The sequence below is a fragment of the Rutidosis leptorrhynchoides genome, chromosome 3, assembly GCF_046630445.1.
Source record: "Rutidosis leptorrhynchoides isolate AG116_Rl617_1_P2 chromosome 3, CSIRO_AGI_Rlap_v1, whole genome shotgun sequence".
NCBI lineage: Eukaryota > Viridiplantae > Streptophyta > Magnoliopsida > Asterales > Asteraceae > Rutidosis > Rutidosis leptorrhynchoides.
This window is the reverse complement of record NC_092335.1, coordinates 326,035,837-326,107,925: the sequence shown is the minus strand read 5'-3', so window position 1 is coordinate 326,107,925 and position 72,089 is coordinate 326,035,837. Positions and strand designations below refer to the sequence as shown.

The 72,089-nt window shown below is 35.5% G+C and overlaps 1 protein-coding gene and 1 long non-coding RNA gene across 4 annotated transcripts in view; one reads left to right on the top strand and one right to left on the bottom strand.

The window, feature by feature from the left end:
* Nucleotides 1-14,601: 14,601 nt before the first annotated feature.
* On the bottom strand, nucleotides 14,602-22,747 carry LOC139897494 (uncharacterized). Of its 3 annotated transcripts, none has more exons than XM_071880198.1 (12): nucleotides 22,405-22,747; nucleotides 20,123-20,269; nucleotides 19,929-20,043; nucleotides 19,712-19,806; nucleotides 17,602-17,705; nucleotides 17,447-17,484; nucleotides 16,815-17,056; nucleotides 16,219-16,312; nucleotides 15,922-16,112; nucleotides 15,615-15,834; nucleotides 15,345-15,512; nucleotides 14,602-14,985 (listed from the first exon to the last, which is right to left on the bottom strand). In XM_071880198.1, the coding sequence occupies exons 1-12, from the start codon at nucleotides 22,621-22,623 to the stop codon at nucleotides 14,828-14,830; spliced, it is 1,791 nt and encodes a 596-aa protein (XP_071736299.1). In that variant the 5' UTR covers nucleotides 22,624-22,747; the 3' UTR covers nucleotides 14,602-14,827. The 3 variants fall into 3 exon arrangements, with proteins under 3 accessions (XP_071736299.1, XP_071736300.1, XP_071736301.1); XM_071880199.1 differs by having other exon boundaries at nucleotides 16,815-17,050; XM_071880200.1 differs by lacking the exons at nucleotides 19,712-19,806; nucleotides 19,929-20,043; nucleotides 20,123-20,269.
* A 49,136-nt stretch (nucleotides 22,748-71,883) lies between these two features.
* Nucleotides 71,884-72,089, top strand: part of LOC139897493 (uncharacterized) — a 1,986-nt gene continuing 1,780 nt past the window's right edge. The window contains exon 1 of the long non-coding RNA XR_011776593.1: nucleotides 71,884-72,018. This is a non-coding gene — a long non-coding RNA (uncharacterized lncRNA). The remainder of the gene's footprint in view (nucleotides 72,019-72,089) is intronic.

The window sequence follows — 72,089 nt, the reverse complement described above, 5'->3', positions numbered from 1 at the left end:
AAAAAGTCAACACGTTCGGGTTGGGTCCCGAACTATTTTTCTGTGCTAGTTATTCATATATAAGCATGTTAGAACAAGTTTCATGTGAATCGGAGGTCCGTAGCATGGCAAACATTATTTAAAAATTGACAAAATTGGACAGCCCACTTTGGCGCGCCGCGCGGGTATATGGCGCGCCGCGCGGGTATATGGCGCGCCGCGCCATTACCTGTGCAGAGAATTCTGGCAGTTTTTTAAGTTTTATGCACGAACCTAACTTCAAACAATCACCATTTATGACCCGCAAACAACCAAAACATGTATCTTATATCATCGGAAAGGTATTTTGACAAGGAACACAACTAACTACTTTTCATCAAGCGAAAACATCATTTACAATAACCGATTTCTCGCCAAGTGGTCATTCAAGGTCCATTTTCAAAGTTTCAAGTTCTTGAAATGCATTACATGATTCGGGAATCCAATCCACACATATGATATGCCATTTCGAAGGTAATTACTCATGCAATACAACTAAACACTTACTAACAATATTTCATGGCATCCAAAGTATCAAAAGTTCATTTCAAGTTCATCAAACCCTAATCAAAATTCACAAAAATCACAAATCATGTATTTGAAGTTTTCTTAATCAACCTACGCATCATAACGAAGCTAGTGATACTAGTAACACAATTAAAACATGAACTTTAACAATTTAACAACATTTAATCTTCCAAAATCAAAGATTAAGCAAACCCATTTTCAAGTGTTCAAACTAGTTACTCAAATCAACAAATCGAACAAACAAAACATATATTCATGTTATACACGAGCCATAGACACTAATTAACACTTTTATAATTCAAAAACATCAAGAACACAAAATTTAGTGATTTTAGAAAGTTACCCAAATGAGATGAAATTGGTATCAAGATGTAGAGGATGAAGAGAGGATTCCAAATATGTAATTTGTTTTGATGTTTGCTTCTTGATCCGGATTTAGATGATGAATTTAGGATTTGGAGAATTTAGAGAAAATGGAAGTAATAAAAATGGTGGGAGGTGAATCAAATGAATGGGTGGTGGTGGTGGTGACTAGTTAACCAAATTTGGCCAAGTGTCAAGATTAGTCCCTCAAGTTTCAAAGCGGGTGCGGGAATTAACCAAACGAATATTTTTAAATTACACGAGAGAACGAGAGATGTTATAATGCAAATGACGAAAATATTTTAAGAATGTAAGCTAATGGAGGATACGAATCGAGATACTGAGGATATTATTAAAATAAAAAGACGGGCGTTAAAATAATTTAACGGAAAAATGCGGGATGTTACATTACCCACACCTTAAAAGAAATTTCGTCCCGAAATTTAGTTGGAAGCAATAGTCGTTGTTTCTTACTCGAGACCTAGTGTTGTCAATGCTATGAATAAGTGAAGATACGTCCTTGGGTATTCCCACAAATTTTGACAGTCGAGATCTCAGTTTGTATTAAGACTTGATTTTACGATCCACAATTTCAACCAGTTTCCCATGAAGGGGAGTTTGCCATCAATAGTAAGTTTATCTAGGAGAGTAGCACGTTCCTGTTCCGTAGGACACGTCTCTAAGTTTGGTGCATGGAACATAGGGTAAACGGAAACTTAATTGAGTCAGAAGTTCTAAACGTTAGGAGCGGTTCCAATACGCCCCAAGGTTTCAAAAGGATTAATATATCGCGGTTTTAACTTTCCCTGATTCCCGAAACGGATTACACCTTCCCAAGGTGCGAGTTCTCAATATTACACGGTTACTGACTTGGGATTCGAGAGGTTTACGTCGAATATCGGTATAGCCCTTTTGGCGACTACGGGTCGTCTTGAGTCCTTCTCAGAATTGTACGATCTCAACTGTTATCTCTTGAATGAGTTCGGATCCGGTGATTTGCTTGCCACATGCTTTGGTCCAACGAATAGGGGTATGACATTTGCGGTCATATAGGGTTTCGGAAGTGCGGCGTTAATACACGAATGGTAACTACTGTGTGGGAGGAGACAACTAAAGGCAACAATACAAGTTTGTAACATGTCTTTCCAAGATGTGAAACGTACGTTTGTTTGGTCCGTTGGTTGTGGATGATACGTGGTACTCATGTTTAAACGTGTCTCTAAGGCTTCTTGTAACACTAGAAGTGAAACGAGTATTGTGATCCGAGATAATCGACAATGGTACACCGTGTTGGAATAGAATTAAGATATGTTTGAACAAGCTAGTTAGGGTTTGAAAATGTTCGTTGGAACAAGTTCCTTATCGGCTACAGAGAACGTTTTCCAGGGCTATTCACCCTCGTGGTGAATACTAGTAATACATGATGAGTCTCTCTCTTCATTGAGAAAGTATATAAAAGGTTTCCTTATACAAAAGTACAAGCGAAAGGACAGAAGTGGAATGAGAACTTAGAATAGGATGAGCTCACATCCTGAGGTAGCCATATCGCGCATCTAGTGGTCAAATGTTGAGACCTGGTGGGAAAACGAGATAGAACACGTAGTTTTATAGTTCAGGGTCGAGTAGTAGTTTTCCGTATCAGGAGCATGAGGACGATAAGTCAAAGAGAAAGGAAGTATCCTTGGATTGTGTGTTATCTTGGGTCCTAGTAATATCAGACGGTCATAGTGAAATAACAGTGTTATGTAACGTGGTACGTGGTGATGAGAAGATTGATCGGATCCATAATTAAGTATTCCAATCATTCATTCAAAATTAACAAATTTCAGTTTTCTTGATTTCGAGTCGAGAGAGTATGCCTTTCGGGCGTTCAAGTAGAAATATTTCCATATTTGAATTTCATTATGTTACATGAATTTAGCTAGTAAGGTTGGTGTGAATAATCACGTTAAAAGTTCGGACACGGAGAGGTTTAGTCCTTTCCTGGGGGAGTTAACGGGGTTAAAGGACGAGTAACACGAGAAAAAGTCGAAAATGATTCTGCGGTAATAATCGGCGAGATCTAAGATTTTACGAGTACAAGTCAGAGTCGTGAGGGTTTCCCGATTACGTGTGGTTCCAATTGCGAGATGTGTTGTAATGCCTTGACCACTAACAACATGGTCTAGAAATTTGACTTCGTTTATCCAAAATTCTCACTTGGAGAATTCGGTATAGAGTTGCTCTTTTCTCAAGAGTTTGAGCGTAAGACGGAGACGTTGTTCGTTTTCTTCTTTACTTGAATAGGTTTAGAACATCAATTATAAGTATGGTAACGATTTTTGTCTAGATAAGTTTACAAACACTGTTCAGGAGGCCTATGAATACGGGCGGATGCCTAGATAATCGAACGGTACTAAAAGAAATTTACAACTATTATAGCGAGTTTTAAAAGCGGGTTAGGAGACATCTTCTCCCTGATCCCTCAATTGATGATAATCAGAACAAAGGTTGGTTTGGAATATACGCGAGATTCATGTAAATAATCATGAGGTCATGGATACGAGGAAGAGGGTATCGATTTTCAACCGAAAGTTACTTAGTTCCAATGATCTATACATAATTGTAGGGAAACATTTCTCCTTAACGAATAGGTTTTGAGCTCCTTAGTTCTATAGGTGTCAAGTCACAATTCAAATTATCCACCCAATAAGTTTAACGTATATCCTCCGATAAAATTTATCGATACACAAAAATTTTTCGTTGGTCACTTTAAATGGCGTAAGTAGTACCTAGAGAAAATGGTGGAGTGCAAATAGTAGGCTCCAAAGCCTCGGATACAAAACATTTATCGACATCCTAATCGAATAAACATGAAACCTGAGAATTTTGAGAAGAAACGTACCCGTGACTAGTTGTCATCTCGGGCATCCTAGGTGTAAATGTTGAAGGTTCAACGGCGTGCGTTGGTTTTAGCTTTATTCTTTGGACAAGCATTTCTAAAATGACCCGGTTGGCCACACTTATAACAAACACCCGTTTTCAGTACATTGGGCTCCTTTTGAGTGACGGGGGCGGTACTTCCACAATGTTTGGCCATATGACCCCTTCCTTGGCATCGGCGGCAAATTAGCTTACCACATTCACTAACGTGATGATTGTGGCATTTGTTACAAAAAGGTAGTTTTCCGGCATACCCCTTCTTGTCACCGGGGGAAAAAGGCTCTTTAGTGAGGTTGTTATTGTTGTGGTTGCTTGATTGAGAGGCTTCCCATTTTCTTTTGTTGTTACCCGGTTGGTCCTCAGCCGTTGGTATCGGCGCTTCAATTTCATTCACCGTTTTTATAGATTGGCGGTCCATCATTAAAGCCTCTTGTAGGTTAGTGGGTTTGGATGTCATTACCCCGTGTTGAATGCTCTTAGGGAGGCCATCCATGTAAAGTTCAACTCTTAGGGACTCGGGAGTCATGAGATTCAGATAACTTAAGGCTAGTTCGGCAAACCGTTGATTATAAGCTTCGAGGTCATTCCTGACCGTTTTTAAATTTCTTAGTCCCTGTTCGAGCCTTCGAGTCTCATCGCACGGGAAATATTCGGTGATCATTCTTTCTCTTAATTCGGTCCAAGGGAGTGTGTGGGCTTCATCGATACCCACCGATCGTACATACGTGTTCCACCATGAGAGAGCAACACCGGTGAAAGTGAGGGTGGAGAATTTTACCTTATCTCGGTCTTGACAACCGCTTATGCTAAAAATGGATTCCGTTTGATCAAACCATCGGGTGATAGCAACCGGTCCCCCGGTTCCATCGAAAGTGGGAGGATTGTACTTCATGAAGTTTTTGTAGGAGCAACCTTCGTTTGAATTACCGGCCCCACGATTGTTGTTGGAAAAGTGATCGGCCATGGTCTCACCCACGGCGGTGGCTATCATTTGTTGAAGAGCTTGTTCTAGAGTTTCGGGAGGAGTATTGTGTTGACCTTGGTGAGCCATTTTTCCTTCATGACACAAGAATATCGTTGATTAGTATTTTCAACAATACTAACCGTGATACGGAAAAAGGATAGAGAGAAAATTTTTCCTTGACTCGCCTTAAATTCTTTATGTCATAATGTCGGAACGTTCATGTGAATCACCGTAATATAATCCCGGAAATTATATTACCCTGATTCACATGTGCATTTAACATTACTTCATAAAGTCAAGGTGGCGCGTCAACAAAATTTATCAACGTAAGATCAAGATCGAATACGAGTTAGATATGATAAAAGAGTTAGAGTATAATGCACAAATAATCAAGTAATTCCTACTTCAGTCTATATGCCGGTTGTAGTCTAGATTCACTAATGTACCCTATAACTCGGGGTTGACACCAATGAACTCTAAATCCCTACAACCAAAGCTCTGATACCACTTGTAGCGACCCCTACAAATCGTCATTGACGGCGTCGACTACTTAGGTCCCGTTACGTGGTCGTAGGTCTTTAAAAATAACGTTTGACCAAAAGTATGTCGCATTCATTTCAAAAGTTAAGATTTGTTTCAAAGTTTACAAGAATTGTTCATCCAAAGTTACGTTACAAAGTTATAAGTACAAGTGAATACTATGCGACACAGTTTAAAGAAAATCAAAAGACGCTCCATGTAGTGCATATATACTCGACATCCAATGCAAATATCAAATAATGAGCATAAGCATGTTTCACATATCGTTCAAAGACCTGAGAAAAACATAGAAATTTGTCAACGAAAACGTTGGTGAAATCATAGGTTTAAGTAAGTAAGTGAGTAAAAGTAAGTCGAACCACAAGATTTGCAACATTGATAAAATAGTAATACATTCTAAAAGTTAATATTCACGAGCACCCAATTATCAAGGCTTAACATTCTGTCCGTTGATACCCCGTTAATAGTGCTAGAACAACACTGTTTCCCGAAAATATATTTCATCCGTAGACGGTAGCGAACCGTCCTAAATGAGGGTTTGTCAAACCCATATGGCCATACAACATAAGTTCACGCCTACAATTACACACTGCAAGAGTAACTAATGATAATCGAATTGAGGATTTCGTTCTAAACTCGTATGTAGAATGTTTGTTTTCCTCTACTTGTGTTCACTTAGTTTAAAAGTAACGTTTATGTTTTCTCATCCCAAATATAAGTTCAAAAGAGTAAAAGTGGGACTATGATCTCACCTTGAGTGCAAGAGTAATAAAGTACTTCAACAAGTAAACGCGTGTAAAGACAAAGTTAGTCTTGACCTAAACAAATAGGGTTGTGTCAATAACGGTAAACACGATCGGTCAAAGATGTTCAATTAGTCATATGGCTCGTTACGACTCGATTATATAGCATGTGAATCAAATTGTCAAGTTTCATGCAAGATACAAGTAAAGAATCATGTTAGAAAGATTGCATAATCATTTGGTTAAGTTTGACAAAAAGTCAAACTTTGGTCGGTCAAAGTCAACGAAAAAGTCAACACGTTCGGGTCGGGTCCCGAACTATTTTTCTGTGCTAGTTATTCATATATAAGTATGTTAGAACAAGTTTCATGTGAATCGGAGGTCCGTAGCATGGCAAACATTATTCGAAAATTGACAAAATTGGACAGCCCACTTTGGCGCGCCGCGCGGGTATATGGCGCGCCGCGCCATTACCTGTGCAGAGAATTCTGGCAGTTTTTTTAAGTTTTATGCACGAACCTAACTTCAAACAATCACCATTTATGACCCGCAAACAACCAAAACATGTATCTTATATCATCGGAAAGGTATTTTGACAAGGAACACAACTAACTACTTTTCATCAAGCGAAAACATCATTTACAATAACCGATTTCTCGCCAAGTGGTCATTCAAGGTCCATTTTCAAAGTTTCAAGTTCTTGAAATGCATTACATGATTCGGGAATCCAATCCACACATATGATATGCCGTTTCGAAGGTAATTACTCATGCAATACAACTAAACACTTACTAACAACATTTCATGGCATCCAAAGTATCAAAAGTTCATTTCAAGTTCATCAAACCCTAATCAAAATTCACAAAAATCACAAATCATGTATTTGAAGTTTTCTTAATCAACCTACGCATCATAACGAAGCTAGTGATACTAGTAACACAATTAAAACATGAACTTTAACAATTTAACAACATTTAATCTTCCAAAATCAAAGATTAAGCAAACCCATTTTCAAGTGTTCAAACTAGTTACTCAAATCAACAAATCGAACAAACAAAACATATATTCATGTTATACACGAGCCATAGACACTAATTAACACTTTTATAATTCAAAAACATCAAGAACACAAAATCTAGTGATTTTAGAAAGTTACCCAAATGAGATGAAATTGGTATCAAGATGTAGATGATGAAGAGAGGATTTCAAATATGTAATTTGTTTTGATGTTTGCTTCTTGATCCGGATTTAGATGATGAATTTAGGATTTGGAGAATTTAGAGAAAATGGAAGTAATAAAAATGGTGGGAGGTGAATCAAATGAATGGGTGGTGGTGGTGGTGACTAGTTAACCAAATTTGGTCAAGTGCCAAGATTAGTCCCTCAAGTTTCAAAGCGGGTGCGGGAATTAACCAAACGAATATTTTTAAATTACACGAGAGAACGAGAGAACGAGAGATGTTATAATCCAAATGACGAAAATATTTTAAGAATGTAAGCTAATGGAGGATACGAATCGAGATACTGAGGATATTATTAAAATAAAAAGACGGGCGTTAAAATAATTTAACGGAAAAATGCGGAATGTTACACCTTGTGTCATCAACAATGTAATAATTTAACATTGGATCCCTTTATTAGCTCCATTGGTCGGCCATACACTTGCTTTTATGATTAATTCGCATGCCTTGGTTTACAGGAAGATCAATATAAATTGTCACCTTCATGAGTTTATATTAGTTGATAGAGGTTTTGGTGAGGGGTGGCGGTTTTAGAGGCTGTCACAGCAGCATTATAGCTGTGATTGCAGCTGTCTTAAGTCGACAGAAACATGGAACGTAAATGGATGTAAGTTGTAACAATAGAAGAGAGAGAGAGATATAGACAGAGAGGAGATGTTGGTGAAAGGGGGTGGTTGTTTCTTGCTCGGTGTTCATGGTGGTGTAGTACGATTTATGATTAAAACGAAAGTGTTAGTAAACGATTTGCAGTAGTATCGTGGCTCAATCCCTGTGGTGGTTTGCAACGAACAGCAAAACAAGAACAAAAGGATTTTAAGAATAGTGGTGGTTTGTTGTGTTCAAGACAAGAGAAACAGAAAAATTTAGAAGCGTAGGTGGTGGTTTCATGGTGGTGGTTTTCACAGTTGGGTCGTGGTGTTTCAAAGGAGGTGGCGGTTGATGATTGAGGTGGTGATCGGGTGGTTACGGTTTACAGTGATGATTAAAGAGATGGTGAAGGTGGCGGTGGAGACTTGTTGCAGGTGACAGTGAACCGAAATATAAATGAAACAACAAATGGTTCGAGCACTTTTGCAAAACAAGTGGTGTTTATATATGTGTAAGTAATATATGTATATGTATCTTCATATCTCTCTTTTCCATTCTCAATTGTAACATCATATATAACTATATAATATACTTTTCATAATAACTTATATTAAGTACTAAATTTTTATACACTTATCATATATTACAATATACATATAATAATTATAGAAATCATATATATATATTCATTTTAAATTACATTTAATTATTTTGTATCTTATTTTACATATTTGAATCTAATGTTTAATTTTTATATTTTATAAATTTCAAATTTTTATATATACTTATATATATATATATATATATATATATATATATATATATATATATATATATATATATATATATATATATATATATAAATATATACATGTTTATTTACAAACAATTGTTCGTGAATCGTCGGGCATAGTCAAAGGTTAACTGAATCCATGTAAACAGTTCAAAATTTTTGAGAATCGGTTTAATAGACTTTGCTTATCGTGTCGAAACCATATAAAGATTAAGTTTAAATTTTGTCGGAAATTTTCGGGTCGTCACACCTGGCTATGCCAAATTGTTCAAAAAGGGAGTGTGACTAGAGGGTGCGCATAATGCGCAATTCACCCGGTACCAGGTCTCGCGCTCGGGGGGCTTGATTACCCGAGGTTTTACCTTCTATGGGGGAGCCAATGTGCTCGTTCATAGGAGGGTTTTCTCGCTTACCCAACTTACAGTGATACATGTAAGCCAAAAAGTCAAAAGTCCCGCAAGTGGCTTAACGTAAAATTTAATCGGAACGTAAGACTGCATATGTACATTTTACTTTTCCCTTTTTCCTTTTCTGTAAGCTCTTCTAAGTACAATAATCAGTTAAATTAGTTTATAACTTGAAAAAGTTATCAAAGTTTCGATTTGAATATAATTAAAGTTTTTGATTTGAATTTGATTTTTATTTGGTTTTGGATTTAGTTTATAGGTATTTGATTTGATTTGGTTTGGTTTCTTGGAAGTTGGTAATAGGGGGAAAAAGACATGAAAAGATAAAAGACGAATTTAATTTCATGTGCATAGCATGGGATAACCTTCTGTTACAGATAGGGACTATCTCGCAATATTTGTAAATCATCAACACTATCAACGCAAAAAAAGGTTCAGGGACGAAATGTGTAATTTGGACAAACCATAGAGACTACTTGCGTAATTATGGCTTATAATTAAGACTTAATTACACATATAGTCCCTTTGATTTGTTAAATATTGCATATTTCATCCCCGAACTTTTTTTTTATGGATACTTCTCTAGTTTCCACATCTTTGATACCCGCATGTAACATACGTTAATTATTTTTCTTAAATTCTAGCTATGTGTCAAACATCTATGGGTATTTTAATTATTTCCTTCTCCTATCGTCACCTCTATTTCCATACTTTACCTTTACCACACCTTCATCTTCCTCCATTTCCGTATTCATAACTCCATTTTTGCATGTGTAAACTTCAGTCTGTCAAATATTAAAGATTCCATCACCTAAAACACATCACGGGTTTTTGTCTAATCACGTGCAAATCATTGAAGAAAAATGGAAAGAATCAGTAATTGTTGATTTACACTTTCCTTTTTTCAAAGTGCCCACCAACTGTTTGTGTTTTTGTCTCATAGACTTTGAAGAGCTTGTTGATTAATTATTTGGTCTTAAACCACAAGCAACCACTGTCATTTTTTGTAAGCATCAATAAGCATCAATCATTTTCTAATTGATAGAAATCAGTGAGTTTGCACGTGGATGCATCATTAATATATTCATTTCGGTTCCTAAAATTTGTGTCCATCTCTAAATGAGTTTTGTTCAATGATTCTTTGTCGCTAGAATTGCCTAGTACTGAGTTGTTGTACATTCTCGGCTTGTCTATCAAGTATGGGATGGCTCATCCTTTTTTGGGGTTCGATGAATTGCTCCAGTGAAATTTATTGAAAGTTGCGTGTAGCTATGTCGCATGCCGCTGTGAAGTTTCATTGTCCCTTTGTGGGTCTTAGTGGCTGTCAAAATGGGAGTGGAAATGGGCTTGTAAGAAGTTCTCTTATCAAGCATCTTCTTGATCGTCATTGTTGTATCGATGCGCGAGATATCACTCGACATTCTCTTACTTCTAATTTAGCTGTTTATACTGAGGCTGATGTTACTTTTAGACGTATGGGGATTTGGTTATGTGGTGTTTGCTACAAAACACACACGGTACGTGCTAAGTGCCGTCATGGTAGGGGCCCGGATGTGCCGCCCCCCGATGAGGGAAATGGTGTTGTTCGTTTTGTGCTTCATAATTTCACCAAGCCACAAGCTCCCTCTTCTCCTGCTCGACTTAGTCTTGTGGATGGTTCGGTGCGAGATCATAACGATGGTTTTGACGTGGCTCTCCTTGATCGTTTGTTCTCTAAGGGGTTTCGCACGGTTAAGTCTATCCCTCCCAAGTGTCGTTTGGGGTTTTCTCGGGTTTTGAAAGGTGCTCTTGATAAGGTGATCTCTAAGCCTGATGACATTTCTACTTGGGTCTCTTTGTTGGTGTTACCCCTTTGTACCCTTAAAACCTTTCGGCCACGGAGTAGTCGTGAGTCTCGGTCTTCGATAAAGCGTCGGCATCAGGAAGAGAATATTTCCAGTGCTATTCGCTCTTGGGGGACAGCGGGTGGTAGTTTACAGCTTGTGAGAGAGTCTTTGGCAGAGGATTCTCCTATTTTGTCAGTGGTTGATGATGAGGGCCTTGATTTGGAACAGCGTAATATCAAACAGTGTCGTAGGAAGATTTGTGATGGCCATTACACCGCTGCAGCTCGTGTTCTTTCTTCATCAGGCGTTGCTCCTTTTAATGATGCCACACTTGCGGATTTACAGTCTAAGCACCCTTCCTCTATAGCTCCATCATTGCCTGATATGCCGGTTGATCACATTCATCTCGTTACGACTTCTGCTGTTGTTTTGGGTCAGATTAAAAGTTTTCCTCGTGGCACATCATGTGGTAGGGATGGTTTGCGTGCTCAACACCTTATGGATTGCTTGAGTGGTGCTGCTGTGGCAGTCTCAGATGAGTTGGTTGACTCAATTACCGGGGTGGTTAATCTCTTTCTAGCTGGAAGGTGCCCTATGGAATTAGGAGAGTATATAGCTAGTGCTCCCCTCACACCACTTGTCAAGCCCGGTGGTGGTATTCGTCCTATAGCTGTGGGTACTGTTTGGCGACGTCTTGTTTCGAAGGTTGGCGCTGCTATGGTTGGCCAGTCATTGGGAAGTTACTTCGATGGTCTTCAATTTGGTGTTGGTGTTTCTTCAGGTGGTGAGGCCATTCTTCATGCTGTGAATCGGTTGATTGAGGATCGTGGTTCTGATGTTGGCCTTTCGATGTTATTAGTTGATTTTCAGAATGCATTCAATCTAGTTGATCGTACGGTCATGTTATGTGAAGTTCGTCGCCTTTGTCCGAGCATTTCTCAGTGGGTTGAATTTTGCTACTCTAATCCAGCCAGATTGTATTATGGGGACCACACCTTATGGTCTTCTCAGGGGGTGCAACAGGGTGATCCCCTTGGTCCGCTACTTTTTGCTTTGGTCTTACAACCCTTGGTTTCTAAAATCAGAGATAATTTTGAGGTATGTCTTCAGGCGTGGTATTTGGATGATGGCACTATTATTGGGGACACTTTGGTGGTGGGGAAGGTTTTGGATTTGATTATGGAGGACGGGCCTCGTTTTGGGCTACATCTCAACGTTGAAAAAACTGAAATTTTCTGGCCTACGGAGGACCCTCGCAGCAGGCTCGTAGGTGTCTTTCCTCCTAATATTGCTCGACCTTTAAATGGTGTTAAGTTGCTTGGGGCACCCGCTAGTTCCGATCCTGGGTTTATTGGTGATCTTGTGATGCAAAGGGTGACCAAGTCGATTGCGCTTATGGATAAGGTTGCTAAGCTTGATGATCCTCAGTGTGAGTTGTTGTTGCTTAGGGCATGTACTGGAGTTTCTAAACTCTACTTTTCCTTGCGTACTTGTCCTCCTAGTATATTTGAGGCGGCTCAACGCGCTTTCGATGGAGCCCTTCGATCTTCCTTGGAGCGTATTGTTACTGCTTCAGGGCCTGGGTTTGGTGATTGGCAGTGGCGGCTTGCCACCTTGCCATTTGCATTTGGAGGGCTTGGTGTTTATTCTGCGGGAGATGTTCGTCATTATGCTTTCCTTGCATCTCGATTACAGTCTGCTGGGTTGCAGACCAAGCTCCTACGTCATGCTGGTATTGTTGGTCTTGGTCGTGCTTTCGAAGATGCTTTGGGTCTGTTTAATCAAACGGTTGGGTTTGATTTTTTGGGTAATCAGAGTGAGGTCGCTGCCCCAATACTCATGAAGAAATTGGCAGATGTTTATTTCACAAAGGTTACCGCTTCTGCAGAATCCACTTTTTCCTTATCTCCACGACAATCGGCATTGTGGAAATCACAACAGGGGGATCACACCTCTGCTTGGCTAAGGGCAGTCCCTATTTTGGGGTTGGGTCAGACGATGAACGCAAAGACTTACCGATGTGTGTTGTGTTACCGGTTGGGTGTTCCTTTGTTCTCTGTCTCGACGGCATGCTCTGCCTGTTCACGGGTTTTTCATGGGGATATTTTCGGGGATCACGCGGTGTCTTGTGCTGGTATGGTGGGTATTAAGCATCGACATAATGTTGTTCGGGATTCCCTTGTTGATGTTTGTTATCGATCTGGTATTTCAGCGAGAAAGGAGGTTGACATTGGGTTGTCTGGAGGGAACGACATGGCCCTCAGACCTGCAGATGTGTTACTTTATTCCTGGGATCGTGGTCGTGATGTTTGTGTTGACCTGACAGGGTCTTCTCCTTTGACACAGTCTGGGCTTTCTAACTTCGTCCCTGGACGTGCGGTGGTTGATGCGGCTCGTCGGAAGCGGGTCAAGTACGAATCTAGCTGTCAGGCGATTGGTTATGGTTTCATTCCTTTCTCATTTTCTTCGCTTGGGGAATTAGAGAAGGAGGCTGTTTCTTTGCTAAAGCGGGTTCAGAAGATTTCGATGGCGCAAGATATTGGTGCCGGTGCTGCTGCTCATATTTTTACTAGGATAGGTTTTGCTATTGCTAGAGGTGTGGGGGCCCAGATTGTCTCTAGGCTTCCCACTAATTTTTTGTAAGTTTTAAAACTTTTAAGTTAATATAATTTCCATTTCCATAATAATAATAATAATAATAATAATAATAATAAACACATAAATATAAAAATTAGTATCATAAAAAAAAGCCGTTAAAGTTTAGAACATCTACAGATCGTATTCATCTATTTCACATCACATCAATAACCTTTCGTCCTACTCACACTATCATATTGTCTTTTTCATTTTACCCTTCTACTTTCTCTTATTTTCACCGAGATAGAAATTACATTGTACCCTTGCATCTCTATAACTAAATTAAAAAATTTGCTAATGATTTTATTAAAGCCCATATATAAGTTGTATGAATCTATGGAATTCCACCTATACATATGATCTTTGAGTTTGAAGTTTTCGTTTCATAGCTAACCATACCAATAATGAATGACGTGAAATACAGTGTGTGAACTAAACAATCTTAACCCATTCAACATGAGGTTCTTCTGGATGCATAGATATCCAAGCTTCATTAACTCCAAAGTTCGCAAGATCAGCATCTCTATTCCTCCAAAAAAAATTATCTAGTTTTCCTTGAGAAAGGGTTTGGAAACAATTACAGGATAACGCGGTTAGACCATGCACATCCCGACGGTTGTAGGCCTCCCTCAGACCGGCTTTAGTCGAGGTCCCCAACTCGATCGACGGTACAACCTCTCCAACTAATAGACTTGACACCATTCCGATCTGCTCATGCTCCTTGAAAGAAATAGCTCGACTGGAAAGAAATAGCTCGACTATTAAGGAGAAGAAGCACTCCCTCCACTATCCTGCAAGTCTAATGAGTGAAAGTACTCGTACTTGTAACCACATCCTTTTACCATCAATCAATTGATTAGCTATTTGTACAGCTACTGATATTCCAACCACATTGGAGGCCACTTCCACTGTAATAAAACTAATTTTATTTTATATGTAGAAACCACCACCTACTTCCAAGTTATAGAACAGACTAGAGCTCCAAAAAAAAAAAAAAAAAAAAAAAAAAAATTAAAAAACAAACTGGCCTCTTTTAATTATGGAAATAGATAGATGAACTATTGTCAATTACAAGTTGAAACTACAAAAGTTGCACCTACTTTTTCTACCTAATCTAAGCAAATAACTGAATACTATCCAGATCAAAAACTTTAAATTAAAAGTAAAATCACAATTAAACAAAAATGAATTGAAAACTATGAAATCTATGGTTTTTCATCTTCTCAAAACTTGGATGTTATTTTAGGTTAGCAGGTTTCAATTGGTTTTTTTCTCCTCTGCAATAGTGCCTGAGCCTGAGGCTAATGCTACAGCTGATTCATCTTCATCCTCTCCACCAAAACCAAATTCATTCACTCTCTTTTTGTCCACTGGATATGCCCATCTTTGATACAAATATATCAAAAATATGACATCTGCAATCACAAAGTTAAAAAAATTACTTTTAGTGATTTTCAACCCATTGGTACAACTCAATTAGCACATCTGAAATTTCAACCCATTCATAAACGAACAGGTCAAAACTAACGGATAAAGTTTTCCCTATTCAGACTACACAGGAAAGAGGAAAGGGCAGTATGTTTTTTAGTTAAATGTACGCGGCCTAAAAAGGTTATATCGCGACCGTTTCCGACCTTTTTCTCTGGCCACACCAAGATATGTTATTAGTGAGGTTTGAATACCACGCCCTAACCACTAAGCTATCTTTAGATGATTTAGAATGATATCAAAATGAATGTATACTATTAAGCAATAAAGTTGGATCCAAACGTACCGTCACGGAAAACAGAAAGTCGATGTAGCAATGGCATTTTGATCACAAAGGCAAAGAGATCATCAATAATCGTATTGAGAAACTTATAAGTCATCTGCCTCCATGGTAAATGAGCAACGGATTTTAACTTGTAATTGATGAACAGTTGTGGGCACATCATAATGAAACCTACAACAACATCGTTACACATCAGATTATATGTTACACGATACTGTAAAGATGCCAAATTAAAGTGTTTACAAAGAGTAATGGCAAAGTTTTAGGGCTTACCAAACATGTATACACAGCTTGTAAGCGATGATAGAATCCAGGAGTACCAGCTTTTGTGGGTTTCATACATAAGTGAATAAACAGACGAGCAGCCAACAAGTACAAAAAGTACATACGACAAATACTTCATTGCAAGATCATCGTATTCCTTTGTTTTGTTTCCAGAATACGAATCTCGATCACTAAACTTCAACTTAGGTATGCTTCCACTTCTGTCAACCTGAAGAAAAGTTAAATTATTGTACGTTTAGTTGAGTTATAACTTTTTGCTAGGGTAACATTTTATATAAAATTAATTAACTTTTACCTCGATGTGCATTGCCTTTCCGATTTTCCAGAACTCGATGCACACTCCGACCCCAGAACTTGCAAGAATCATCCATGAGGTATCGTTATCGAGCAAGTAAAGGAAAATAACGAGCTGACAAACGAAGCTCACAACAACCGATTTTGCAGAAAGGCCTTCCATAGATTTATTTTTGTTCCAGAACTGTATATCTGCATAATTGATTAATCATACAAATAGGTAACAAAAATGCATTTCTAAAAAATAATAAATAAATAAATAGATAAACAAACAATTTTTTTTTTTTTTTTAAATTACCGTTCTTGAATGCCAAAAAGTCGAATACTGAACGAAGCAGTGAAACAAACATGGTAACTCCCAATAGATAGGGATTTCCTTCCACGAACACTCTCTGTATTAACGACAATATTGTTAATTGTTATTACACAACAACAAAGGTATCTTCAGACAAAATCATCAAATATGAAGTTTTTATGTTATTCTGAACAATTGATAATCAACTTTCCAAAATAAGGGTTGTAGGAGAAATGTTGGGATTTGCTTTTGCTAATTGAAGTTTTTAATAAAATAAGATAAACAACCATTTAAATGTTGTTGTATAAATTCTAAGTATCTGAAAAGCTAGCACATAACTTGATCAAAGGGACATTCTGGTAAACTTATCCAAATTCCGTCAAAAAGAAGGTGTTACTCGGTTGTCTTTTTACAATCAGTTAGTTGCATTTGGTATGAAGTATTGTTTGGCCTGTAAGTATTTAGCTATTCAATATTAAAACATGTTTATCCATACATTATAAGCTGATTATTGTAAGGTAAGCTCGAAATGTAAATAAATAAATAACTCTTAAACATGGACTCGAATATATTACAAATTAAGAGGAAGAAGGTGAAACCTTAAGTTCATCAGCTTCTCCTTCAAGCATACTTCCGTAACTGCGATGGATCTGGAACGACTGATCAATCTGCATGAATAGTTGCCATTTGGTCAAGCTTATCGGGGCCACCTCTAGATGAAGGGGCACTTCAGTCACTGTATCATTAAGAGCTATAAGCTTGTCCCTAGGTAACCAAAACTCATTCAAATACACAGTTGGATAATAGTTCCCTGTGGTAGATTCAATATTCATGTCTGTAACTAGAAGTCAAGACACTCAAAATATCGGCAAGTGCAGGAATAAAAAGTTCCTTCAAATCTCTTAATTCATCATTTATTATTTAATATTTTTATGGGGGTATTGAAATTATGGCAGCTACATGGATATAGGCAAACTATACAAAAAGGAATGTTTGGCAAATTAACGAGTAAGGGAAGCTCCACTTCGATGGGCAAAAAAAAACTCCAAAAAAAAAAAAAAAAAAAAAAGAGAAGGGAAAGGAAAAAAAACAAGGATGCCGTCATGGAGAAAAAAAGGAAAACGAGAAAATGGCAAATAACCGTTTTAGTAAATCCTCCGCCTTAATTAGTTTATGTGGATAATTTTGCTTAAATACATTATACTTTATAGAATTAAATAGCGAAGGATACAAGGAGCAACATTGGGAGGAATAGAACGTTGTGAGTACCTGCAAAGCAAGTTTAAGAATCAGTATGTCAGCAAAAAATTTAAGCGTCATAAGTTATTAACTTCCCAAAGTTTACGGTATTGTTCAGATGTTATTTTCAGTAGAAAAGCGACGTACTTTGTAAAATCATCAACCAAGTTAATAGTAATATTTGGCTTCCAATATGACAAGTACTCCACAGGACCCTTATCCTTCAATTCAGTTTCAGGTTCATCAACATCCTGAAAAACATACACAACGACTAACATGTTAGACTACCAATCGAATGTCACCATTCCACTTTATAGAGATCAATTATATACAGAAGTTTTGGAACAGATTCAAGGTTACCAATTCAACCATGATTAGTGATGGGTCGAAAAGCAAATTTGGATCCAGAATTTATCAGGGAAAAAGGTAAAACTTTCAGGTTTAACTCAGAGAATCTAACAATAGTACAATGACTCAACCAAACTAACATCCTACTTTGACTTACTTTCAGTTTCGTGAATTAAGCCTTTAAAGTAACATAGAATATATTTTTCCACTTAGGTGGTGTTTGTTTTTCATATTGAAGACCTTATTATAGCTTATGTCTGCGGGTGGGCAGACATTTCTATTGCAGATGGTTTGTTTTCTTGAAGACATGAGACAAAAAAACATCTTCAAATGTCTTCTAATTTGAAGCTCTCAAATACTGCTTCTAACTTCTACAGACATTATAATCAGCTTCACCCTATGCAATTATCTTTCAACTTTTTACCCGTCTCTTCCAACCCTTCCCACCAACCTACCCACTTTCATCGGCGGACCACCTCTGGCGGCACCACCTCCGGCGGAATAATCTTCAACGACACGACCTGCGGCAGAAATAAATCGATAATTTTCTTTTGCTGATCAGTTCCTTTTGACTTATTATAATGATGTAACCATCTCAGTTTAACCATCTTTTTTTATGGTAAAAGTTATCGGCCAGAACATTACAAAGGACAAGATAAATGTTAAATAAGGTGTTTATCAAATATAAAGAAGTCCTGATTTTAATTTTGATTTTGACAAATGAAGAACATGAAGAAATCAAGATATATGGTGAAGGACTGAGATGATTTATAACGATATACGGAGAAGATACAAAAAGAGGGATAAATATATTTAGATATTGGCATATTGCAAGAATGAGAATTGGAACTTGTGGTGGAAGAACCAATGTATTAACTAAAGACATACAAGTGGATGATATGTAATATACGTGTAAAACTAATAACCTTGTCAAAAAAAATTACAGTATATTCTTTTTAGATAAACTATATAATATGCTTCGAATTCTATATTTTTATTTACGGATCACCTAATTATATTACTAGTATACATGTAAATGTTTGTGTTAATAGTGAATTTTATTTATTTATTTTCTTATTTTGGCAAAATAAACGTAAACTCATATAATCTGGAGACAGAATTAAGTTATTTTGCAGATGTAAAAATTTCAGTACTCTATATACAGACCTTCAGACCACATCTTCTCTACAGACGTGGTCCGCAGACCTTCAGACAAAAACATCTTAAAAAACAAACAGCACCTTAGTGTATTACTAAAACAACTACACATTCATGTTAAGACAAGCAGTTGACTACAAGGTTGTAAAAGTCGTGAGTCGGGGACGAGTCGGTCCGAACCTTGGAGGTACAAGTTGGTCGAGTAGTGGACGAGTCGAGTGTTGACCAACATTGACTTTTAGTTATAAATATATTAAACATATATAAGTTACACGTAAATATTACATATATTAAACATAAAATATAAACAAATATTTCAAACATAGATATATGACACAAAATCTAATTTTTCAAAAAAGGATTTTGCTAACGCAGCTCTTAAGGCGGTCAGTAACGTGCATAAAATAGTGACACAATTCAATAACCGTCACTATAAAGTCAATGTGTAACCGCCACGACACACGTTAATGACAGCCCTTAGGACTGTCGTTAGCAAATTCCATTTAAAAAACATAATTTTTTTACCTAACTCCGACTTTGACCAACTCAAACCCGACTCGGCCGACTCAGCCCGACTTTGACCCAAAATTTTAGCGTTGACCGACTTCTAAGACGTTTTAGGGTGAGTCGGGATAGGCTAGTCCCCAAACCGGCGCGTCGCCCGAAAATTACAACAGTGGTTGACTGAATGGGTGCGTGTCAAGCTAAACTTTTGTAATCAAATTCCTATGAATCAGATCATATCACAAACCTCGGGCAACAACTCTTCCTCACTGGTTTCTTTAGAGTTACCCAATAGACTCTTCTTCTTACTTGATTTTGACTTTGGCAAGTATGTCACGATGGCTGCAAACCAAAATAAGTTTCATTCGAAAAAAATATATATGTAAAAAATACGTGTATCAGCCATTATGCAGATTTCAGTTTATTTAAGTCTAAAGATGACGTTATAAGGTACAGTGTATTACGATGTTTTACTCCAAACGCAGACAATGGATCGTACTCGGGGTCAGTTGGGTCAACTGGAAACCCTGAACGTGTAAAGAAAACATGAGCAAAAAAACTCCCATTGTGCTTCAAAGCCTGAAATTTTGAATTAAAAACATTGAGATGACCAAAAATACAACATCAAATTATCCTAATTCAAATGAGGATTAATCACCTCAGATAGATAATACTTCAAGGAAAGAGTCCTCGTGCTCTCTGGGCTCCACACTGCATAAGGTATTTTTGACTCGTGCCATATAAGTGCCTCTTCATTCCCAAAGTCGTTAAATTTGTCGTGTTCAGATACATAAAACCACATATCCTACATAAATTGGATTCAATGCAGATAACTTCAAGGTTACAAATAATAAAAGAAACCAAGTTTTTTAGTTTCGATGGTATATTTTAATAACATTGCTGACAACCAATTTTAAGTATTAGCATCAGGGCCGGTCCTATATAATATGATGCCCTGTGCGATCCGAGAAAAAAGGCCCCCTCCTAATTTGGTTTGAGCACTGGTACCCGAGTTTCCGATACCGTATTCGTACCGTACAAGTACCGTACCGTTACAATCGGTACAGTATTCGGTACTTCATGACAAAAAATTAGTGAAGGAATCATTGATTGAAGTATTACAACACGCAAGTTCAAGTCGCAGACATGATTATGACAAAGCCACTGAAGGTTGACTAGTTTGAAAAATTACAAGTTCATATGTTTTTTTTTTTTTTTTTTTTTTTTGAAAGGCAAGACTTTTATTAAAATTGTAAAAGTTGGTACAAAAAGGTATGAGAGAGCATACCAAAATGAAATTACAGGAGACTTAAGAGAACATATAACTACTTAAATACAACGAGATTGTTCCCTATAAAGTATTAGCCATGATCGTCATGTATTGTTTTCTTACTTACATGTGTATACAACTTAAATCAATTTAACACTCAAAAGGATTAGTATTGTAAATAACTTATCATAAATAATATAACATGTTGAGAAAAGAGAAAGAATGTGTGATCATGATCAATTAGTAAATCCCGTTATTTGTTTTTGGATGACGTGGGGAAAAGAAACGGATAAAGAAAATGCATAATAAGTCTTGTGAGATTATGACGAATTTGTAAATTCAAGGTTTTAGGATAACGTGGCAAAAAAAATTAAATAAAGCAAGCTGCCCTTAAAAACGTAATATTACCTAATTATTTTCCCAGTTCCTACATCTGTGTGAGAACAATTTTCCAGGAGATATATATGACGGATTAAAGAAGCACGAATAGTTACTACATGGTCTTGCTAGCCGGCCTTGCTAGTCTTCTTTTGGACTTTGCTAGCTGGGCCTCGAGTCGGTATTTATGATAAAACAATTATGGGCCCCTAAAATTTCTGGGCCCTGTGCAAATGTTCCAGTTGCACCCCCATTGGGCCGGGCCTGATTAGCATCTACCCGTAATCGTGAATTATTATAAGCATTCACATTTAGTTAAGATACATGTACAAATAGTCAATATTCTTTTTCTAGTAAACAAAAGCAACCATCAACTCTTCAAATCAAACATATTAGAGAGTTATAATTATGTCATATCTATAGTAGAGGGATCAAATGAGAACTTTTTTTGTGTGAGAACCCTGAGAACTCGAAATTCGAGCAAAAATTTTTGGCGGGCGAACAAAAACAGTGCTAGTCGAACAATTTTTTTTATATGCATTTTTCGCTTGGTTCTACATTTTGGTTCTACAATTTTGAATTCGAACAATTTTGGAGTAATTCGAACCATTTTTGAGAAATTCGAACAATTTTTAACGTGTTCGAACAATTTTTCGTTCTACAATTTTGTTAATTCTAACAATTTTGTTTTTCGTTCTACAATTTTTTGCTCGCCCGTGTTTTTTTTTTGCCCGAATTCCTTGTTTTTTGCTCGCCCGCCACTTTTTTTGCTCGAATTTCAGTGTATTTGGAGTTCCTAGAGTTCTCACACTAAAAGAGTTCTCACTGGATCTTCTCCTATATATATATATATATATATATATATATATATATATATATATATATATATATATATATATATATACACGGTATGTCATTATAGTCTTGACCTAAAAAAGAAACCATCAACTCTTCATATCAAACATATTAAAAAAATATAAATATCATAATAATGTCATATATAGTACTCATATGTCATTATAGGAGTATCTTAGTATGAAGTACTAACATATTCAAAACACAAAACTCTATAACTAACAATATAATTAACCAATTTTAAGTATTAGCATTACTTGTAACAACATAAACTATTAATACCTTCAAAATTATTACTCACTATAATGTATAATGTAAATCACAATATATATCACTCAAAAGTATACAGTTCAATAGATTAAACAAAACAAAAATTCAAAAGAAACAATAAATACATTAATAATAATAATGAGATGAATTAGGGTTTGTGAACGGACCAGAAGTTCAGATTTTTGAAACAAATTAGAGATCTGAGAAGCATGATGAGAGGCAGCAGGGGAAGAGGATGAGGGTTTAGAAGAAGGTGAAAAAAACTTGGAAGCGAAGTAATAGATAACGGCAATTCTTATGATTCCGGTGACCATTTGGCCAATACCTTGTTGTTGTTGCGGTTGTTCACCACCACCACCTCCTTCCACCGCTGCCGGTGGAGCCATCTTGTTAACTCAGTCAACAGTCAACGACAACTAACAAGTATGATGATGTGATTGCAATCAACAAAGATAGACTGACAAGGAGTGTTGAATGGATTTAAGGGGATATTAATTTATAAACACGTTATTAGTCATTTTAGATGAAGTGATAAATATCTGAATTTAGGTTTCTTGTTTTTATATTCGATTAATAATTGTAAATTGTAAAATTGTAAATAGTAATTGAACCTAAATGCCCATTTATTTTAACTTTTTTGACTCAGAACACAACAAGAAAAAAAGTTGACAATTTGCACGCGCAAGGCGCAACGGCGCAATGCCTCTTTGCGACCTTGCTCCTCGGTGGACGCAAGGACGCAAGGTGCCTCTTGTGACCTTGCTCCCCGGAGACGCAAGGACGCAATGTGCCTCTTGCTCCCGCCTGCACAGTAATTTGTCAAAGAATAAAGTGGCGTTTGGATGGATTATTTGAAATTACACTATTTCAACTCATTGAATTTGAAATATCAAGATTTGAATTGAAATTGTATATTTGGTCAAGGATTTTAAATTCCTAAATTTTTAAACGTAAAATGTAACAAGTAAGCGTAGGCGTAAATATACGTTCAAGTAAAACGTAAAATATAAAATGAAAAAACAAAACATAAAATGTAAAATGTAAACTTCATACATAAATTGAAAAGCGTATTGCATAATTGTAAACGTAAACTAGAACGTAAAACATGTAACCATAAAACGTATAAATAACACATAACCGTAAAATTAACATGTAAAGCGTAAAACGTAAACACAAAACATAAAAGTAAACATAAAAGGTAAGTGTAATACGAAACGTAAAACGTATAACATAGACGTAAACCGTAAACTGTAAAACGCAAATCATAAATGTAAAACGTAAACGTAATGTAAAACGTAAATGTAAACGTAAAGCGTAGTCTACCAAGTGAAATGTCCCGTTCTTATTGATTAAAAACGTTCCATATTAATTGATTTCGTTGCGAGGTTTTGACCTCTATATGAGACGTTTTTCAAAGAATGCATTCATTTTAAAACAAACCATAACCTTTATTTCATCAATAAAGGTTTAAAAAGCTTTACGTAGATTATCAAATAATGATAATCTAAAATATCCTGTTTACACACGACCATTACATAATGGTTTACAATACAAATATGTTACAACAAAATAAGTTTCTTGAATGCAGTTTTTACACAATATCATACAAGCATGGACTCCAAATCTCGTCCTTATTTAAGTATGCGACAGCGGAAGCTCTTAATAATCACCTGAGAATAAACATGCTTTAAACGTCAACAAAAAATGTTGGTGAGTTATAGGTTTAACCTATATATATCAAATCGTAACAATAGACCACAAGATTTCATATTTCAATATACATCCCATACATAGAGATAAAAATCATTCATATGGTGAACACCTGGTAACCGACATTAACAAGATGCATGTATAAGAATATCCCCATCATTCCGGGACACCCTTCGGATATGATATAAATTTCGAAGTACTAAAGCATCCGGTACTTTGGATGGGGTTTGTTAGGCCCAATAGATCTATCTTTAGGATTCGCGTCAATTAGGGTGTCTGTTCCCTACTTCTTAGATTACCAGACTTAATAAAAAGGGGCATATTCGATTTCGATAATTCAACCATAGAATGTAGTTTCACGTACTTGTGTCTATTTTGTAAATCATTTATAAAACCTGCATGTATTCTCATCCCAAAAATATTAGATTTTAAAAGTGGGACTATAACTCACTTTCACAGATTTTTACTTCGTCGGGAAGTAAGACTTGGCCACTAGTTGATTCACGAACCTATAACAATATATACATATATATCAAAGTATGTTCAAAATATATTTACAACACTTTTAATATATTTTGATGTTTTAAGTTTATTAAGTCAGCTGTCCTCGTTAGTAACCTACAACTAGTTGTCCACAGTAAGATGTACAGAAATAAATCGATAAATATTATCTTGAATCAATCCACGACCCAGTGTATACGTATCTCAGTATTGATCACAACTCAAACTATATATATTTTGGAATCAACCTCAACCCTATATAGCTAACTCCAACATTCACATATAGAGTGTCTATGGTTGTTCCGAAATATATATAGATGTGTCGACATGATAGGTCGAAACATTGTATACGTGTCTATGGTATCTCAAGATTACATAATATACAATACAAGTTGATTAAGTTATGGTTGGAATAGATTTGTTACCAATTTTCACGTAGCTAAAATGAGAAAAATTATCCAATCTTGTTTTACCCATAACTTCTTCATTTTAAATCCGTTTTGAGTGAATAAAATTGCTATGGTTTCATATTGAACTCTATTTTATGAATCTAAACAGAAAAAGTATAGGTTTATAGTCGGAAAAATAATTTACAAGTCATTTTTGTAAAGGTAGTCATTGCAGTCGAAAGAACGACGTCTAGATGACCATTTTAGAAAACATACTTCCACTTTGAGTTTAACCATAATTTTTGGATATAGTTTCATGTTCATAATAACAATCATTTTCTCAGAATAACAACTTTTAAATCAAAGTTTATCATAGTTTTTAATTAACTAACCCAAAACAGCCCGCAGTGTTACTACGACGGCGTAAATCCGGTTTTACGGTGTTTTTCGTGTTTCCAGGTTTTAAATCATTAAGTTAGCATATCATATAGATATAGAACATGTGTTTAGTTTATTTTAAAAGTCAAGTTAGAAGGATTAACTTTTGTTTGCGAACAAGTTTAGAATTAACTAAACTATGTTCTAGTGATTACAAGTTTAAACCTTCGAATAAGATAGCTTTATATGTATGAATCGAATGATGTTATGAACATCATTACTACCTTAAGTTCCTTGGATAAACCTACTGGAAAAGATAAAAATGGATCTAGCTTCAACGGATCCTTGGATGGCTCGAAGTTCTTGAAGCAGAATCATGACATGAAAACAAGTTCAAGTAAGATCATCACTTGAAATACGATTGTTATAGTTATAGAAATTGAACCAAAGTTTGAATATGATTATTACCTTGTATTAGAATGATAACCTACTGTAAGAAACAAAGATTTCTTGAGGTTGGATGATCACCTTACAAGATTGGAAGTGAGCTAGCAAACTTGAAAGTATTCTTGATTTTATGTAACTAGAACTTGTAGAATATATGAAGAACACTTAGAACTTGAAGATAGAACTTGAGAGAGATCAATTAGATGAAGAAAATTGAAGAATGAAAGTGTTTGTAGGTGTTTTTGGTCGTTGGTGTATGGATTACATATAAAGGATATGTAATTTTGTTTTCATGTAAATAAGTCATGAATGATTACTCATATTTTTGTAATTTTATGAGATATTTCATGCTAGTTGCCAAATGATGGTTCCCACATGTGTTAGGTGACTTACATGGGCTGCTAAGAGCTGATCATTGGAGTGTATATACCAATAGTACATACATCTAAAAGTTGTGTATTGTACGAGTACGAATACGGGTGCATACGAGTAGAATTGTTGATGAAACTGAACGAGGATGTAATTGTAAGCATTTTTGTTAAGTAGAAGTATTTTGATAAGTGTATTGAAGTCTTTCAAAAGTGTATAAATACATATTAAAACACTACATGTATATACATTTTAACTGAGTCGTTAAGTCATCGTTAGTCGTTACATGTAAGTGTTGTTTTGAAACCTTTAGGTTAACGATCTTGTTAAATATTGTTAACCCAATGTTTATAATATCAAATGAGATTTTAAATTATTATATTATCATGATATTATCATGTATGAATATCTCTTAATATGATATATATACATTAAATGTCTTTACAATGATAATCGTTACATATATGTCTCGTTTAAAAATCATTAAGTTAGTAGTCTTGTTTTTACATATGTAGTTCATTGTTAATATACTTAATGATATGTTTACTTATCATAGTATCATGTTAACTATATATATATCCACATATATGTCATCATATAGTTTTTACAAGTTTTAACGTTCGTGAATCACCGGTCAACTTGGGTGGTCAATTGTCTATATGAAACATATTTCAATTAATCAAGTCTTAACAAGTTTGATTGCTTAACATGTTGGAAACATTTAATCATGTAAATATCAATCTCAATTAATATATATAAACATGGAAAAGTTCGGGTCACTACAGTACCTACCCGTTAAATAAATTTCGTCCCGAAATTTTAAGCTGTTGAAGGTGTTGACGAATCTTCTGGAAATAGATGCGGGTATTTCTTCTTCATCTGATCTTCACACTCACAGGTGAACTCGGGTCCTCTACGAACATTCCATCGAACCTTAACAATTGGTATCTTGTTTTGCTTAAGTCTTTTAACCTCACGATCCATTATTTCGACGGGTTCTTCGATGAATTGAAGTTTTTCGTTGATTTGGATTTCATCTAACGGAATAGTGAGATCTTCTTTAGCAAAACATTTCTTCAAATTCGAGACGTGGAAAGTGTTATGTACAGCCGCGAGTTGTTGAGGTAACTCAAGTCGGTAAGCTACTGGTCCGACACGATCAATACTCTTGAATGGTCCAATATACCTTGGATTTAATTTCCCTCGTTTACCAAATCGAACAACGCCTTTCCAAGGTGCAACTTTAAGCATGATCATCTCTCCAATTTCAAATTCTATATCTTTTCTTTTAATGTCAGCGTAGCTCTTTTGTCGACTTTGGGCGGTTTTCAACCGTTGTTGAATTTGGATGATCTTCTCGGTAGTTTCTTGTATAATCTCCGGACCCGTAATCTGTCTATCCCCCACTTCACTCCAACAAATCAGAGACCTGCACTTTCTACCATAAAGTGCTTCAAACGGCGCCATCTCAATGCTTGAATGGTAGCTGTTGTTGTAGGAAAATTCTGCTAACGGTAGATGTCGATCCCAACTATTTCCGAAATCAATAACACATGCTCGTAGCATGTCTTCAAGCGTTTGTATCGTCCTTTCACTCTGCCCATCAGTTTGTGGATGATAGGCAGTACTCATGTCTAGACGAGTTCCTAATGCTTGCTGTAATGTCTGCCAGAATCTTGAAATAAATCTGCCATCCCTATCAGAGATAATAGAGATTGGTATTCCATGTCTGGAGACGACTTCCTTCAAATACAGTCGTGCTAACTTCTCCATCTTGTCATCTTCTCTTATTGGCAGGAAATGTGCTGATTTGGTGAGACGATCAGCTATTACTCAAATAGTATCAAAACCACTTGCAGTCCTTGGCAATTTAGTGATGAAATCCATGGTAATGTTTTCCCATTTCCATTCCGGGATTTCGAGTTGTTGAAGTTGACCTGATGGTTTCTGATGCTCAGCTTTGACCTTAGAACACGTCAAACATTCTCCTACGTATTTAGCAACATCGGCTTTCATACCCGGCCACCAAAAATATTTCTTGAGATCCTTGTACATCTTCCCCATTCCAGGATGTATTGAGTATCTGGTTTTATGAGCTTCTCTAAGTACCATTTCTCTCATATCTCGAAATTTTGGTACCCAAATCCTTTCAGCCCTATACCGGGTCCCATCTTCCCGAATATTAAGATGCTTCTCTGATCCTTTGGGTATTTCATCCTTTAAATTTCCCTCTTTTAAAACTCCTTGTTGCGCCTCCTTTATTTGAGTAGTAAGGTTATTATGAATCATTATATTCATAGATTTTACTCGAATGGGTTCTCTGTCCTTCCTGCTCAAGGCATCGGCTACCACATTTGCCTTCCCCGGGTGGTAACGAATCTCAAAGTCGTAATCATTCAATAATTCAATCCACCTACGCTGCCTCATATTCAGTTGTTTCTGATTAAATATGTGTTGAAGACTTTTGTGGTCGGTATATATATAATACTTTTGACCCCATATAAGTAGTGCCTCCAAGTCTTTAATGCAAAAACAACCGCGCCTAATTCCAAATCATGCATAGTATAATTTTGTTCGTGAATCTTCAATTGTCTAGATGCATAAGCAATCACCTTCGTTCGTTGCATTAATACACAACCGAGACCTTGCTTTGATGCGTCACAATAAATCACAAAATCATCATTCCCTTCAGGCAATGACAATATAGGTGCGGTAGTTAGCTTTTTCTTCAATAAATGAAACGCTTTCTCTTGTTCATCATTCCATTCAAATTTCTTCCCTTTATGCGTTAATGCAGTCAAGGGTTTTGCTATTCTGGAAAAGTCTTGGTTGAACCTTCTGTAGTAACCAGCTAGTCCTAAAAACTGGCGTATGTGTTTCGGAGTTTTCGGGGTTTCCCACTTTTCAACAGTTTCTATCTTTGCCGGATCCACCTTAATACCTTCTTTGTTCACTATGTGACCGAGGAATTGAACTTCTTCCAACCAAAATGCACACTTTAAAAACTTAGCGTACAATTCTTCCTTCCTCAATACTTCTAACACCTTTCTCAAATGTTCACCGTGTTCTTGGTCATTCTTTGAGTAAATAAGTATGTCATCAATGAAAACAATGACAAACTTGTCAAGGTATGGTCCACACACTCGGTTCATAAGGTCCATGAACACAGCTGGTGCATTAGTTAAACCAAACGGCATGACCATAAACTCGTAATGACCGTAACGTGTTCTGAAAGCAGTCTTTGGAATATCATCTTCTTTCACCCGCATTTGATGATACCCGGAACGTAAGTCAATCTTTGAATAAACAGACGAGCCTTGTAGTTGATCAAATAAGTCGTCGATTCTCGGTAGTGGGTAGCGGTTCTTGATGGTAAGTTTGTTCAACTCTCGGTAGTCGATACACAACCTGAATGTACCATCTTTCTTCTTGACAAACAAAACAGGAGCTCCCCACGGTGATGTGCTTGGTCGAATGAAACCACGCTCTAAAAGTTCTTGTAATTGGCTTTGTAGTTCTTTCATCTCGCTGGGTGCGAGTCTGTAAGGAGCACGAGCTATTGGTGCAGCTCCTGGTACAAGATCTATTTGAAATTCAACGGATCGATGTGGGGGTAATCCCGGTAATTGTTTCGGAAATACATCGGGAAATTCTTTTGCAATGGGAACATCATTGATGCTCTTTTCTTCAGTTTGTACTTTCTCGACGTGTGCTAGAACAGCATAGCAACCTTTTCTTATTAGTTTTTGTGCCTTCAAATTACTAATAAGATGTAGCTTCGTGTTGCCCTTTTCTCCGTACACCATTAAGGGTTTTCCTTTTTCTCGTATAATGCGAATTGCATTTTTGTAACAAACAATCTCTGCTTTCACTTCTTTCAACCAGTCCATGCCGATTATCACATCAAAACTCCCTAACTCTACTGGTATCAAATCAATCTTAAATATTTCGCTAACCAGTTTAATTTCTCGATTCCGACATATATTATCTGCTGAAATTAATTTACCATTTGCTAATTCGAGTAAAAATTTACTATCCAAAGGCGTCAATGGACAACTTAATTTAGCACAAAAATCTCTACTCATATAGCTTCTATCCACACCCGAATCAAATAAAACGTAAGCAGATTTATTGTCAATAAGAAACGTACCCGTAACAAGCTCCGGGTCTTCCTGTGCCTCTGCCGCATTAATATTGAAAACTCTTCTGCGGCCTTGTCCATTCGTGTTCTCCTGGTTCGGGCAATTTCTAATAATGTGGTCCGGTTTTCCACATTTATAACAAACTACATTGGCATAACTTGCTCCGACACTACTTGCTCCACCATTACTCGTTCCGACACCATTTGTTCCTTTCATTCTGTTAACCCCTGGTCCATAGACCTCACACTTCGCCGCGCTATGACCATTTCTTTTACACTTGTTGCAAAATTTGGTGCAGAACCCCGAGTGATACTTTTCACACCTTTGGCATAGCTGCTTCTGATTATTGTTGTTGTTGCGGTTATTATTGTTGTTGGGATGATTGTTGTAGTTGCTGTAGTTGCTGTTGTTGTTGTTGTTGTTGTTGTTGTTGTTGTTGTTGTTGGGCCGTTTGTTGTAGTTGCGATTGATGTTGCGATTGTTGGGATAATTGTTGCAATTATTGTTGTAATTGCTGTTGTTGTTGTATTGGTGATCCTTATCACCGTTTTCCTCCCACTTTCTTTTGACTTGCTTCACATTGGCCTCTTCAGTCGTCTATTCTTTAATTCTTTCCTCAATCTGGTTCACTAGTTTGTGAGCCATTCTACATGCCTGTTGTATGGAGGCGGGCTTGATATTGCTCTAAACATACATATTATTCAACGCAATATCACTTATATTTCATAGGTTTTTATCATCTACAAAGACATTCAATGCGCATTTCACGAGAAAAACGACAAAAGAGTGAAGTTAGAAGAAACGACGATAAAACGATAGTTTTAACTAGATTTATATCAAGAAACGTTTATCCGAATGAAAGTACAAGATGAAAGAAGAAAAGAGTTCAAATGAGAAGTGCCAAATCAGTACACGTCAACACGGGATCAACAAAGAACAACTGAAGAAGAAAAATGAAGAAAACTGTTATTTGATCTTACACGAATCATGTATGTCTACACGAAACGTGTAGATATCTGGTCTTACACGAATCGTGTGAGCATACACGAATCGTGTAATGTTAGGCCACAAGACTTTCCAGAACGTGAAATGGGGCGGCTGGCTTTTTAATTTTAAAACAATTCTTTAACTCAATGGAGATACAGTAGGAATTCAACAAAACATTCACCAACTACTACTTCAATTATAAATATGGAGTACGTTCAGAGTTGGAGGGAGAATATACACACAAAATTACTATATCAAATTACTATTGTTATTTTTACTTGTACCTATTGTAATTAGTTTCAAGTATCAATTATTAAGGGGGTATTGTTCGTGATAAAGGGTGTTATTGTACGCGTGAAAGGGGTGTTATTATTGTAATTTTTCTACCGTTTGAAGTTAATGCAAGTGAAGATATTTTAGTAAGTTTACTCTGTTAAAATTAGCGTTGTTATTATGTTTGCATATCTATATTTTTATGTCTACCTTAGTGTAATGAATAGCTAAATTTCCCTAGTGTTTGCTTAAATGTAGAGCCCCTAGTGAAATGGATTGTTACCATTAGTAAAAGTTAAAATGTAACTTTAGTATTTTTAATATTGAGCCTAGTTAAAAGAACCATTTTTATGTAATTAGGTATTTAACCCTTGCCACTTAATTTATTAAATTTAAATAACGAAAGTTGTTTTTATTTACATAAATTGAGCTTCAACATTAAAAATGATCTAGACGAATTTATGGATAAGTTATTGACACCAATTTAGAAATAAACTTCGGTGGTTTGGGTGATATCAATAAGTTATATGAAAGTGAAATTATAAAAAGGGAAACCGTTATAATTTAGGTATTGGCGAAGGTCAAAACTAGGCTAGGTCTCAATTTAAATACTTAGGGAATAGTAGCTTTCTAAAAAGAATCCAATGAAAATTAGATTTTATTTAGTTAAGTTGTAACTTTATATTTATTCGAGAGAAAAATGTAAAGTTTGATACTAGAACATTTTAAATAGGGCGTAAAACTTAAAACAATCCATGGACCTAGGGGTGACACAATTAAGTAAACACTCTCATTTATCTCATTTATATTTCTTATAAAAGTATTAAGTTTATTATTTATGAAGTATTATTTTAAAATATAAAAAAAAATACATAAAAATAGTTAATTTTCGTAACAGTTATTTGTCACATCTTTTTACTCATACACGAATCGTGTATCATCACACGAATCGTGTAGGCCTTGAATACGGCTACAGTACCCGTAGGTTAAAATTTAGGGTTTTTAATTATTTAATATTATATATTTAGGTTTTTAGTTATTTTAATTATTATACTTAGGTTATTTTTTTTATATAATTAGTTTTAATTATTATAAAATACTTAAATACATGTTTTAATTCTAAAAATTAGTATTAATTATAAGTTTATAAATTGTAACTAGTTTATAATTAGTAAATTAATTAATTTCCTTTTAATTTGTATTAGTTTAATTAAAAATGTCATTTAGTTAAGTTAAATAAGTTTATATAATAATTACTTAAAACAAAATTCTAAATATATAGTTTTATTGAAAATTACTATTTTACTAATTACCATCTAGTAATATAATTATCGCATCATAATTAGCATAATTTCATTTAGTTTCTTTTTAAGTTAATTATTGTAATCTTGTAATTTTATTTAGTAAATTAGTTAAGTTATTTTCTTTTACTGTTACCATAAATTGCCTAATCCAAAACCCTCTTTAATTAAGTTTGACATCAAAGACTATTAAAAACCATTAAACACTCCATCTCCATGTGGAACGAATCGGATTTACCAACAAACTAAACTACACGGATAGGACTAGTTGCCTATATATATATATGTGTGAAATCAACCTAAAATCAATAAAATACCACATATACAATAAATCAATTCGTGTAACAAAACAACTCAAATCCGTTCATAAATAAAGGTCTCGATCGCACACATCAACTTTTTGGCGCCGCTGCCGGGGAGTTGGCAGTTAAATAAATAGATAATTTTTCTGATTCGTAGTAGTAGTTGGATTTGTACGTGGACCGGGTTGTTGGATCACCAATTTTATTGGTCAATAGAAGGATCCTGCCCCTCTGCTGCATCTTTTGGCTATTCAAAACGTGGGCAAAATCAGAAGGAAAATCTGTTGTTTAAGGGTTTTTATCATTGTTTTTATGTTATTCGATCCTCTCGAGGAAATTCATTTCCAAGAAAGTTCAAAGTTTTTGAATAAATCCTTTAATTCTTTGTACAATTTCCCAAATTGTATGATCCGTTCAATCCTAAACTCGTTAAACTTAATCCGGAACCTCAAAGAATTAATAAAGGACAAAAACAACAAAAAGAAATAGGAAGTACTAGTAATTTTAAAACACCGAAAAACACTAAAAAAAAGAGAAACAAATAGGTAACCCTAGATAAACCTTTAGTTAAGTGATCTCATAATAGAAATTAATGTATGAACTTACGTTCCTCCAACGCTGAATTAACTCCTTCACATCCTGAACCCGAAAGAAGATTCCACGAACGCTTAAGAACTCAAGAAGTAGAATCTCTTGCTAAAAATTTAGAGTCACTTTTCTTAGAATCCGACTCTGAACCAATAATTCAACCAATCATAGAGCCGATTATTAAAGAAGAAGAAGAAATGGCTGATACAAATCAAACGATGGAAGCATTAATGAAGGCCACAAGAAAAGGTCAAGGCCACGCAATCATCCAACCCACGATGAGTGATGGCTTTGAAATAAAAGGTCAATTTTTACACATGGTAACTAATACATGTCAATTCGGTGGAGCCCCAAATGAGGATGCTAACGAGCATCTTCGTAAGTTTGTAAGCATTTGCAAGCTTTTCAAAATCAAAGATGTCACCGATGAAGTTGCATGTTTAAAAATCTTTCCATGGTCATTAAAAGATGATGCAAGAGATTGGCTAGACTCATTACCAGAAGGTTATATTGAAAACTGGAATGATATGATGGATAAATTTTTGTCAGAATTCTTTCCTGCTTCAAAAGCATCAAAATTACAAAGTGACATAAATCACTTTAAACAAAAGCCTAATGAAACTCTTTATGAAGCTTGGACCCGATTCAATAAAATGCTTCGAATATGTCCTCAACACGGGTTGAATACATTCCAAAAGGTCCAAATATTCTATAAAGGAGTCAATGTGACAACTAGAAAAGATATAGATGTTGCAGCTGGAGGTTCGATCATGAAGAAAACACCTGAAGACGCTCACACAATCATTGCTGATTTAGCTTCCCATTCTCATAATTGGCATCAAGAAATAGAATTTTCTAGATCATCAAATGTTGCTAGTATTGAAAGCAATGATGAAATTGCTTCTTTAAAAGTTCAAATAGCAAATCAAGCAAGACAAATCGAGAAAGTAACCAAGGAAATGCATTCTATCAGAGTAGGATGTGAACTGTGCCAAGGTCCCCATCTTACTAGAGATTGTGATCAAAGTACAATGGAAGAACAAGCAAATTTCTTAGGATACTTACGAAAAGGTGAAATGAACTTCAGTGATTTTCCAGCTATAGAAGCAAACAACCGAAAATATCCTCCTATAAACAGCTATCAAGTAGGAGGACCTTCAGGATCAAATAATAATAACTATCAAAATAATAATAACTATCAAGGAGGAAATCCAGGTTACCAAAATAACCAGAATTTCCCAAATCAAAATCAAAGAAATCCGCCACCAGGTTATAATAACCGAAATCAACCTCAACGAAATTATCAAAATAATTTCCAACACACACAACCACTAGCATTCAATCAACCACAACCATTAGCAATTATGCAACCTCAACCTGAGAGGAAATCTGGTTTAGAAGATCTCTTAAGAGATTTTATGGTTAAGCACGAGCAAAATGCAGAGCTCCAAACTCAGCAAATCCGAAATCAACAAGCTACAATACAAAACTTAGAAAGAGATGTTGGAAGGATCTCACAGTTACTATCAGAGAGACCACCAGGTACTCTCCCCTCAAATACTCAAGTAAATCCCAACAACCCCCAAACAAGGAACGAGCATGTAAATGCTATAACTACTAGAAGTGGTTTAACTACTAAACCGGAGACTACAAAATCCCCGGAAGTTCCTTTATCTCCTTCTATTTTACAAATACCGGTTGATGAAAATGAGCAAGATGACAAAGAACAAGAGAAAGATGATCCACCTGAGGTCATGCCAAAGAAAAGTGAAGAACCACCAGTAAAGGCGCATAAGGAACCTATTCCTTACCCGAAAGCATTAAAGAAAGACAGACTCGCAAGGCGGTATGAGAAATTAGCGGACATGATTAAGCAAATTAGCATTAACATGCCACTCGCAGAGGTTCTTAGGGATATGCCCAATTACGGGAAGTTTTTAAAGGATCTCATATCCTCGAAGGGTAAATACCACGACGTTTCTGCCACATTCCTCCATGAGGAATGTTCGGCCATCTTAAAGAAACAAAATGTACCTCCAAAATTAGGAGACCCTGGTAGTTTTATCATACCATGTATGATGGGTGATTCGGTAGTGTACGATGCACTAGCCGACCTAGGTGCAAGTGTTAACTTAATGCCTTACTCGTTATATTTAAAACTTGACTTAGGAGACTTAAAACCAACCCGAATGGGTATTCGATTAGCAAACCAATCATTTGATACTCCAATAGGTATAGCCGAGGATATACTTGTAAAAGTTGGCTCACTCATCTTTCCCGTCGACTTTGTTATTCTAGAAATGCAAGAGGACACAAAAGTTCCTATTATTTTAGGACGTCCTTTCCTAAATACTGCAGATGCTATCATCAATGTCCAAAAAGAACAATTAAGTCTAGGTGTGGGAAACGAGAGAATAATTTGTCACATTGACAAAGCCATGAAAAGACCCACTTCCACCGATGACTCTTGTTTTCAAATTGATGTTATAGACCTTTGTGTCGAGAATGAATTGAAGGAGCTACTTGAAATTGATATCCCGGGTTTAGCCCCGGTAAGTGAGAATGAATACTTCAATATTGATAAAGATTTTGATGAGTTAATGAAGGTGGTCACGGATGACGAGACCATAATAGAAGAAATTCCCATGGAAGAGGAATCGTTTGAGGAAATCAAAAATGAAGATAGATTTCGTATAAAAAATTCCTTAGAAGAACCACCCGTACTAGAGCTTAAAGAGCTACCCAAACACTTGGAGTATGCTTATCTCGAAGGTACATCTAAATTACCAGTAATTATTGCTTCACATCTTTCAGATAATGAGAAGGATAAGCTAATTTCTGTATTAAAAACCCATAAAAAGGCTATAGCCTGGAAAACAACCGACATTCCGGGAATAAACCCGTCTTATTGTACACATAAAATTCTCCTTGAGAATGACTACAAACCCGTAGTACAAAGACAACGCAGGCTAAATCCCAACATGAAAGAGGTTGTTAAAAAGAAGGTCGTCAAGCTTCTTGACGCCGGGTTAATCTACCCCATCTCCGATAGTCCATGGGTTAGTTCAGTACAAGTAGTACCCAAAAAGGGGGGTACAACCGTTATATTAAATGAAAAGGACGAACTCGTCCCAACTAGAACAGTTACCGGCTGGAGAGTCTGTATTGATTACAGACGTCTAAATGATGCCACTAGAAAGGATCATTTCCCGTTACCTTTTATTGATCAAATGCTTGAACGATTAGCGGGAAAAGAATATTATTGCTTTTTAGACGGTTTCTCCGGTTACTTCCAAATTCCAATTGATCCCAACGACCAAGAAAAGACCACATTCACTTGTCCTTTCGGTACCTTTGCCTATCGCCGCATGCCGTTTGGTTTATGCAATGCACCCGGAACCTTTCAAAGGTGCATGATGGCAATCTTTGATGATATGGTAGAGGATTGTATGGAAGTCTTCATGGATGACTTTTCCGTGTTTGGAGACTCCTTTGAATCGTGTCTTTTCAATCTAGAACGTATGCTTATCCGATGTGAGAAAGCAAACTTGGTCCTAAATTGGGAAAAATGCCACTTCATGGTGAAGGAGGGCATTGTACTTGGTCACAAAATATCTCGTGCGGGAATAGAGGTAGATAAAGCTAAAATTGAAGTTATCTCTAAGCTACCTAAACCATCAAATGTTAAAGCAATTAGAAGCTTTCTTGGTCACGCAGGATTCTATAGGCGATTTATCAAAGATTTTTCTAAAATCGCCCGCCCATTGACCAAGCTTCTTGAAAAGGATGCTCCATCTGACTTTGACACTAATTGCGAGAATGCATTCTCGATTCTTAAGTCAAAACTCACACAAGCTCCCATTATGGTATCTCCAGATTGGAGTATGCCATTTGAGCTAATGTGCGACGCAAGCGACTATGCTTTAGGTGCTGTTTTAGGACAACGTCCCGATAATCATTTTCTTCCGATTTATTATGCAAGTAAAACTCTAACAGGAGCCCAAATTAATTATACCACCACGGAAAAAGAACTCCTAGCGGTTGTTTATGCATTTGATAAATTTCGGTCATATTTGGTGTTGTCCAAGACCATTGTTTACACGGACCATTCGGCACTTAGGTATTTATTCTCGAAACTAGATGCAAAACATCGTCTCATACGTTGGGTTCTTTTACTTCAAGAATTTGACATTGAGATACGTGACAAGAAAGGAGCTGAGAATCTAGCTGCCGATCATTTATCCCGACTTGAAAACCCCGAATTAGATAAACTTGATGATACAATCATCAAAGATACATTTCCTGACGAATCTCTAATGAGGGTTGAAAAAGAATCTGAAATCCCATGGTTTGCCCATTTTGCAAACTATCTTGCTTCAGGCATTCTACAAAAAGGACTTACTTATCAGCAAAAGAAGAAATTCTTTGCGGATTTAAAGTCTTATTTCTGGGAATACCCAGACCTATTTCGTGTTGGTGCGGATCAAATAATTCGCCGTTGTGTGTACGGACAAGAAGCTCAACAAATTCTTGAGCATTGCCATCAAGGGCCAACCGGCGGTCATTTCGGACCAAACCACACTGCAAGAAAAATCCTTGAATCGGGCTTTTATTGGCCCACGATCTTTAAAGATGCCCATGATTTCGTTCGGACTTGTAACGCATGCCAACGAACGGGTAACATCACGAAAAAGGATGAGATGCCTCAAACCGGCATCCAAGTTTGTGAAATCTTTGACATTTGGGGAATCGATTTCATGGGACCCTTTCCAAGTTCACATAAGTGCAAGTACATACTAGTAGCCGTTGACTATGTATCCAAGTGGGCTGAAGCAAAAGCTTTGCCTACAAATGATGCTAGGGTGGTGGTAAACTTCTTGAAAAATCTCTTCTCACGCTTTAGAATCCCAAAAGCACTCATATCCGACCGAGGAACACATTTTACCAACAACCTTCTTGAAAAGGTGTTGAAGAAGTATGGCGTAACTCATCGTTTCTCTACTCCGTACCACCCGCAAACAAGTGGTCAAGTGGAGAACACGAATCGTGCCTTAAAACGCATACTTGAGAAGACGGTTAATAACAACCCTAAAATCTGGCAACGCAAGTTAGATGACGCGTTGTGGGCTTTTAGGACTGCGTATAAAACACCAATAGGTACCACGCCATTTAGACTTGTATACGGTAAAGCGTGTCATCTACCTGTTGAAGTTGAACACAAGGCGTACTGGGCTATGAGAGAATGTAATACCGACCTTGTACAAGCCGGAGAAAATAGGTTATCACAACTTAACGAACTAGATGAATTAAGATTACAAGCCTACGAAAATTCTAAAACATATAAAGAAAAAACTAAAGTATGGCACGATGCACGATTAAAAAAGAAAGAATTTGAGCAAGGGGATAAAGTATTGGTATTCCAATCACGTTTCAAGTTTTCACCTGGTAAACTTAGATCCCGATGGAATGGGCCATATATAATAAAACAGGTTTTTCCATCTGGATATGCAGAGTTGTATGGTAAAGACGGCGGAACTTTCAAAGTGAACGGACACAGACTCAAGTTATACTTTGAAGAAATCAATACTACGGAAAGAGACGAAACCACCTTCTACCCTAAGGACAAATAAATTCAGGGTAACTCTAAGGTTTTAAACTCCATTCTCGATTTTTATTCTTATCTTTAAGAGTGGGGTTAGATTGGTCTTTCCCTAGCAGACCCTAAAGAACTAGTCTTCTCCCTCCATTCTACCTTTTTAATTTCTTTTGGTTTGTTTTTATTGTTTATTTTCAAGATGCGAGGTCAATATATCTACAACCACTTCATTTTAATATGCGATAAGATTTTACCAAGAGATGTGGTGTTAGATATTAAGAAAAGATGCGATGCGACGAGAAAAGGAGAAAGACAAGATTATAATGAGAAAAATTATGGAAAAGGCAAATCAAAATGCGCTAAAAGGCGTCGGGCACGTCAATTGGGTAAATGTGAAAAATGTGGAAAACCAGCTCACTCAGGAGATTGCCCAAAGAACCAAACGGACTCTAATTTCGAGTACGTAACTTTATGCCGAGAAGGGCCTTTCAAATGTTTAGAAGAAAACCTCTTAAACCCACGAGGTTACGCCTACGAGGCAATGGGAAGCGAAATTTCGCGACTCGACTACGAAGCGAGTCAACGTGGGTTCACTATCTAATTCTTTTTCTCGTCGATTGTATGTATGTGCATATTTTATTTTTATTTTTTATTTTATTTTGTGTGTATTTTGGTTTATATTTGTTTGCAGTGAGTTTTATAAAAAGGTCTACTATTTAAAATTGATTAAACTTGAATTTAACCTGTTTTCATTGAAAACGATAATGTTAAAGTGTTAAAACTGAATTATTGTTGTTCAAATTGCACGAAATTAATTGTTAAATTTTTAAGATATCATTTAAATAGTAAATCACGAAAACAAAATAAAAATTAAAAAAATTCTTTCTACTAAATTGAGGTGAAACGCCTTGAGTTTAACTTGTTTCTTTGAAAATGAAAATGTTAGGTGTCACAACTGAATTTTTATTTTTCAAAAATTGTACAAAATATTTGTTAAATTCTAAAAGTCTATAGTAGATTGCAAAAATATACTCTTTTATCAATAACCGTAAAAATATATAACTTGTAAATCTTTGTCGTGGATAATGATAGGTTTGACAACCGAAATTAATCTCTACCTAGACGATAGGAAACAAAGTTTTAAGTTTGAAAATTAGTTGATTTAAGGGTATATAACAAAAATAGAGTGAATTTTTATTTATTTAATTTTTATTTTTCATGTACTTGTTTTTATTTTATTTATTTTCGATAAAACTATAAAAACTTTAACTATTAATGAATTGAATTTTATAAATTTATTTTTAAGATTTATAAACGGATAAAGAACAGGTATAAAAACCGAATTTCCGTTACAAATATAAATCTATAAAAGAGATTTTAAATTTAATTAATTATAAGTTAAAAAAAAAATACAGCTGAAATTAAGCCTTACACGATTCGTGTACCCCTACACGATTCGTGTAAGGCCAAAAATCTGGCCATATCAGAACGAGCAGCAGCTGCTTCTCTCACTCTTTCCCCATTCCCATTTTTCTGCTGTGACGAAGCTAAAACCCCCAAAACCCCAAAAACGCACCAAATCACTAAATTAACGCTCTCAATCTCCTCTAAATCTTCAATCTTTCAACATGCCTAGATTGGTAAGGATTTTTAACCCATTTTACCTAGTGTTCTTCAAGTTTTTTTCAATTTTTTCTTTTTAGCTTTAATCCGAATTTTAGCCATGTTTTTGTTCATTTTTGCTTGATTATTGCTATATGTATGTTGTTAGTAACATAATAAACCCGATTAGCATGAAAAATTGATGTTTAATTGGTGATTGAAAATTAGGGTTTATACAAAATTGGGGAAAATTAGGAAATTGATACCGAGGTGTGTTAATTTAGTTATAATTAGTTGTTTTTGAGTGTTTTGTTAGTAGATAGAACTTGTGAACATGATTTTGATTGCTTGATTGTGTGATTTTTAATTTTAGTCTAAATTTGTTAAGTTTTGTCATTTCTATGAATCAAGTATGCGTTTTAATGATGTTAAGGATGATTTAGAAGCTGAGATACGCGCAATGTGATTGAATTGAATTAGATATGCTTAGAAAAATTGCGTGTTTTCACTTATGAATTAAACTTTTTATATGAAACTTGATTTTTGAATTATGATTTGTGGTTTGTTTCTGCTTTGTTTTGAATTATAGAACTAAATCTCCCAAGTTTGTTGAATTAAATTGATTAAGGTGGTGTTGAAAACAAGTTGTTTGTTGAAGTTAAAATCTTTGCTAACATTTACACATCCTATTGGGATGATTTCCTTGTTTTTAAAATGTTATGCAGGGACCAATTAGAATGAGGGCAGTTAACCAACAAGAGGAAGTTACGCCCGAAATGGAACAACAACTCTTGCAACTACACCCGATTCTACATTTCCCTATAGAATTAAGCCAAAGGGTACAAAAAGTTAAGGATTTACTTACTCTGGTAAATCGAACAATCAATCAAGTTTGCATTGTTGATTGGACTCCCCTAGGTCCCCCAGTTAATTTAGATACACAGATAAGGAATATTTTAACCCAAAGCTACACGGATGAATTTGGGGTAATTAGGTATTTTAATGACTGGGAGAGATTGTTTGGTTTGACTGCTCCTGTATATAGGGATTTGTGTTTAGAATTTTACTCTACTGTTAGGATGAATACCCGCCCCGCAACTGTCCAAGATACTAGTTTCCTACAATTCCGACTGGGTGGGGTTGATAGAGTAATGTCCCTAGGCGACATAACTATGGCCTTAGGGATTTATGAGGGTGATGATATGATTGCTCCAGGTTTTTGGGAATTTATATTTACAGGAGCTAGGTATTCAGGAGATTATGATTCTGTCAGCGTCTGGCGAACTTTTTCCGGAAGAAATTCATATACAGCAGGCCGAGAATCATACCTTAAGATCCAAGATATTCGCTATCGATTAATTCATAAATTTATAGCGAACACGATTAACCAAAGGGCATTCCTTACTACAGATAGGATTAATTATGTCGACCTTTGGTATTTGGATGTTATTAGAGATAGGGAAACTAATATTAGTATACCCTATGGAGTGGCCTACTTTTTGGCCAATGTAGGTAAGGGTGCTCGAGGAGACAGTGACATGTCGGGGGGTCACTATATCACATGTTTGGCATCCTGGTTCGATATCAACCCGAACGACTTCGCACCTCCAATCCAACAGATAAATCAACAGGTTCGTACCTTAGGATTGGATGTGTATAGGACAGCTAAAGCTATACGGGTGAGGGCTGGGGTGATTAGTTTAAGGCCACAGGAAGTTGCGCCTCAGGAACCCATGGAAGAAGATGACGAACCCGAGAGGGAAGCCAGGAGGAGACGACGAGAGACAGATCAGGCTAGCTCGTCTCATACAGGTACTTCTGATTTCGATATGCTCCAAAACTCGTTTAACGCATTGAGTTTAGATGTACGTAATTCATATCAAAACTGGGGAGCGAGATCAGAAGATCAGTACACTGCTTTATCTCGGCAATTAGGGGACATTAGGCATACCCAGCTAGATCAATATAATATTCTGTCCAACATCCGATATGATCAGAGGGGAATGGGAAATCAATTAGAGTGGGCGCACCTACAGGCATATCTATACGCGTCTAACCCGCAAGCTTACGCACCCTCAGCCTTTCCATCATATCCCCTATGGCAATCACCCGATGACCCTCTACCTCCACCCTATGACCATAACGCCGCAATAGCCGCGAGTCAGGATGCATATAGGCGTTTCTACGAGGAACAACGCCTAAACGAGCAACGGCAGCGACAGCAACAGGAGGAGGGCGAACGAGGAGGACCATTTTGGAGCCCATTTGACTAGTTCTATTGTTTTAATCTTTTTTTTATTTTTTAGTTTGTAATAACATAATTTTTTGGTGTGTATTGAAACTTATTATGTTTTTATTTTTTATATTAGCAAGAAAATATAGTGTGGGGTAAAAAAATGTGTTGTACGATTGAATTAAAACCCCATATTTTGTGTGTTTTTAACATGGTTTTGACAGGTACAGACGAAAATGCAATTAGACGAAACGAAACATCAAATTACATTGTGATACAAACATTGGATATGATCATAGGTAAAACAATTTGAAAATCCAAATCGGTTAACAAAGGAAGTTCCAAATACTTCACACTAATTGTCCTCTCAAATTTATGCATTATTATCTGATTTTTATGTAATGAGGGCATTACATAATCTTAAGTGTGGGGTGGGAATATATAAATTCTCGAGAACTTATAATTTGGTGATTTTTATCAAGATTTATAAAAATTTTAAACAAATATATCAAATGAATTTTTAGGGTAACTACGAGCGATTAAAGCATAGGTGTCAAAAACCGAAATTATCGTCTCAATACATTAAAAACGCATAAGTTATTTGTTTAAAACCTATAAAAGGAAACCAAGTATAACAAGAATTTATAAAACCTTATGTTGAGAACCATATATCACATGTTTCTATGAAGTTATTGCAGATATCATTGCTTTGGAACGTATAAACCTGAATATTCCACTATTACGAGTAATAGAGAATGAATCAAGTCCATCCCGTAAGGAAGTAAGGTCTTCCAAATTGACACACTTGCTAACTTTTGTTAGAAGATGTAGTCCAGAACAGCTGTAGGTTGACGAAAAATCTTGAAAAGTCATCCCTAAAATCGGCTGGAAATCCACCTAACCTCAGCATCAAACAGGGTTTTTGGTGGTCATACTTATCCTAACCATGAGATGGATCTGTCTCGTACAATGGGGGGGCACAATGCAAATTAGCTTTTAAGACTAATGAATCTAATCCCCAGATGGATGATCTCCGTAAAGATTAACCGCATCTATGTTTGACCGCGGTCAACATACATATGCCATAACAAATTGAGGTGTGCAAACTCATGGTTCACCGATGATATTTGGACACGATATAATTTTGTTCTAAAACTTATGCTATTTTATGAATTATATTTGTGTAAAACCATTTTTTGGACATTCGGCTTCAAGTTCCATGATACTACAATCATGGGGGCGAATAGCTTGCTAATCGCCGACTGAGACTTCGGTTTTCAGTTACCCTCAACCGGAATTTGAGGTTAAAACCGGAAAACGTGTCTAGTGTAAAAACTAGCCTGACATTTTATAAAATCATAAAACGTTTTCACAAGGTCCAATTTTCCCTAAGGATCCAAATTTTTAAACCCTAATCACGAGTTTCATGTTTGTTTCTGTTGTCAGAATTTCGTTTCGTGTGCGTGTGATCCAATAAATACTGTGTTGTGTAATATATTTCATATAGCGTGTGTTTCATTTCGTGTAGTGTGTGTTGTGTGATCTAATGTTCGATAATAAAGATATATAATGTTCTAACTCTGTTAAAAGATGTAATTGCTTGAGGACAAGCAACGTTCTAGTGTGGGGTATTTTGATATTGCTCTAAACATACATATTATTCAACGCAATATCACTTATATTTCATAGGTTTTTATCATCTACAAAGACATTCAATGCGCATTTCACGAGAAAAACGACAAAAGAGTGAAGTTAGAAGAAACGACGATAAAACGATAGTTTTAACTAGATTTATATCAAGAAACGTTTATCCGAATGAAAGTACAAGATGAAAGAAGAAAAGAGTTCAAATGAGAAGTGCCAAATCAGTACACGTCAACACGGGATCAACAAAGAACAACTGAAGAAGAAAAATGAAGAAAACTGTTATTTGATCTTACACGAATCATGTATGTCTACACGAAACGTGTAGATATCTGGTCTTACACGAATCGTGTGAGCATACACGAATCGTGTAATGTTAGGCCACAAGACTTTCCAGAACGTGAAATGGGGCGGCTGGCTTTTTAATTTTAAAACAATTCTTTAACTCAATGGAGATACAGCAGGAATTCAACAAAACATTCACCAACTACTACTTCAATTATAAATATGGAGTACGTTCAGAGTTGGAGGGAGAATATACACACAAAATTACTATATCAAATTACTATTGTTATTTTTACTTGTACCTATTGTAATTAGTTTCAAGTATCAATTATTAAGGGGGTATTGTTCGTGATAAAGGGTGTTATTGTACGCGTGAAAGGGGTGTTATTATTGTAATTTTTCTACCGTTTGAAGTTAATGCAAGTGAAGATATTTTAGTAAGTTTACTCTGTTAAAATTAGCGTTGTTATTATGTTTGCATATCTATATTTTTATGTCTACCTTAGTGTAATGAATAGCTAAATTTCCCTAGTGTTTGCTTAAATGTAGAGCCCCTAGTGAAATGGATTGTTACCATTAGTAAAAGTTAAAATGTAACTTTAGTATTTTTAATATTGAGCCTAGTTAAAAGAACCATTTTTATGTAATTAGGTATTTAACCCTTGCCACTTAATTTATTAAATTTAAATAACGAAAGTTGTTTTTATTTACATAAATTGAGCTTCAACATTAAAAATGATCTAGACGAATTTATGGATAAGTTATTGACACCAATTTAGAAATAAACTTCGGTGGTTTGGGTGATATCAATAAGTTATATGAAAGTGAAATTATAAAAAGGGAAACCGTTATAATTTAGGTATTGGCGAAGGTCAAAACTAGGCTAGGTCTCAATTTAAATACTTAGGGAATAGTAGCTTTCTAAAAAGAATCCAATGAAAATTAGATTTTATTTAGTTAAGTTGTAACTTTATATTTATTCGAGAGAAAAATGTAAAGTTTGATACTAGAACATTTTAAATAGGGCGTAAAACTTAAAACAATCCATGGACCTAGGGGTGACACAATTAAGTAAACACTCTCATTTATCTCATTTATATTTCTTATAAAAGTATTAAGTTTATTATTTACGAAGTATTATTTTAAAATATAAAAAAAAATACATAAAAATAGTTAATTTTCGTAACAGTTATTTGTCACATCTTTTTACTCATACACAAATCGTGTATCATCACACGAATCGTGTAGGCCTTGAATACGGCTACAGTACCCGTAGGTTAAAATTTAGGGTTTTTAATTATTTAATATTATATATTTAGGTTTTTAGTTATTTTAATTATTATACTTAGGTTATTTTTTTTATATAATTAGTTTTAATTATTATAAAATACTTAAATACATGTTTTAATTCTAAAAATTAGTATTAATTATAAGTTTATAAATTGTAACTAGTTTATAATTAGTAAATTAATTAATTTCCTTTTAATTTGTATTAGTTTAATTAAAAATGTCATTTAGTTAAGTTAAATAAGTTTATATAATAATTACTTAAAACAAAATTCTAAATATATAGTTTTATTGAAAATTACTATTTTACTAATTACCATCTAGTAATATAATTATCGCATCATAATTAGCATAATTTTATTTAGTTTCTTTTTAAGTTAATTATTGTAATCTTGTAATTTTATTTAGTAAATTAGTTAAGTTATTTTCTTTTACTGTTACCATAAATTGCCTAATCCAAAACCCTCTTTAATTAAGTTTGACATCAAAGACTATTAAAAACCATTAAACACTCCATCTCCATGTGGAACGAATCGGATTTACCAACAAACTAAACTACACGGATAGGACTAGTTGCCTATATATATATGTGTGAAATCAACCTAAAATCAATAAAATACCACATATACAATAAATCAATTCGTGTAACAAAACAACTCAAATCCATTCATAAATAAAGGTCTCGATCGCACACATCAGGGCTCGTGTGAACTTATATCTTCTTGGATTCTTTCCGGTAATCCTTTCACAAACGCGTCGATCTTCTCTTCCTCATCTTCGAATGCTCCCGGACACAATAGGCACAATTCTGTGAATCGTCTTTCGTACGTGGTAATATCAAATCCTTGGGTTCGTAACCCTGTAAGTTCTGTCTTGAGCTTATTGACCTCGGTTCTGGGACGGTACTTCTCGTTCATCAAGTGCTTAAATGCTGATCACGATAGTGCGTACGCATCATCTTGTCCCACTTGCTCTAGATAGGTATTCCACCATGTTAACGCAGAACTTGTGAAGGTATGCGTAGCGTACTTCACTTTGTCCTCTTCAGTACACTTACTTATGGCAAACACTGATTCGACCTTCTCGGTCCACCGTTTCAATCCGATCGGTCCTTCAGTTCCATCAAATTCCAAAGGTTTGCAGGCAGTGAATTCTTTGTAGGTGCATCCTACACGATTTCCTGTACTGCTAGATCCAAGGTTATTGTTGGTATGTAGCGCAGCCTGTACTGCGGCTATGTTTGAAGCTAGAAAAGTACGGAATTCCTCTTCATTCATATTCACGGTGTGTCGAGTAGTCGGTGCCATTTCCTTCAAAATAGTCAAATGAAACAAGTTAATCATACAGAATATTAAGAGTAGTTAATAGTATTTCGTAGCATAATATGAACTCATTTATAAAAGCTTTTTCTTCATATTAGCTTTTTATAAGTTTAAATTCGGGTAGTACCTACCCGTTAAGTTCATACTTAGTAGCTAATATACAATTCAACTACTACAATTCTATATGAAAAACTGATTATAATAATATTTCGCGTTCAAACTTTTATACAATATTTTACAAACTTACAATACCGCTTATTTTACATAAAGCATGAAATATAGCACACAATAACTTTGATACAAGATAGTTGTGAAGATAATTCTAGCTAGTACACAAGTCGTTCAGCAAAGGCAATAAAGACATGTAATTCATACGTCCAGAAACAAGTCATGCATTCTGGTTTTACTAGGACTACTTCCCATCATTGGTCTTGTGGAACATAACCGTTATGGCCGTTGATAAGACAGCGTGTTGTAACGTCGTCAAAGGGACGAGGGTTACGTAATGTCCAACAGTCCCGTAACAATCTAAAAACCTCATTTCTTACCCCAATTACCGACTCCGTCACTTGTGGGAACGTTTTGTTTAATAGTTGTAGCCCGATGTTCTTGTTCTCACTTTGGTGAGAAGCGAACATTACTAATCCGTAAGCATAACATGCTTCTTTATGTTGCATGTTAGCCGCTTTTTCTAAATCATGAAGTCCAATATTCGGATATATTGAGTCAAAATAATTTCTTAACCCATTGCGTAAAATAGCATTTGGGTTCCCCGCAATATATGCGTCAAAGTAAACACATCGTAACTTATGGATTTCCCAATGTGATATCCCCCATCTTTCGAACGAAAGCCTTTTATAAACCAAGGCATTCTTGGAACGTTCTTCGAATGTCTTACAAACTGATCTCGCCTTAAATAGTTGTGCCGAAGAATTCTGACCGACTCTAGACAAGATTTCATCAATCATGTCTCAGGGTAGGTCTCTTAAAATATTGGGTTGTCTATCCATTTTGTGTTTTTATACTGTAAAATAGACAAGAGTTAGATTCATAAAAAAAATACTTATTAATACAAGCAATTTTTACATATATCATAAAGCATAAGCACACTATATTACATATATTACACCACACGAATACAACTATCTTATTCCGACTCGCTTGTTTCTTCTTCTTCGGTTTTGGTTCGTTTTGCCAAGTTTCTAGGGATATATGATGTTCCCCTAATACGAGCCGTCGTTTTCCACATTGGTTTAGAAAAACCTGGTGGTTTAGAGGTTCCCGGGTCATTGTTACAACTTAAGGACTTCGGGGGTTGACGATACATATAAAGTTCATCGGGGTTGGAATTAGATTTCTCTATTTTTATGCCCTTTCCCTTATTATTTTCTTTTGCCTTTTTAAATTCAGTTGGGGTAATTTCTATAATATCATCGGAATTCTCGTCGGAATCCGATTCATCGGAGAATTGGTAATCCTCCCAATATTTTGCTTCCTTGGCGGAAACACCATTGACCATAATTAACCTTGGTCGGTTGGTTGAGGATTTTCTTTTGCTTAACCGTTTTATTATTTCCCCCACCTGTTCTATTTCTTCATCCGGTTCCGATTCTTCTTCCGGTTCCGACTCTTCTTCCGGTTCCTCTTCGGGAACTTGTGAATCAGTCCACGAATCATTACAATTTACATTTGATTCTTCATTATTATTAGGTGAGTCAATGGGACTTGTTCTAGAGGTAGACATCTATCACATAATATCAAACGCGTTAAGAGATTAATATATCACATAATATTCACATGTTAAAAATATATAGTTTCCAACAAAATTTGTTAAGCAAACATTTTTCAAGTAAATACGGTCGAAGTCCAGACTCACTAATGCATCCTAACAAACTCGATAAGACACACTAATGCAAAATTCTGGTTCTCTAAGACCAACGCTCGGATACCAACTGAAATGTCCCGTTCTTATTGATTAAAAACGTTCCATATTAATTGATTTCGTTGCGAGGTTTTGACCTCTATATGAGACGTTTTTCAAAGACTGCATTCATTTTAAAACAAACCATAACCTTTATTTAATCAATAAAGGTTTAAAAAGCTTTACGTAGATTATCAAATAATGATAATCTAAAATATCCTGTTTACACACGACCATTACATAATGGTTTACAATACAAATATGTTACAACAAAATAAGTTTCTTGAATGCAGTTTTTACACAATATCATACAAGCATGGACTCCAAATCTCGTCCTTATTTAAGTATGCGACAGCAGAAGCTCTTAATAATCACCTGAGAATAAACATGCTTTAAACGTCAACAAAAAATGTTGGTGAGTTATAGGTTTAACCTATATATATCAAATCGTAACAATAGACCACAAGATTTCATATTTCAATATACATCCCATACATAGAGATAAAAATCATTCATATGGTGAACACCTGGTAACCGACATTAACAAGATGCATATATAAGAATATCCCCATCATTCCGGGACACCCTTCGGATATGATATAAATTTCGAAGTACTAAAGCATCCGGTACTTTGAATGGGGTTTGTTAGGCCCAATAGATCTATCTTTAGGATTCGCGTCAATTAGGGTGTCTGTTCCCTAATTCTTAGATTACCAGACTTAATAAAAAGGGGCATATTCGATTTCGATAATTCAACCATAGAATGTAGTTTCACGTACTTGTGTCTATTTTGTAAATCATTTATAAAACCTGCATGTATTCTCATCCCAAAAATATTAGATTTTAAAAGTGGGACTATAACTCACTTTCACAGATTTTTACTTCGTCGGGAAGTAAGACTTGGCCACTAGTTGATTCACGAACCTATAACAATATATACATATATATCAAAGTATGTTCAAAATATATTTACAACACTTTTAATATATTTTGATGTTTTAAGTTTATTAAGTCAGCTGTCCTCGTTAGTAACCTACAACTAGTTGTCCACAGTAAGATGTACAGAAATAAATTGATAAATATTATCTTGAATCAATCCACGACCCAGTGTATACGTATCTCAGTATTGATCACAACTCAAACTATATATATTTTGGAATCAACCTCAACCCTATATAGCTAACTCCAACATTCACATATAGAGTGTCTATGGTTGTTCCGAAATATATATAGATGTGTCGACATGATAGGTCGAAACATTGTATACGTGTCTATGGTATCTCAAGATTACATAATATACAATACAAGTTGATTAAGTTATGGTTGGAATAGATTTGTTACCAATTTTCACGTAGCTAAAATGAGAAAAATTATCCAATCTTGTTTTACCCATAACTTCTTCATTTTAAATCCGTTTTGAGTGAATAAAATTGCTATGGTTTCATATTGAACTCTATTTTATGAATCTAAACAGAAAAAGTATAGGTTTATAGTCGGAAAAATAATTTACAAGTCGTTTTTGTAAAGGTAGTCATTGCAGTCGAAAGAACGACGTCTAGATGACTATTTTAGAAAACATACTTCCACTTTGAGTTTAACCATAATTTTTGGATATAGTTTCATGTTCATAATAACAATCATTTTCTCAGAATAACAACTTTTAAATCAAAGTTTATCATAGTTTTTAATTAACTAACCCAAAACAGCCCGCGGTGTTACTACGACGGCGTAAATCCGGTTTTACGGTGTTTTTCGTGTTTCCAGGTTTTAAATCATTAAGTTAGCATATCATATAAATATAGAACATGTGTTTAGTTTATTTTAAAAGTCAAGTTAGAAGGATTAACTTTTGTTTGCGAACAAGTTTAGAATTAACTAAACTATGTTCTAGTGATTACAAGTTTAAACCTTCGAATAAGATAGCTTTATATGTATGAATCGAATGATGTTATGAACATCATTACTACCTTAAGTTCCTTGGATAAACCTACTGGAAAAGATAAAAATGGATCTAGCTTCAACGGATCCTTGGATGGATCGAAGTTCTTGAAGCAGAATCATGACATGAAAACAAGTTCAAGTAAGATCATCACTTGAAATACGATTGTTATAGTTATAGAAATTGAACCAAAGTTTGAATATGATTATTACCTTGTATTAGAATGATAACCTACTGTAAGAAACAAAGATTTCTTGAGGTTGGATGATCACCTTACAAGATTGGAAGTGAGCTAGCAAACTTGAAAGTATTCTTGATTTTATGTAACTAGAACTTGTAGAATATATGAAGAACACTTAGAACTTGAGGATAGAACTTGAGAGAGATCAATAAGATGAAGAAAATTGAAGAATGAAAGTGTTTGTAGGTGTTTTTGGTCGTTGGTGTATGGATTACATATAAAGGATATGTAATTTTATTTTCATGTAAATAAGTCATGAATGATTACTCATATTTTTGTAATTTTATGAGATATTTCATGCTAGTTGCCAAATGATGGTTCCCACATGTGTTAGGTGACTCACATGGGCTGCTAAGAGCTGATCATTGGAGTGTATATACCAATAGTACATACATCTAAAAGTTGTGTATTGTACGAGTACGAATACGGGTGCATACGAGTAGAATTGTTGATGAAACTGAACGGGGATGTAATTGTAAGCATTTTTGTTAAGTAGAAGTATTTTGATAAGTGTATTGAAGTCTTTCAAAAGTGTATAAATACATATTAAAACACTACATGTATATACATTTTAACTGAGTCGTTAAGTCATCGTTAGTCGTTACATGTAAGTGTTGTTTTGAAACCTTTAGGTTAACGATCTTGTTAAATATTGTTAACCCAATGTTTATAATATCAAATGAGATTTTAAATTATTATATTATCATGATATTATCATGTATGAATATCTCTTAATATGATATATATATACATTAAATGTCTTTACAACGATAATCGTTACATATATGTCTCGTTTAAAAATCATTAAGTTAGTAGTCTTGTTTTTACATATGTAGTTCATTGTTAATATACTTAATGATATGTTTACTTATCATAGTATCATGTTAACTATATATATATCCATATATATGTCATCATATAGTTTTTACAAGTTTTAACGTTCGTGAATCACCGGTCAACTTGGGTGGTCAATTGTCTATATGAAACATATTTCAATTAATCAAGTCTTAACAAGTTTGATTGCTTAATATGTTGGAAACATTTAATCATGTAAATATCAATCTCAATTAATATATATAAACATGGAAAAGTTCGGATCACTACACCAAGCATAGTCTACCAAATGTAAAACGTAAATGTAAACGCAAATCATTTATGGATACACACCTCATTTTGTACATTTTGCAAGGTAGTCTACCAAATGTTTGGTCGAATGAATGGTGTAAATAGCCAATTTTTTTTTTTTTAAAAGTGATATATTTTTTTTTTTTGAAAAGCAAGCCTTTTATTAATGAAACAATATACAAAACAAGAGTGGTAATGGGCCATGTAAGAGACCCAAAAACTCACCCAAGATCACACAAGTACACGAGAATACAGTGGCTTGCGAGTATAGCAAACCCCAACAATAAAAAAGTGTATATTTCTTTAAGACTTTGAAAAATAGTGTATTTTTGCTAATTTCCCTTAAAAAAATATGACTCAATAGTCAATATGCTTTTTTCTAGTAACCAAAAAGCATCCGTCCATCAACTCTTCAAATCAAACATATTATTATGGAGTATTAATTATCTCATATATAGTACCCGTATGTCATTATAGTCTTGACCTAATAAAGCAACCACCAACTCTTGAAATCAAACATATTAATAAATTAATAAATTATAAATATGAGAATCATGTCATATATAGTACTCATATATGTCATTATATTATATCTATATCTATTTAGTATGAAGTACTAACATATTTAATACACAAAACTTTATAATTAACAATATAGTTTTAGCAACACTCGTGAAAACTTAGCATTACTTGTAACAACATATATATATATATATATATATATATATATATATATATATATATATATATATATATATATATATATATATATATATATATATATATATATATATATATATATATATATATATATATATATATATATATATATATATATATATATATATATATATATATATATATATATATACTATTAACTATTAACTATTAATAATACCTTCAAAATTATCTATCTATATCTATAATCTATAACCTATAATAAACCGTATACATTTGACACGTGTCTTTTCAATAATTACCCTCTAATTACTTTCTTAATGACCTTAGGCTCTGCCATTTGTCCATCTTCCATTCGTCAAAATTTTAAAACATCCAATAATCTCTCTATAATTATGCCTATCTATCTATATCTATCTATCTATCTATCTATCTATAACCTATAATAAACCGTATACATTTGACACGTGTCTTTTCAGTAATTACACTCTAATTACTTTCTTAATGACCTTAGGCTCTGCCATTTGTCCATCTTCCATTCGTCAAAATTTTAAAACACCCAATAATCTCTCTATAATTATGCCTATCTTTCTCTCTTTAATCCATAATCCATCGCAGACTCCATCTCAATTCCATTTAATCAGTTATATACCTTCCATTATTTTCTCTGAAGATGTTGCTAAATACAAATCTTGAATTTGAATTCTTTATAATTACAACTATTTTTGTATAGGGTACCAACTGGCAGCGGTAATGGATGATGGTGGTAATCAACATCAGCTCAAGATAGGACTACTTGTCTCATGGTACATCATTAAAATTGGGCCATGCCTTAACACCATATATGCATCGTGGCTTATACTTGATGTTGGACAAGCAATGAGCTCTTCCTAAAGACTCTACTAAGTGCTGGTACATTTCGAGAAAGTATGAAGTAATTTATCCTTGCATTTCTCTTAAAATTATTATTAATACTTAAGGCAAAAACTATTAACCATTTATTTTAGACAAAAACTTATATATTAAAGATTCAAAGGTGTAGACAAAATATGTATTTTTCTTGACATGTGTATTTATTCACTGCCAATAATGAATGTCGCTTAAACATCGTAAAATATATGTGATTGACTAACTATACGTTTCTCTTTATTTTGATTTAGGTCCCAGGATTGACAAGGATGTTTAACAAAAAGTGAAACAAAAACATAAAGTTAGTCAGAGGTATATCAGTTCATCACATTTTCTGTATGTATAGTTAGTTTCGATTAAGTGTTTAAATTTTATTTTGTTTACTTAATTGTGCTTTTGAAATGAACTCTTCGAATTTGTTACGATTCGTTTGGCTATGGCATCAGCTTGGTTGTAGGGATGCCTATACAAAATAAAATAATGGTATTGCTATTACTATAAAAACCTGAATATCTGTTAGGAGGTTGTATGCATTTAAAGTGAACTTCGAACAATTTTCAGTTTTGCATGTAGTCTCTCACGTATGTTTTAAATTTCTGGCTATGGTGCTTTCTGATTAATTACGGAGTACTTGTGACAATATGATTATGCATAATTGTGCTTGCCATTGGTGTCATTTTTAATATCACTCAAAGACATATATAACTCATTGATGTCTTGCTTACCTAGCATGCCCATTTTGCCACCTCTAGGTACAATTTCTTGTCAAGATCACTAATCAATGTCTGGAATTATATCAATTTAGGTTCTAATTCAAATCATAAATGAACTTTCTACCAAACATCCATTTGCTCAACCCAGATCACTACCTGAACTTCTTCAATTGTAAGAACATAGTGAATATCTTTTAGACTTTTGGTGATTATTAATGTTTTATTCTTTAACAATTAATCTTTAAACCCTTGATAATGATATTAGCTGCTAGAAATCTACATACTATTAATCACTCAGTACTTCAGGAATAACAGAAATATGGACCTGATATAACTATTCCTTTCCATATGTGATATGTCTACTGTATGTGATACAAGAAATTGTCGAGTTATGGTGTTACTAGAGGTGGATAAATTGACGGGTTAGTTGGTTTTGGGTGCATGGCAAAATGGGTGGGTCTTTCAGGTTAGGTAACATGGTTAAATGGGTGACTCAATACGCTTTCTATTTAAAATGGTGGCAAAAGTTTTCTTTTTTATTTATAACATTATAACTTAAATTTTTTATTTGAAAGATTGTATGCAATAAAAGTATAGTTTCAATTTGTAAACATGACCCGAATGGACAAATCACTACCTGAATGGATATACTTTGGATTCTGAACTCACTGAGTACCTCTACGATTTGTTATTTTTCCTATCACGTCAAATTCTAACTTGGTTTTGGGTGATTGGTGATATGTGAGAACTCTACGCCCCTTCGTAATTTATTTCCTATAGTTTGACTTGACAGGTGTATGGTTTGCTCGGATTTTCTTATCACCGACTATCAGGGCCGGTCAAACTTTGGTCAAAAATTTTGCATGCCCCGGGCGAAATGATTATAAAATGCCCCCAACAGTTACGCAAACATATATCTTTATGAGATTTAAACTATGTGTATTAATCATTTTTTCGAAATGATGTCCCTAACCGCGTGATGCCCCGGGCCGTCGCCCGCTTCGCCCATAGCCTTAGCCGGCCCTGCCGACTATATGTTCTGGCAAAGATAATTGTTTTGTGACTGCCAGACTTTCAGGCTGTGATGCATTGATTTGTGCATTTATAAAGGAATGTTCATGTTCAACTGTTCAAGAAGGGCTTGGTTCAACCGGAACTAGACTTCTACAATCCCATGGACTTGTGAGATATTCTTATTGCGCTCTCATGCACATGCCTTAATACTTGGCACAATAGTATTATTGTCTTTTTGTTGGTGCTTTTGCATTCTAATATGTTGTTATTTTTCTTTTGTTAATGAGACTTTGTGTAATATATTTAAATGATTGTATTGACTCATTCGACGTAGTAATTGACTTTCTTTGAATGCATATCTAATTTTTGTTTTACCAACCCTTAAAAAAGTTCACCTTCTAATGTTTTATTAATGTTCTTTGAATGCCTTCTAATGCACATGCTACACAATACTAAATGTAAGGATTAATTTTGATAATTTTCTTTGAATGCCTTCTAATGATCATGAATTACTTCAATTTTGCATGAAATTGTAACGAATAACCCATTTTTGAATTATGGGTTTAGGGTTTTATTGTTGACATTCTTTACTACAGTTGTCTCAATACCAACGTTTTTTAATCCTATTTTTTAGAGTTGTCTTGCAACGCACGGGCTCTTAAATTTAGGGGAAAAGAATGCAGGCCCAAGCCCTAATTCAGTTCGTGAGTTTGAAGTCGTTGATGATATAATAACCGACGTGGAAAGGGCTTCCTCCTTGACTGTTTCATGTTTTGTCATATTGACTCTTGTAGCTAGGGAAATTATAGTTCTGGTACTAAAAATTGGAACTTTTGTAAAAAAAACAATGTTGTTCAGTCTACAAAGTTTATACGGTTATAAAGTTTGTCTACACGTGACAAATTGGGCAGGGAACACGGGTTATGTGGTTATAAATATTTTTATTTTTTTTATTTTTATTCATGTGGTTATGAAGTTCACCTAGAAGTTTTAAATCTATTACATGTAGCATTTGTATACATTTTGATTACGAAAGTTAACTATTTAAATACTATTTCTATATGCAGAATAGACGAGAGGTTTGAGGCATTAAGACACTTTGGACTACTTTTGACCCATTTAATTTTTCATAGGAAAACGTTTACATGAATAACATTGATATTTTCTTTTTATCACTAACGATATTTATGAAACATGCGTTACTAAATATATTGTAAGTTGTTGATAATAAATTTAAATCAACCGTGCAACGCACGGGCCGGGCTATTAAGGCTAGTTACTCACTATAATGTATAATGTAAATGTAAATCACAGTATATATCACTCAAAAGTATACAGTTCAACAGATTAAACGAAATAATAAATTTAGAACACATAATAAATAAATACATAATAATAATAATGAGATGAATTAGGGTTTGTGAACGAACCAGAAGTTCAGATTTTTGAAACAAATTAGAGATCTGAGAAGCATGATGAGAGGCAGCAGGGGAAGAGGATGAGGGTTTAGAAGAAGGTGAAAAAAACTTGGAAGCGAAATAATAGATAACGGCAATTCTTATGATTCCGGTGATCATTTGACCAATACCTTGTTGTTGTTGCGGTTGTTCACCACCACCACCTCCTTCCACCGCTGCCGGTGGAGCCATCTTGTTAACTCAGTCAACAGTCAATGACAACAAACAAGTTTGATGATGTAATTGAAATCAACTGTTGTTGATAGATAGATTGACAAGGAGTGTTGAATGGATTTAATGGGGATCTTAATTTATAAACACGTTGGTCATTTTAGATGAAGTGATAAATACTCCGTATCTGAATTTAATTTAGGTTCTGGTTTTTATATTCGATTAATTAATAATTATAAATCTATCTATCTATTTATCTATTTATCTATTAATCTATTTATCTATCTATTTATATTATAATAACAAACACAAAAATAGATAGTCATAACCTTTCATTAAAATAAATCCTTCAAATCTTGACCATTAAATTAAACACTTAAAGATTATGACCTCATAAACACTTACCATCATTGTTTATTTACTCAAATACCCTCAAAATACATTTCTTAAAAAAAAAAAAAAAAAGCAGCTGCTAGAATTCTTAAATCAGGGGTTTAGTCGATAAGGAATGTAACACTGAAGAAATAAGGAAAATTAGGGTTCAATACATATCAATCCATTCTCAATTCCTCGCTCCCTTGTTCTTCATCATCATCATCAAAAATCTCCGAGTCATCGATGCGTATTGATGCCTTCTTAATCATTATCAAAATACTTTCAGTTATTATACACTAAACTTTGCTATTCTTGATGTTCCAGAATACCTTGTACATGACAAACTTACAAGAGCTTTGTTTAGGTCGCAATCGTATAGAATCTATCAACTTATTTGGGTTCAACTGTATCAAGAAGCTCAGTTTACAAAGCAATTAACAACTTCTATGAAAGGGAATTTATTTTTAACTGTACCTTCTGTGTACTACTGCAATTGACTTCTAATATTGACTTTATGAGATGTTAATATTTGTTATTGTTAAATTACAGTGCTTGACATACACTCTATTTTGTTAATATATTATGAGGTCCAAATATGTATTACACTTTTGTTTGGTTTTCGTAATAGTTGAATTATGCATTAATGCATGTTAGATATAACCCATATGGTGAATCCTATCATGAAGACATTGAAGGTAATGTTGTAATATCTTTAAATGATAATTTGCCAAAGAGGCTCTATACATGTTTTGCTTCATTTAATCTGATATACTATTTCTTTGTAATTTAAAAGAAATGGTAATTTGTTCACTTTTCTTTGTTAGAATGAATATTTTAACCCATTAAAGCATTGAGAGTGTATGCAATTCAAAAGGACCCATTCATAAGTAAATGGGTCAATATTTCAACCTCCAGTTTCATGATTATTTTGTTAATCAATTGCAAATCAGTTTTTTTGTTTCATTGGTTGTTTTCAATTTTTTGTTGGTCCTTTCAAGCAAGCATGCTATAATTGCCAAGCAGCAGTTATAAGATATTTAGATCTAGGTAGATAGAACAATAGAGTTTAAGGACAACCAATTGTAGTACTCAAGCTAAATTGCTCACAAACCTTATTCTTTTATATTTTGAGCAAATGCAGCTGTCAAAGTCCAGTTTAGGAAATTCCTAATGCTGTTTCCGCCACTGTTGTCGCTACTGATCTCTTTGTTGTTTGTTTTTATTTTGTATTAGGTGAATCGAAGGTGGTTGCAGCAGTTTTTTGACTAAAAGCTGATCTTTGATCTCAATTTCTTGACTGATGCTCATGTACGTATATGCTTTATAGGTCAAAGTGGTGGTTTTCAATTTTTTTTACAAAATGTGTGCCCACTGGCTGTTTCAGAGGATCGCATTGAGAGGACTATGTATAATCGACAAAGAAGTTGTTATTTAACACTCCATGTAGGAAGAAGCCGGTTTTATATGCCACAAAAACACATAAACACAAAAACAACAAACGAACGTTCCAATGGGTTTTGCTTAGGTAATATTTTAACAATTTTTATTCTTTTTGCTCAGGTAGCCGATTTGTGTCGATTTTTAGGGTTCTTTGATGGGCTTATTTCAAGTGTTGAATCTCAATGAACACGCGTCGGTTTGTTTGATTATATAATTGTTAATTAGGTTAATGCTTTGGGGAATAACAAATAATGAATTGGAAGATTATATATGAGACATAACGTGCATGAATCGAGAAAGTAAAATAGGTGAAATTTCTAGATCGCACATATGTGGCGCATGTATCATTTTTACAGCTTCTGGTTAGCTATTTTGCAACTTTTTTTCTTCTCTTTTTACCTTTTTCATATTCACCTTATTAGGTAAGAAATTGATGTCATATCAAGAGAGTTTATCGGATTTGGAGATATGTGAAAAAGATCCACAGTTAGAGTGTCGTTTCTTTTCCAGGTAAAACTGTTACTCTATTTTACCTGATTGTTAATTATGGAAAATTTATATTCACATCTAATAGGTGGCAATTTGTGACCTCCTTTACTCATTCTGGTGATCTCTATTTTACCTGATTGTTAATTTTCTTAAACATCAAAGCGTTAGGGTTTGATATCCCATTGAATTTACGGAGATCAGGTAAACCCCTAAATGTTTATTGTAAGATTTTCAATACCACAATGTTCGTCGATCAATATTAATATATCAGATTAAATTGGTTTTTACAAGGGTTTTTTGATGAATACCATTTCGTAAATCAAATTGATTAAACGGTTTCGTGATTTAGTAAGGTTTGATTGATTTTTTTTATTAACCTGGGTATCCAACTTTTTTTTTTTTTTTTTTTGAACTGACTAATCCCAGGGTGACTACCCACTTTGATTGATGAATACATATTTTGTACACTGATAAATATTGTTTTGGACTGCAAGTGTTTTCTTAAAAGCTTGATTGAACTTATAAATGACGCAAGTGTTTTCGTGAGAAAGCAATTAGTTACATGTCTGATACACTGCTCTATAGAATACAATATAATTTTCAATCAGATCCTTTGATCATATGTATAACCAGATGGACGATTTCAAATTTAGAGTCAATTTCGTATGCGTGTCCTTATCAGTTATTATATGTATATGTATACTAATTTTCTTACTATATTGTGGCAAGTCCACTTTGTTGCATTTTCAGCCGGAATCTACTAATGGGACACCTCCATATAGTGTGCCTGAAGTTTCGCGTAAGGAAGTTATGATCGCAACGTAAAGGTATTTGTTTCTTCTACTTAACTCCTTTTTTTTCGAAACACAACATACCGTATAATCTAAGTAAACATGTTTCTGCATGGTCTCTTTTTAATCATACAATAAATAAATAAATCTTTTGTGACAGTTGCATTCTATATAGTTATTGTTTAAAAATGAAGTTTGTAGATGTGTGGTACAGTTGTAACATTATATGTAATACTTGTGGGAGCTTATCCTTTGAAATATTTTATTGTATGAGCCTAACAATTTTCTCAATTAGTGAATTTAGTTAATGATTTAGGTGAAGTTGCTGTTAAGCTAACTAAATTCACTGAAAACGAATAACTATAAAATGCTAAATAAAATCGACGGCCAAACTTAGAGTCAACAAGGGGGAGACGGAAATATAAGAAATGTCCTCTAAACAATGGTATAATTGTGAATTATATAGTTTAAAAAATTTTGTTAGGTTGCATTATTTAAGAGACCCTTATTGGATGATTTTTTCTTATTTTTTATTCTAAGAGGTTTAGGAAATGCATTTGGTCCTCAAGAACCAAAAACTAACTGGTGGATCCCTAATTAATTGTTGAAGCATATTACAATTTCTGTTAACAATTCATTCACAGTGGTGCAGTGGCGAAGCCAGGATTTTTTGTTGATGGAGTCATAAAATAATATCGAACTTATCAAGTCCCAAAATTAAGTTGACAAACTACGATTAAGTAAACATGAGATGGTAATCGAGTGTCACTTATGACTTTCTCACTAAAGTAGAAAATGAGGTGAGAAGTTCAAATCCACGAAGTATCAATAATACTCCTTATGGCCATGGAGGTTCACCATGCACGTCTCTAAACGACTTGCAAAGCAGGTTGTCGACTCGAGATTAGTTTGCTCGCAATGAGAGTTGAAAACTCAAGTCCGAAAGGGGTAAAGAACTATTATTAAGTGTAATCATAACAAATATAATATAATGTAGATTGTGCAAAAAAAATTATAATAATAATAGTGAATACAAAAGGGCTTATGGCTTAACGGTATCGAAGTAACTAATCAACTTTAAAGTTGTGAGTTAGAGTCCCATCATCTATGAATATGTGTGTGTGTGTGTTTGCTTTTAAAAATACATAGTAACAGTATATGTCAAGTACAATATTTTTTATACATGAATAACAGTAAGGTAAATCAAGTTTGTCTAATTGTTTTGAATATTATTCCCAATTAAATAAATGGGTTGTGTCTAACGTACATGATTTAATTGAATTTTAGTCATTTTAAAGTATACTGCATATGTTATTGTAACACCCCGCTTTTTTCCGTTTACTTTTCCGTTTAACTATTTAAAGTCCGTTATATGATTATGACATCCCTCGTTAATACGCGTTTTAAAACATCTCGTTTAGGTAATTCACGTACCCGCAACCGAACTAGAGGGACCATTGTTGCCAAGAGAGCAAAGAGGTGACTAGGTCAACTAGTCAACCCTTCACTCTCATCCATTCATTAATTCCTTTTCTTTTTTCCTTTTTCTCTAATACTTTCACCAAATCTCTCAAACACCACTTCAAGGATTCATCATCCAAATCAAATCGAGCAAGCATCCATCTATACAAATTGCATATTCGGAATCCTCTCATCTTCCTCTTCGATTCCATACCGATTTCATCAAGTTTGGGTAACTTTCTAAAATCACTAGATTTGGTGTTCTTGATGTTTTTAACTTATAAAGTTGTTAATTAGTGTCTATGGCTCAAGTCTAATATGAATATATGATTTATATGTTCGATTTTGTTATTTGAAGTAACTAGCATGAACATAAACTTTGGTGTGTTTGATTTGGTGATTTGGTTGTTTGAATGATGTTAAATGTCATAAATGCATGTATTAAATGTGTTCCTAACATCACTAGCTTCAATTTCATGTGTAGGTTGTTTGAGAAAACTCCATAAACTTGATTAGTGATTTTGGTGAATTTAGGTTAGGGTTTGATAAGCTTGAATTGAATATTTGATGCATTGAATGCCATGAATTATTGTTAGTAAGTAGTTAGTTGTATTGTATGCTCGATTACCTACAATACGGCATGTTGTATGTATGCATTAAATGCCCGAATCATAAATGTGCACTTATCAAATTTGAGTATTAAATGTGTGCATTAATTGATCATTTACTTTGGAAAACCGATTGTTACAAATAACGTTTTTGGTTGGTGAAATGTATTTAGTTGTGCTCTTTGTCAAATTACCTTTCTAACGATATAAGATACGAGTTCTAAGTATTAGCGGTTTGCGAGTTACGCTTGAAAGTGTTTTGAATTGAGACTTGGACATTTGAGACTGACCAGGTACCGGCTCCCGTGTATTGTCGCGGCGCGGCAATCCTGGGTCGCGGCGCGGCCTAAGCCGTGTTCAGGTTCTGACCTACATGTCAATTATATGAAAAATGTTTGGCACCCTATGGATCTCCGATTCACATGAGACTTGTTCTAACATGTTTATATATGAATAAAAACCTCAGAAAAATAGTTCGGGACCCGACCCGAACGTGTTGACTTTTTCGTTGACTTTGACCGACCAAAGTTTGACTTTTGTTCAAACTTAACCAAATGATTATGCAACCTTCCTAACTTGTTTCTTGCATGAAACTTGACAATTTGATTCACATGCTACATAATCGAGTCGTAACGAGCTATAGGACTAATTGAACATCTTTGACCTATCGGGTATACCGTTATTGATACGACCTATTTGTTTAGGTCAAGGCTAGCACTATCCTTCGCACACGTTACTTTGTGAAGTATTTTTCATACGTGCACTCAAGGTGAGATCATAGTCCCATCTTTCGAACAACTTTTATGCTTTAAACTATGGGATGAGAAACATATACGTATCATACTTTTTCACATTGAACACAAGTACGAAAACGAACATTTCACGTACGGGTTTGAACGAAAATCCTCAATTCAATTATCATTAGTTACACTTGCAGGGTGTAAACGTGAACTTATATTATGTGATCACATGGGCTTGACGAGCCTCATTCGGACGGTTCGCTACCGTTAGCGGATGAAATATATTTTCGGGTCTAGTGTATGTTCTAACACTACGCAAAGGGTGCAAAACAGTTAAGTTTGATAATTGGGTGCCCGCGAAACAAATAACAACTTTGGAATGCAAATGATTTTGATAATCATATTATATTAAATCTTGTGGTTCAAATACAACGCTTACTAAAACACCTATGATTTCACCAACGTTTTCATTGACAGTTTTCTATAAGTTTTCTCAGGTCCTTGAACGCTACTTGATACATGCTTCCGCACTCTTTTTGATACTTGCTTGGATGTCGAGTATACATGCATAGTTGGAGCGTCTTTTGACTAATTTAAATTGTGTCGCATAGGTTTCATTCGTACGTCAAACATTGTAATGTAACTAGTCTTTTGAACTACATTTGTAAACTTGAAACATCCTTTTACTTATGAAATGAATGCGACATATTTTGGTCAAACGTCATGTTAAAGACTTGTGATCACGTAACGGGACCTAAGTAGTTGGCTCCGTCAAACATGATTTGGTCGGGTCGCTACAGATGGTATCAGAGCGTTGGTTGTAGGGATTTAGAGTTCATTGGTGTCGACCCCGAGTCATAGGGTATATTGGTGAGTCTAGACTACAACCGGCATATAGACTTGAAGTAGGAATTACTTGACTACTTGTGCATTATACTCGAACTCGTCTATCATATCTAATTCTTATTCAATCTTAATCTCACGTTACTTGATTTAATTGACGCGCCACCTTGACTATATGAATTAGTGTCGAATGCACATATGAATTAGGGTAATATAATTTCCGGGATTATATTACGGTGACTCATACGAGCATTCCGACATTATGACATAAAGAATTTAAGGCGAGTCAAGGAAAATTTCTCTCTATCCTTGTTCCATATCATGGTTAGTATTATTAAGAATACTAATCAACGGTATTCTTGTGTTTTGAAGGAACAATGCCTCCTCATCGTGTGCCACGCCATGAGACTCCCGAACAAGCACTACAACGAATGATAGCCACCGCCGTGGAAGCGGCCATGGCCGATCACTCCTCCAACAATAACAACCACAACAACAACAATCAAGGGGCCGGTAACTCAAGCGAAGGCTGCTCCTACAAAGCCTTCATGTGGTGCAAACCTCACACTTTTGATGGAACCGGGGGACCGGTTGTACTCACTCGATGGTTCGAACAAACGGAAGCCGTTTTTAGCATAAGCGGTTGTCGAGACCAAGATAAAGTCAAATATTCCACCCACACCTTTGCCGGTATCGCCCTCACGTGGTGGAACACGTATGTACAATCGGTGGGTACCGATGAAGCTCACGCCCTCTCTTGGGCCGATTTGAGAGAAAGGATGATCGTCGAATTTTTCCCTCGTGAAGAAACCCGAAAGCTCGAACAAGAGCTAAGAACTTTAAAGGCGGTCGGAAACGATCTCAAGGCCTACAATCAATGTTACGCCGAGCTATCCTTGATGTGTCCCAACCTCGTGAACCCCGAATCTCAAAGGGTTGAACTCTATATGGATGGTCTTCCAAAGAGCATCAAATAAGGAGTGATGTCATCCAAACCCGCTAACCTACAACAAGCTTTGAACATGGCCCGCCAATTGATCGAAACGGTTGACGAAATCGTAGTTCCGGCACCTAAGGCCGAGGATAAATCAGGCGGCAACAAAAGAAAATGGGAAGCCCCCAATCAAGCAACAACTACAACAACAACTTCACCAAAAAGCCTTTCACCTCCGACGCCAAGAAAAGTTATGGCGGAAATAAACCCTTTTGCAACAAATGCCACAAACACCACTTTGGTGAATGTAGCAATCTATTTTGCCACCGGTGCCAAAGGGGTGGTCATGTGGCCAACGATTGTAGAAGTGCCGCCCCCGTCGCTCAAAAGGTGCCCAATGCACTAAAACCGGGTACTTGTTATGAATGTGGCCAAACGGGTCATTTTAGAAATGCATGTCCGAAGAAGAAAGCCAACACCAACACACGCGGACGAGCTTTCAACATCAACACCGAGGAAGCCCGAGATGACAATGAATTAGTCAAGGGTACGTTTCTCCTCAACAACACTTATGTTACTTGTTTATTCGATTCGGGTGCCGATAAGAGTTTTGTATCCAAGACTTTGACTCATTCTTTTAGCACTCCACCACTTCCATTAGATACCACTTATACCATTGAAGTGGCCAACGGGAAACTATTGAGTGCCGACACATATTACCGGGGGTGTACGTTAAACATTTTGGGTAATGAGTTTGAAATTGACTTGATACCCATGGAACTAGGAAGCTTCGATGTAATAATCGGTATGAATTGGCTAGCCAAAACGAAATCTCACATCCTTTGTGATCTTAACGCAATCCGAATTCCTATCGAGAATGGTGAACCTTTGATCGTCTATGGCGATAAGAGTTGCACCGGACTCAACCTCGTTTCATGCATTAAAGTTAGAAAACTACTCCGTAAGGGTTGTTTTGCGATCCTTGCTCACGTTAAGAAAGTCGAGTCCGATGAGAAGCACATCGATGATGTGCCAATTGTTAGTGACTATTCCGATGTATTTCCCGACGAATTGCCGGGTCTTCCACCTCATCGACCGGTTGAATTCCAAATCGATCTTATTCCGGGAGCCGCACCCGTAGCACGTGCACCATATAGACTCGCTCCATCCGAAATGTAAGAATTGCAAAGTCAAATCCAAGAACTACTTGATCGTAGTTTTATCCAACCTAGCCATTCACCTTGGGGCGCTCCGATTTTGTTTGTTAAAAAGAAAGACGGATCCCTACGAATGTGCATTGATTATCGTGAACTAAACAAATTGACGGTTAAGAACCGATATCCTCTTCCTCGCATCGATGACCTCTTTGATCAACTACAAGGGTCTTGTGTATATTCGAAAATCGATCTCCGCTCGGGTTATCATCAACTAAGGGTTAAAGGGGAAGATATCTCCAAAACCGCTTTCCGAACTCGTTATGGTAGTTATGAATTCCTTGTCATGCCATTTGGTCTCACTAACGCACCGGCGGTGTTCATGGATCTTATGAACCGCGTGTGCAAATCGTGTTCATCGATGATATTTTGGTTTATTCTAAAAGCAAAGAAGAACACGAGGAACATCTCCGACTTGTGCTTGAACTTTTAAGACAAGAACGACTCTATGCCAAATTCTCCAAGTGTGAATTTTGGTTAAAGGAAGTTCAATTTCTTGGTCATGTTGTAAGTGACCAAGGTATTAAAGTCGATCCATCAAAAATCGAAGCCATTAGTAAATGGGAGACCCCTACTACTCCTACTCACATTCGTCAATCCTTGGGTCTCGCCGGATACTACCGTAGATTCATCAAGGATTTCTCTTTGGTTGCTCGTCCTCTAACCGCTTTGACTCACAAGGGAAAGAAATTCAATTGGGCGACCGAACAAGAATCCGCATTTCAAATCTTGAAAACAAAGCTAACCACCGCTCCTATCTTGTCACTTCCCGAAGGCAATGACGATTTTGTTGTGTATTGTGACGCCTCGAAACATGGTTTTGGGTGTGTGTTGATGCAACAAACGAAAGTCATTTCTTATGCTTCTCGACAACTCAAAATTCATGAACGAAACTACACGACACATGATCTCGAACTTGGAGCCGTTGTCTTTGCACTTAAAATGTGGAGACACTATCTTTATGGAACCAAGAGTACTATCTTCACCGATCACAAAAGCCTCCAACACATCTTTGATCAAAAGCAACTAAACATGAGACAACGAAGGTGGATTGAAACCTTAAACGATTACGATTGCGAGCTTCGTTACCATCCCGGGAAGGCAAACGTAGTAGCCGATGCCTTAAGTCGAAAAGAAAGAGCGGTGCCTCTTCGTGTCCGAGCTTTAAACATCACCATCCACACCAACCTTAATAGCCAAATTCGGGTAGCCCAAGATGAGGCTCTCAAGGATGAAAACGTTTCACACGAGCTCTTGAACATTCTCGTCTCTCGATTCGAAACTAGGGAGACCGGACTCCGATATTACGCCGGAAGAATTTGGGTGCCTAACTATGGGGACCTACGAAGCCTTATTCTAGATGAAGCCCATAAGTCACGATACTCGATTCACCCCGGTGCCAATAAGATGTACCACGACCTTAAAGAACAATATTGGTGGCCGAACATCAAAAGGGACGTAGCTACTTATGTTGCCAAGTGTTTGACATGTTCCAAAGTCAAAGCCGAACACCAAAGACCATCCGGGTTACTTCAACAACCTGAAATCCCGCAATGGAAGTGGGAAAGAATAACGATAGACTTCATCACCAAGTTACCAAAAACGACGGGCGGTTATGATACCATTTGGGTTATTGTTGACCGTCTCACCAAATCCGCACACTGTCTCGCTATGAAAGAAACCGACAAAATGGAGAAACTTGCACAACTTTACATAAAGGAGATCGTAGCTCGACACGGTGTACCTTTATCGATTATCTCCGACCGAGATGGCCGTTTTGTTTCTAGATTTTGGCGTACCTTGCAAGAAGCGTTGGGAACGCGTTTAGACATGAGCACCGCATATCATCCCCAAACCGATGGACAAAGCGAACGCACAATTCAAACCTTGGAGGACATGTTACGAGCTTGCGTGGTTGATTTTGGAAAAGCTTGGGACAAGCACTTACCTCTCGCCGAGTTCTCTTACAACAATAGTTATCACGCGAGTATTAAAGCCGCACCTTTTGAAGCGTTATATGGCCGAAAATGCCGTTCTCCTCTTTGTTGGGCCGAAGTAGGCGACGTACAAATCACCGGACCCGAACTCATTCACGAAACCACCGAGAAGATCGTTCAAATCCGAGATAGGCTTCGGACGGCCCGGAGTCGTCAAAAGTGCTATACCGACAAAAGACGCAACGACCTTGAATTTCAAGTCGGTGACCGCGTCATGTTAAAAGTCGCACCTTGGAAGGGTGTAATCCGTTTTGGGAAACGCGGGAAGCTAAATCCGCGGTATATTGGTCCTTTCGAAATCTTGGAGCGTATTGGAACCGTTGCTTATCGTTTAGATCTTCCGCCTCAATTGAGCTCCGTTCATCCTACCTTTCATGTATCTAACTTGAAAAAGTGTCTTGCCGAGCCCGCTATCATCATCCCTCTCGAGGAACTTACTATTGATGACAAACTCCATTTTGTGGAAGAACCGGTTGAATTTGTGGACACCTCCGTCAAGACATTGAAACAAAGCCGAATCCCGATTGTCAAGGTTCTTTGGAATGCTAAAAGAGGACCCGAGTTTACTTGGGAAAGGCAAGATCAAATGCAAAAGAAATACCCTCACTTATTCCCGATTCCGGAAACGCAAAATTTCGAGGAAGAAACAACAACTACTACGCCTACTTAAATTTCGGGACGAAATTTCTTTTAAGGAGTAGGTAATGTAACATCCCACCTTTTTCCGTTTACTTTTCCGTTTAACTATTTAAAGTCCGTTATATGATTATGACATCCCTCGTTAATACGCGTTTTAAAACATCTCGTTTAGGTAATTCACGCACCCGCAACCGAACTAGAGGGACCATTGTTGCCAAGAGAGCAAAGAGGTGACTAGGTCAACTAGTCAACCCTTCACTCTCATCCATTCATTAAATCCTTTTCTTTTTCCTTTTTCTCTAATACTTTCACCAAATCTCTCAAACACCACTTCAAGGATTCATCATCCAAATCAAATCGAGCAAGCATCCATCTAAACAAATTGCATATTCGGAATACTCTCATCTTCCTCTTCGGTTCCATACCGATTTCATCAAGTTTGGGTAACTTTCTAAAATCACTAGATTTGGTGTTCTTGATGTTTTTAACTTATAAAGTTGTTAATTAGTGTCTATGGTTCAAGTCTAACATGAATATATGATTTATATGTTCGATTTTGTTATTTGAAGTAACTAGCATGAACATAAACTTTGGTGTGTTTGATTTGGTGATTTGATTGTTTGAATGATGTTAAATGTCATAAATGCATGTATTAAATGTGTTCCTAACATCACTAGCTTCAATTTCATGTGTAGGTTGCTTGAGAAAACTCCATAAACTTGATTAGTGATTTTGGTGAATTTGGGTTAGGGTTTGATAAGCTTGAAATGAATATTTGATGCATTGAATGCCATGAATTATTGTTAGTAAGTAGTTAGTTGTATTGTATGCTCGATTACCTACAAAACGGCATGTTGTATGTATGCATTAAATGCTCGAATCATAAATGTGCACTTATCAAATTTGAGTATTAAATGTGTGCATTAATTGATCATTTACTTTGGAAAAATCGATTGTTACAAATAACGTTTTTGGTTGGTGAAATGTATTTAGTTGTGTTCTTTGTCAAATTACCTTTCTAACGATATAAGATACGAGTTCTAAGTATTAGCGGTTTGCGAGTTACGCTTGAAAGTGTTTTGAATTGAGACTTGGACATTTGAGACTGACCAGGTACCGGCTCCCGTGTATTGTCGCGGTGCGGCAATCCTGGGTCGCGGCGCGGCCTAAGCCTTGTTCAGGTTCTGACCTACATGTCAATTATATGAAAAATGTTTGGCACCCTATGAACCTCCGATTCACATGAGACTTGTTCTAACATGTTTATATATGAATAAAAACCTCAAAAAAATAGTTCGGGACCCGACCCGAACGTGTTGACTTTTTCGTTGACTTTGACCGACCAAAGTTTGACTTTTGTTCAAACTTAACCAAATGATTATGCAACCTTCCTAACTTGTTTCTATACTTGTATCTTGCATGAAACTTGACAATTTGATTCACATGCTACATAATCGAGTCGTAACGAGCCATAGGACTAATTGAACATCTTTGACCTATCGGGTATACCGTTATTGATACGACCTATTTGTTTAGGTCAAGACTAGCACTATCCTTCGCACACGTTACTTTGTGAAGTACTTTTCATACGTGCACTCAAGGTGAGATCATAGTCCCATCTTTCGAACAACTTTTATGCTTTAAACTATGGGATGAGAAACATATACGTATCATACTTTTTCACATTGAACACAAGTACGAAAACGAACATTCCACGTACGGGTTTGAACGAAAATCCTCAATTCAATTATCATTAGTTACACTTGCAGGGTGTAAACGTGAACTTATATTATGTGATCACATGGGCTTGACGAGCCTCATTCGGACGGTTCGCTACCGTTAGCGGATGAAATATATTTTCGGGTCTAGTGTATGTTCTAACACTACGCAAAGGGTGCAAAACAGTTAAGTTTGATAATTGGGTGCCCGCGAAACAAATAACAACTTTGGAATGCAAATGATTTTGATAATCATATTATATTAAATCTTATGGTTCAAATGCAACGCTTACTAAAACACCTATGATTTCACCAACGTTTTCGTTGACAGTTTTCTATATGTTTTCTCAGGTCCTTGAACGCTACTTGATACATGCTTCCGCACTCTTTTTGATACTTGCTTGGATGTCGAGTATACATGCATAGTTGGAGCGTCTTTTGACTACTTTAAATTGTGTCGCATAGGTTTCATTCGTACGTCAAACATTGTAATGTAACTAGTCTTTTGAACTACATTTGTAAACTTGAAACATCCTTTTACTTATGAAATGAATGCGACATATTTTGGTCAAACGTCATGTTAAAGACTTATGACTACGTAACGGGACCTAAGTAGTCGGCGCCGTCAAACATGATTTGGTCAGGTCGCTACAGTTATTTTGGTTGATGTTTACTAAGCTTGTGCAAGTGTAGGTGTCATTTCTTAATATTACCAAATTTGTAGCATATTTAGTTTCAAAATTACAAGCACACATATTATTTCATTGGTATCATTTGACCCCATGAAACAACATGTGGCTACGCCACTGCAGTGGTGGATCCTTCATTACTGATTATGTCATTATTCTTAATTAAATATAGGATAAATAATTTAAAAATCTATATATTAATAACCTCGCTCCGTTCCTTTATCTGACTCCATTTTCAAATAAAAAAACCCTAGGCAATTCTACGCTCATATCATCTTCAAGCTTTCATCTCGATTTTGATCTCAAGTATATTCATCAGGTAATTCTTGATTTCAGATACATAATTACAGAATATAAACTGTAAATAGAGTAACTGCTTTAATCACCTTA

Excerpts from the sequence above, each read along its gene's own strand:
- LOC139897494 (XM_071880198.1), bottom strand. The coding sequence starts at position 22,623 with ATGGCTCCACCGGCAGCGGTGGAAGGAGGTGGTGGTGGTGAACAACCG. Across the intron at positions 19,807-19,928 it reads TGCGTTTGGAGTAAAACATC|CCATCGTGACATACTTGCCA; the intron begins GTAATACACTGT and ends TTTGGTTTGCAG. Across the intron at positions 15,835-15,921 it reads GAAAGGCAATGCACATCGAG|GTTGACAGAAGTGGAAGCAT; the intron begins GTAAAAGTTAAT and ends ACTTTTCTTCAG.